The sequence below is a fragment of the Hordeum vulgare genome, chromosome 6H, assembly GCF_904849725.1.
Source record: "Hordeum vulgare subsp. vulgare chromosome 6H, MorexV3_pseudomolecules_assembly, whole genome shotgun sequence".
Classification (NCBI taxonomy): domain Eukaryota; kingdom Viridiplantae; phylum Streptophyta; class Magnoliopsida; order Poales; family Poaceae; genus Hordeum; species Hordeum vulgare.
Genome location: NC_058523.1, coordinates 243,661,570 through 243,733,658, shown reverse-complemented (window position 1 = coordinate 243,733,658; position 72,089 = coordinate 243,661,570).

Here is a 72,089-nt window from a genome sequence, read left to right as displayed (position 1 = left end):
ATCCTTCCTAGATGGTATAAATCATTCTAACATCGAGTCTTTAAGGTTAGTCTTATGGCCGAAACCCAGCCCAAATTGTTTCACAAGAAGCTACGAGAAGGCTAGAATACCAAGCATCCGAAGACACGATGGAAGCTTGCGTCCGTGACGACAAAGACAAATGGCTGAAGACAAATAAAGGACATAGTTGGGCAACTTACTCAAGCAAAGATCATGACGGAAAACCTGCGATAACGCACTTCAGCGCTCTCGAGGATGAAGACGGCGTGCGACCGTAGTTCATGTGCCTTAAAGGAGTCAAGGACTTCCCTGTCGGCGGGGACCTACACGAATACTTTGACCCCTAGGTTCTAACATGAGACATCTAGTTGTCACTAACCAACATGAGATGGCCGAGGACCAACACCCACACACACTACCTTGCCACGTATTTCGACTTTGGAGTACACACGCAACCAGACCCTTGCCCAAACCTCAATCACCAAGCCCTTGGCCCTTAGTCAAGCCTAGCTTATTGCAAGAACCCCGTTCATGTTCAGACGAAGACAAGTGAAGCATTCAAAGTTGTATCATCAAGCACTTCAAGACCGACAGGAGCAACCACATCGAAAAAGGAGCAACATGGGAACATAAAGACTACTTCAGACCCAAAGTTCTGCATCTCTCCAACACCTAGCCTAGGAATCTCAGGGACGAGATTCTTGGAAGGGGGTAGGTCTATCACACCCTGTGTTTTGCCTTCTTGGCTATATTAACTTATCTACAAAATTAGGGCCAACTAATTTTTTTGTGAATGCTTGTGATGCTTGTTATGATTATTGGTTGCTTGTTTGCTTGTTAGTGCTTAAATCAGAAAATTACTCCTACTCTCTAGGCTCATCTCCTTGCACTAAACCCTTGCCCAATGACCATACCATGTGTATAGAACTTAAAACTATTTTTACCAGATATTATTTAGACCAAAAATAATTTATTTAATTTAGCTTTTAAAAAGCCCCTCAGTTGAGATTTGTACTACAAGTCCTCAAATTTGGGAAGATGTTTTGCCCCAAATATTTTATTTAAATCCTATTATCAAAAAGACTTCCTAAAACCACAAAATTATCTTTTTAAAATATATGTTCCTGTTTAATTAAAAAACATTTTTCTAGAAATTCTCTTTTATGAAGGAAGGTTATTTTTCTTGCTTTTAAAATATTTGATAAAATTTAGGGAAACATAGTGGACATATATATTCCATATATAAGAGTTTCAATACATGGTCATGTTCAAAATATTGGACAAAACCCTTCAAAACCCTTTGTGCCTATTTCAAGCTTTTGGAATGTTTCTATACGAAATATTCTTAATAAATCGAGGTAAAATTCTCGCATATCACACATGATATATGCGATGATCTTGCCAAGTTTCATTTCAATCTAACTTGATTTGATCGACATAAATATTCGAAACCCATATCTATGTAGATCCAAATTTGAGCAACTCTAAATTGACAAATTTCTCCAATTGTGCCAAAATTTGTGGATATGTTCTAATGCTCCAATAATGCATCCACACCAAGTGGAGCAGCAAGGAGATCAAATGAATTTGTCCAAAGACCCTCAAAAATGCTTCTGTTGATTTATAGAATTGGGAAGTTTTACATTGTGAAGTTTCTCCAAATGATCCCAAATTCTTTGGGCATGCTTTAAAAATCAAATAATGTCACTACACCAATTGGTGGATTAGTGGTGATTAATTCGCATTGGTTTATCTTCAAAAGTCCATTTCTGCGCATTTCTAGGGTTTTCCAAGTCTACATTAGAAACTTTCTCTAACAAATCCCATATTTGGTTTCCAGGCTCTTTTTATCCTAACTTGTGATCATGTTAAGTTTCACACGAAGTGGACTCCATTTGATAGCCCTAAGAACCATCAAAAACCTCGTGGCAGTTTGGTAAAGTTGCTAGTTTCGCCACGTTTTCTCATCTCTGTCACTCTAATTTTCTACCACAACTTCTTCTAGTTATACTTCACACCCCACTAGCTTTCCTACGGCCTCAGCTCAACTTTTGGAGGGGTAAAACCTCCATTTACCCCCTCTCGACAGTTGTGGCAGCATCATTTCCACATCTCCCCTGCTCCATTTCTTTTCTCTCTAGCTCTAGAGCATCCTAGAAGCATCCAAGCAACCCCTAGGAGCTACTGGACAAGGTGGGCACCCCAATAAGTGCGGGCAATAGCAATGCCAGCCATTTGGCTGCTCTGGAGTGTGCTATGATACGTCTCCAACGTATCTATAATATTTGCTGGTTCTATGATGTTATATTATCATTCTTGGATGTTTTGCAATCATTTTACTACAAATTTATATTGTTTTTTGGGACTAACCTATTAATGGTTGCAAAATTGCACAAGTTCTTGTTTCGCACTTTGATTTGTAGGAATTAATTACAAATTGTCAAAAAAGTCCAAAGGAGCCTTGTTGGAGAAGGACTCTGACTCTCCTAAAATCTATCCACAAAGAATTTTTATTGGTCATCAGTTTGACCCCAAAAATGAGCAAGCTAAAAATGACTCTGAACTAAAAATTCATCCAAAACAGAGTCCGTATGCGATATGGAGACCCGTTTTACTGAAGGAAAATATCTGTTTACGGGATCACGAGAATTGTTGACGTGATTGAGTCCAACTCTTAAAATATCTGATATATTCGGCCAAGCTATGACATTGGAGACTCATGCGGGATATGAGGAGCCCCTAGGAAGGTTCTAGAGGTGCCCGAGAGCCATTGGATCAAGGGTCCATCCATCGGAGGGCCATACATCACCACATAGGCATATATAAGGAGAGAAAAACCCTAATTTTCGGAGAGCCACCAAGAGAAACCAATTTGCCTCTGCCTTGGCAATCGCCAAGAAGGGGAGAGGCTGCTCCATTGCAGCAGCAAGACCAAGGAAGAAGGAGGGGCAAGGGGCCACCTCCCGTCACCACCGCCGCCGCCCGTCGCCGTTGACGTGGCCTCCATTGCCACCATCTCTTCGGGGCCGCACCTCTCCATCAACAAATATCTATTTCTGACCATGATAATATGTGAGTAATCCTCCTCGGGGCTGAGGGTATGTACTAGTAGCTATGTGTTCAATCTCTCTCTCTCTATCGTGTTATTGAGATAGCACAATCTTGATGTATCATGAGCTTTATTAATATAGATGAATCATATGGAGTTTTCCCCTCTCTATCTTCTGGTGATGAATTGAGTTTTCCCTTTGAAGTTTTCTTCTCGTATTGAGTCTTTAAGGATTTGAAAACACTTGATGTATGTTTGGCGATGTGATATCTAGGTGACAATGGGATGTTCTATCAATCAACTTGCGGGTTTCGTGACCTTGGGAATCTATGCATAGGGGTTGACACATGTTTTCGTATTGACTATCCGGTAGAAACTTTGGGGCACTCTTTGATGTTCTTTGAGTTGGATTGAACATGGTGAATCTGAAATTGTGTGATGCATATCGTATAATCAAGCCCATGGGTACTTGTGGTGACATTGGAGTATCTAGGTAACATTAGAAATTTGGTTGATATGTGTCTTAAGGTGTTATTTTTGTATGAACTCTAGGGTTGTTCGTGACACTTATAGGGATAACTCATAAGATTTATCGGAAAATATAACTTTGAGGTGGTTTCGTACCCTACAATAATTTATTCGTTTGTTCTCCGCTATTTGTGACTTTGGAGTGAACTATGTGTCGCACGTGAGGGATTTATATATGATTCAACTATGTTTGTATTGTTGGGAGAACTTGCACTAGTGAAAGTATGAGCCCTAGGCCATGTTTCCAAGCATTTATACACCATTTTTCTCGTTGTTTACTATTTGATACCTTGTTGTTTTTTATATTTTCAGATTACAAAACTCTATATCTACCATCCATATTACACTTGTATCACCATCTCTTCGCAGAACTAGTGCACCTATACAATTTACCATTGTATTGGGTGTGTTGAGGACACAAGAGACTCTTTGTTATTTGATTGCAGGGTTGCTTGAGAGAGACCATCTTCATCCTACGCCTCCCACGTATTGATAAACCTTAGGTCATCCACTTGAGGGAAATTTGCTATTGTCATACAAAACTCTGCACTTGGAGGCCCAACACGAGTCTACAAGAAGAAGGTTGTGTAGTATACATGAAGCTCCTTTCTCGCACCATTGCCGGGGAAGTTAGGTAAGCGACACTCACATCCCGTCAACGAAGCTCTTTTCTTGCTCCAGGGAGGTGAGTGCTTGAAGGTATATCTTTAGATCTTGCAATTAAATCTTTTAGTTTCTTGTTTTTCACTAGTTTGGTTTTATAATAGAAAACTACAAAAAATGGAATTGAGGTTGCCTCATATGCTTCATCTTTTTAATATCTTTCGTGAAAATGATGGAAGGCAAAATTGTTCTCAATTGTTAGAAGAAGAAGTTATTAAAATATTTGGCACTAAATCTTTGAGTGATGAGCGTGATTGCAATGTTGTTAGTACGATTCTTTGAATATCCATAGTACTAATGATGATTGCACTAGTCATGATAAAAATATTTCTTATAAGCATGTCAATTTTTGTGGAGTGCATAGAGTTTGTGAAGACATGCATAAAAGGGAAGATAGATTTTGTAAGAGGCATAAGTACTTAGACACTAAATGGTTGCAAGAGAGGCTATATGTTTGTGCTGAAAGACTTAATATTTCTCGTCGTCCTTGTGAACTTTGCAATGAAAGTGGTCATTTTTTAATTTCCAATGTGAATTATTTCATGATCGAATTGTGTCCAGAAGTTCTGATAACCTCATTACCCTTGAGCATCATAATGAACTTAGTCTATTTTTGGGGTATGAGGAAATGAAACATAAAACTAAGGATGTTCCAGCTTGGGTTCTCATGAAAAATATTGATTTTGATCTAAGTGAAATCTTTATGTATTGCGTGGTAAATTGCATTGAGAATCCTTATATTACCAATTACTTAAAGACAAGAAAACAAATAGAAGACGAAGAGAATACTAATGAAGGGGAAGAGGTTTACCAATATCCTCCTATTTTTCTTATGATGAATCAGGTAATGAGGAGGAGCTTTTTATTCGAGCAACCTCTTCAAAAAGAAGCTTGGAGGAATCAAAGAAACCCACACATAATGCGCTGAGGAACAAGAAAAGAAGGAAAAGTAAAGGTAAAGAGGTATCTCTCCCAAATAATGTTGCTCCCATTATTCATAGGCCTCATGAGAATGAATCAAAAATAGTTGTGGAAGATGATACACTTGAGGATGAGTTTGTTATGCCTATTGCTTGTGGTGATAATTACAATTGGGAAGATAATGAAACTTCTTATAATCTCAAAAACATTTATGGCACCAACTTGGATGATGATGATAATAATTGCTATACTATTGGTGCTATTCATACTATTAATGATGAGAGTAATTATGTTTATGATATACACAACCACAAGCTTGGGGATGCTATGTTTGATGAAAATGACATGTTTGAGAATTTATTTGCTGCAATTAATGTTTTTCCCAAACTTGGGGATGCTATGCTTAATGAAGATAATCTTTTTATTCCCCCTACTTTGAATGATCAAATTTGTTATAATGATTGCATGCTGCCTACTTATGATGACTATTGTGATGATACTTATGTGATGAAAATGAGTGATGATTACTACTATGATACTTGTCATAATTATGAATATCCTTTTACTAAATATTACTCTTTTAATGTGGAACCAATTTGTAGTTTTCAATTCTTTTATGATACTCCCACTATTAGTCATGAGAAGAAAATTTCTTCCGTGGAGAGTAGTAAAATTTCTCTGCTTGTAGATCATGAAAAGAATGCTTTATGTGCTGGTTATATTGTTAAATTCCTTCATGATGCTACTGAAAATTGTTATGAGAGAGGAACATATACTTGTAGGAATTACAATAATATCAAGTTTCCTCTCTATGTGTTCAAAGTTTTAAAGTTATGCTTGTTTTGCCATCCTATGCTAGTTGATTCTTGCTCCCATAAATTGTTTGTTCACAAAATCCCTAGGCATAGGGACTGAGTTAGAATTAAATGTCTTGTCATGATATTCATGACCCTCTTTTGCATGTTATAATTATTGTTCCTATGGGAGCATCATTGAAATCATCCTGCCTAGCTAAAAGGCATTAAATAAAAGCACTTGTTGGGAGACAACCTGTCGTGGGTATAAGTCTGATAGTAGATGTGTAGGGTACGAAAGGATGGGCAGAGCCTTAGCTACGGCAAGGTTGTATGAGTTCAGGCCCCTCTACGGTGGAGGTAAAGGCCCTACATCTCAGTCCTCTTGGGAGCTTAGTGTCGAGTGGAATATAGGATTACAGTAAATGCCAACCCCTGCACCAGTGGGGAAGGGCGGCTTATATAGAGTGCGCTGCCCTTCATAATGGCTCGGTGGACAGGGGTGGAATAGTGGCGAATAAATGCCTACGTTACAGGTAACGTACGCCTTAAATGTTAATAATGGTGTACGAAAACTTATGACCGTTGCCCTCCTGGGAGGTTACGATGTACAGAGTAGAATTCAGTCGGTACGTTAAATACACTCCGAATGCTCGTCACCGACTGGATGATGGGGGATTCCTTAGTTCAGTCGGAACTGTCTAAGGGCCTTGTCCTCTGTGAAGGGTAGTCCTTGGGTAGGACCTATAGGGCAGGCCTATGACCCTACCCTGGGACTATAACCCCATCATTAGTCCCCGAATGGATCGGGGTTGGAACGATGAAGTGATGCCTGGAGTATGGATCCGACTGGTATGGATGTGACTTTGGCGTTGTTTGCCTCGATCCATTTTATCCTTTCAACCAGTGATCCGAGTGAATATACCCGTGAAACGAATCGTAAGGGACTGAGTGCTTCCGTGGAATCTTTCGATGTGACCGGTCAAATTGACAGCGGCGGATTTTCCGGGATCCTCAAATTTCGGTTGCCGCGCGCTCAGCGGGGATGACGACATCGCCATCGAGTAGGTTTTACTGCCTCGATTACCGCGCCTTTATCTTCTCCACTAACATCGCAGCGGCCGGTCGGGGAGATAAGATTTTGGGTCCACCTGCGCTGCTCATCTTCCTCGCATTAACCCCGCTCCTCCCGCAGCTCTCTAGACTCCCGAAGTCTCCTCCTTCCTCTCCTCCTCTGCGGACCTGTTGCCTTGGCCATGATGAAGGGGCAGACCAGCAAACTCGAGTCGCAGAAGAAGAAGAAGAAGAAGGGGGCGGCCCCTGCTCAGCGGCGACAGCGGGCACTGCCAGTGGGTTGGATCCAGGGGGATTTCCTCCCCTCCACGGTGACGGCGGACGACTTGCTGGAGCTGGTGGAGCACGACATGATCGCCAACAAGTCGTGGAGGCTGTCGGAGGGCGAGACGGAGCTGGCGCCGAAGGAGGGGGAGCGCGTTTTGCTGCTCAGCCTTGTGTTCAGGGGCTTCTCCTTGCCTCCCCACCCCTTCTTCCGAGGTATTATGAATCACTTCGGGGCGTTGCTCCATCATTTTCCTCCGAACGCGATAGCCCACCTTGCAGCATTCGTCACCCTTTGTGAGTGCTTTATTGGATGTCCCCCCACTGGGGGCTCTTTAAGTACGTCTTCTCCGCTAGGTCCCAAACCGTCAAAAAGCTTAGCCAGTCGGACGATAAGAACCATCTCCTGCAGCTCTGCGGGGGCTTAGGCTTCCAGAAGAAAACAAAGAGTAGCTACCCCCTCTCCAGTTGTCCGAGTCAGTTAGGAACTGGCAATCGACCTGGTTCTATTGCCAGGTCATAGCTTGTCCGAATGTTGCGACTGGGTTGCCACTTTTAGCCTAGATCGTCTGGCCCCTCCCAGGCAGCTTGCACTCTCAAAGGGGGAAAAGATCCAGATCCAGCCTCTGGTCGACGCGCTGATAGCCGTCGTCCGCAAGGGAGTCACCGGCACGGACTTGCTGGAGACTTCTCTGGATCGGCGCATCCAGCCGTTGCATGCCCGACACCACGCCATGTGGCACTACGCGGGGCCTGAGGATTCCACTCGGACTCATCCAGAATGCGGGACCGGGGAGACTGTGATAACGTGGGTCCGTGGCATCACAGGCGCATGCGACAACCCCCGAGGAGCCCGGCGGGTGAAGCCCTTCCGCGTCGATAATCCTCCTCCGAATGAGGTGGGCACATCTTGTCGAGTGCTTTCAATCTTCTTAGATTTATCGCTTCTCTTGTATCGCCACCTGACGTGTGACATTGCCGACTGTGTTTTGTACAGGAGTGGACCAACTGGTATTCTGCCGTCTCGAACGGGAATCCAGCTGAGGAAGAGGAGGGCAGCCAGGAGGGCAGCGTGGATAGCGCCGAGTACGTCTCCGACAGTGGGGAGACGGAGGAGGAGACCGAAGAGGAGGAGGAGGAGGTTGGGGAGCAGAGCTAACCACCTCCACCATCAGAGCATCGAACTAAGCACCGTCACGATCCCGAGGCTCCGCCGGCTTCTCCAGCGGCCCCGAGTGCTCCTCCAGCTCCTCCCGTGGCTCTGAGTGCTTGGAGTGTGAAGAGGACCAGGGACGCTGCTGCCGAGCCCACGGACCAGCCGTTCAAGGTGGCCAAACCGAGTGGGCCTAAGCCTCGGAAAGCTTTGCCTCGGATGAGGATCGCTGTTTCATTCGCCTCTGCGTAAGTGTCTTCTTCTCCCATCGTCTTTCAGTATCTGATTGAACTCATGATTATCCGTGGAGTGGATTTTACTCGACAGAGCTGCTACCTCCGCCACCTCTCTGCCGCACCAGGACGATGATCCCATGGATACGGATAACGCTGCCATATCCCAGCAAGGTACATTGTCACGACTCCGAGAGTTTGTATTATTGTTTCGCGAGTGTTGTCTTTAATCTTGCCCTTTTTCTGTAATTTCATGTTGTTAAGTCAGGCTTCCTTCGGAGGTGATTCATGTGGAGGAAGACGACCAAAGGGGATCAGGGCAAGCTTTGTCACCTGTCCTTGAGGTTGTCCCATCTGCTGCTGCTCCCACCATGGACGTGCCGCCGACCGAGACGATGCCGCCGACTGAGAGGGTGCCCCTCGCGACAGAACCGATTAGAGAGGAGCTTGGGATGCCCAAGGAGTCTTCTGTCATGCCGGGTCCGTCAACCGTTCAATCTGACGCCCGACACCTCCCAGAAGACCAGGTGGGGGCCGCCAAGGACGCCATGGTGCAGGTGGAGCTGATGGTGGGTGATGCCAAGGGAGCGTATGACTCCATCGTGTCTTTGTACAAGAAAAGCTTGGAACTCCGGGGTGATATCCGAGTAAGTGCGCTAGTAAGTGTTTACTTTCCTCTGGTTACCCACTGGGGTTTAAGTGATATACTCGGATACAGTAGGATTATTTTGAAGTGGGTTCACTCCGAGTGAACCCAGTGGGTGTAGTCCCCGAGACTTCTGTCGAGTGCTTGCACCGGCAGTTGTCTTTATATGTATTTCCCGTGATCTGAGGAGGTCAGAGCTGATCTGCCCGAATATTACCAGTGGGGGCACTCGGAGTGCACCCACTGAATGTAGTTCCCGATAGTAGTGTTGCTTAGGTCGGGTAATAGCATTCTCGTAGATTTGTCTGTTTGTCAAGGAGCTCAATAGGGCCTACCTGTTCGAGCTTCATGCCAGTGGGGTCACTCTTAGTGAACCCACTGGGTGTAGTCCCCGAGACCGCTGTCGAATCCTTGCATCGGCAGGGTCTGAAGAACTTTGATTGTTTTTTCATATGAGTCGCTAATTTTTCCTTGTTGAATGTGTTTGATCTTCCCTTTGCTCTTATTTGGCAGAAGACTTGCGAAATGGGATCCGCGTACAATGCTCTGAAGGCTGAGAAGATTCAGCTTGCTGCGGACTTGGAGGCGGTTGTGAATGACCTGGCTGGTGTGAAGGGGGCTCGTGCTGACCGAGAGAAGTCTTGGGAGGAGTCCCGGGAGACAAACAAGGCATTGCTAGCCGAAATTGAAAAATTGAAGAGTCAAAGAACCGAACGGATGGGCCAGCTGAAGTTGATGAACACTCGGTGCATGGCGCAGGAGAATTACGTCAGCGACTGGGCAAGGAAGATGGTTGCAGTGCTTGGTGATAAGTATTTGCTGAGTGCTTCTTGACTTTGGAGTTCATTTTGTGCTTACTTTCTGCTTGTCTTTTCTTTGCAGACTTCTCTCGGGACGCTGAGGCTGAAGCAGCCGACATTGAACGGTCGGTTGTTCCGAACGTTCCACTCGGCGATGAAGCCAAGCGGGACTTGCTCCGAGCGCATATTCTCCTTAGCAGAGTGGGACCTTTTGTTGGCTGCCTGAGAGAAGTCATCGGCCAGATCGGCAAGGAGCTATGGCCTGAAGACGATTCCCGACAAGAAATAGATGGGTTGATGACTCGGCTGGAGGACGTCCCGTGCAGAGTGCATGCATGGAAGAAGTCTGCCGCTCGTTGTGGTGCGGACGTGGCGCTATCTCTGGTCCGAGTGCACTGCAAAGAAGCTCGCGAAGAAAAGCTGAAGACGTTGCAGGTCGCCAACACCAAGAAGATTCGATTCGAAGATTTCATGGAGACCTTCCTCGACACAGCCACTCACATCGCAGACGGGATCGACCTTGACACCTTTGTGGAGCCTGCCAGTCCTGGTGGCGCTTGAAAAACTTTATGGTGAACGCACATTTACCTCGGTATGCCGAGTGGTATCTGTATCAAACTTTGGCCACTGCTGTTGGCCGTCACATTCGTGGTTCCAACTCTGAATTCGAATCAAATATTTCGCTCTTCTTTCGCTAAGTTTTTTTTGACACGATTTTGGCTCGTGGTTTTTCTTTGGCGTTTCTTGGTGAAGCCAATGGCAAACATGCGGAGCATGTAGTTGTCAGTTGTCTTCACATCCACATGAGCCTCAATGAGGGTCTGCCAAGTCTCCGAGTGCGCACTCGGAGCGAGCTTTTACTTAGGCGATTCTAGGTCGCGGCTAAGTCTCCGAGTTTTAGTGCACACTCGGAATGAGTTGTTACCCATGTAGTTCTCAGTTGTCTTCACATCCACATGAGCCTCAATGAGGGTCTGCTAAGCCTCCGAGTGGATCTCGAGTATACACTCGGAGGAAGCTTTTTACTTAGGCGACTCTGAGTCGCTGCTAAGTCCCCGAGTGCGACTTTTCGTGCACACTCGGAATGAGTTGTTACTCATGTAGTTGTCAGTTGTCTTCACATCCAGATCAACCTCAATGAGGGTCTGCTAAGCCTCCGAGTGGATCTCGAGTATACACTCGGAGGAAGCTTTTTACTTAGGCGTCTCTGAGTCGCAGCTAAGTCCTTTTGTGCGACTTTTCGTGCACACTCGGAATGAGTTGTTACTCATGCAGTTGTCAATTGTCTTCACATCCACATGAGCCTCAATGAGGGTCTGCTAAGCCTTCGAGTGGATCTCGAGTATACACTCGGAGGAAGCTTTTTACTTAGGCGACTCTGAATGCAGCTAAGTCCCCGAGTGCGACTTTTCGTGCACACTCAAAATGAGTTGTTACTCATGTAGTTGTCAATTGTATTCACATCCACATGAGCCTCAATGAGGGTCTGCTAAGCCTCCGAGTGGATCTCGAGTATACACTCGGAGGAAGCTTTAGTTAGGCGACTCTGAGTCACCGCTAAGTCCCCGAGTGCGACTTTTAGTGCACACTCGGAGAGAGTTTTTTACTTAGGCGACTCTGGGTCGCAGCTAAGTCTCCGAGTGCGACTTTTAGTGCACACTCTGAGAGAGTTTGTACTTAGGCGACTCTGGGTCACAGCTAAGTCCCCGAATGCGACTTTTAGTGCACACTCGGAGAGATTTTTTTACTTAGGCAACTCTGGGTCGCAGCTAAGTCCCTGAGTGAGACTTTTAGTGCACACTCGGAGAGAGTTTTTTACTTAAGGCGACTCTGGGTCGCAGCTAAGTCCCCGAGTGCGACTTTTACTGCACACTCGGAGAGAGTTTTTTACTTAGGCGACTCTGGGTCGCAGCTAAGTCCCCGAGTGCGACTTTTAGTGCACACTCGGAGAGAGTTTTTACTTAGGTGACTCTGGGTCGGAGCTAAGTCCCCGAGTGCGACTTTTGGTGCACACTCGGAGTTAATTTTTTAGAACGGAGTCTGCAAACGCGGAAGAATTTTGAATTGGCAAGAAATCAATCTTCTTTATATTACTTCAGTGATACTTGTTCTTTACAGTCTCTCCGTCGGCGGTCATGTGTAGAAACGCTTCAGGAGATCTCCGTTCCATGCTCGTGGCTCGTCCGTTTCCCTGTTGAGGTTGTAAAGTCGATACGCTCCATTGTTCAGCACCTTAGAGATGATGAAGGGTCCTTCCCAGGCGAGAGCCAACTTGTGTGGTCTCTGCTGATCCACTCGGAGCACCAGGTCGCCTGCTTGGAATGTGCGACTCCTGACGTGCCGCGCGTGAAATCGCCGCAGATCTTGTTGATAAATTGTTGAGCGAGTCAGTGCCATCTCGCGCTCTTCTTCCAGAAGATCCACTCCGTCTTGCCTAGCTTGCTCCGCTTTGGCTTCAGAGAAGAGTTCGACTCGTGGAGAGTTGTGAAGCAAGTCACTCGGATGGACCGCCTCTGCTCCCTAAACGAGGAAGAATAGAGATCGCCCTGTAGATCTATTCGGAGTTGTGCGGAGGCCCCACAACACCGAAGGCAGTTCGGTGACCCATGCGCCGGCAGCATGTCCAACTTCTCCCGGGAGTCGAGGCTTCAACCCTTGAAGAATAAGCCCATTCGCCCGCTCTGCTTGCCCGTTTGTTTGGGGGTGTGCCACGGATGCAAAATCCACTCGGATTCCTTGGCCTGTGCAAAAGCCTTTAAACCCGTCCGAGTCGAAGTTTGTGCCGTTGTCGGTGATTATGCTGTGCGGAACCCCGTATGTGGAGATGATGTCTCTGATAAACTTGATGGCCGTAAGGGCGTCGAGCTTCTTGATGGGCTTGGCTTCAATCCACTTGGTGAACTTGTCGACTGCTACCGACAGATGAGTGAATCCTCCTTGACCTGTTCTGAACGGTCCAACTGTATCTAATCCCCACACGCGAATGGCCAGACGAGAGGAATTGTCTTCAGCGCAGACGTTGGCTTGTGGGACCTGTTCGAATAGAACTGACAGCCTTCACAACGGTCGACCATATCCTTTGCCATTTCATTCGCCTGCAACCAAAAGGAACCAGCTCTGAATGCTTTGGCGACGATCGCCCTTGAGGAGGCATGATGGCCGCAAGTTCCCGAGTGGATTTCTTCCAAGATTAACTGTCCCTCCTTAGGGGACATGCACCGCTGAAGGACGCCTGAAACACTTTCCCTGTACAACTGGCCATCAATGACGGTGAAGGACTTCGATCTGCGAACGATCTGCCTAGCTTGGACTTCGTCCTCTGGTAATTCTTGCCTCAGGATGTACGCAATGAACGACACAGACCATTCGGGGATGAGAGCAAGAATCTCCAGGATCAAATCAACCACAGCAGGGACCTCGACTTCAGTCGGATATGTTGAGCTCTTCGGTTGTACTGGTTCCTTTGTGAATGGATCTTCTTTTACTAAGGGAAGCTGTAGGTGCTCGAGGCAGACATCACTCGGGACCGGTCACCGAGTGGATCCAAGTTTCGCCAATCCATCTGCCGCTTGGTTTTTCAGTCGGGGAACATGGTGAAGTTCCAGACCTTGAAACTTCTTCTCGAGCTTCCTTACTGCATTGCAGTATGCAATCATGGTGGGGTTCCTTACATCCCACTCCTACATCACTTGATTAACCACCAAATCCGAGTCGCCATAGACCATCAGGCGACGGACGCCGAGTGTGATGGCCATGTGCAATCCGTAAAGGAGAGCCTCGTACTCTGCCTCGTTGTTGGAAGAATCAAAATGTATCTACAACACATACTTGAGTTTGTCACGTTTTGGCGATATGATCACTACGCCAGCGCCGGAGCCATTCAACATCTTGCACCCATCGAAGAACATGGTCCAATGAGCCGAGTAGATGTGAGTGGGTTGCTGTTGTTCTACCCATTCTGCTATGAAGTCAGCCAGAGCTTGAGACTTTATAGCCTTCTTGGCTTCGAACTTGATGTCGCAGTATAACATGTCCATTGCCCACTTCGCCACTCGACTTGATGCGTCCCGATTGTGGAGGATTTCCGACAAGGGAGCATCAGATATGACAAACACCGAGTGATCTTGGAAATAATGAGCCACCTTGTTTGCAGTCATGTAGATCCCATAAATAAGCTTTTGATCATGGGGATACCTCTGCTTGAAAGAAGTGAGGACTTATAAGACATAATATACTCGTCGTTGAACCTTGTATGCTTTGCCTTCTTCTTCGCGTTCCACTGTTAGAACAGTGCTGACGACTTGATTTGTAGCCGCGATGTACAGAAGAAGGGGTTCTTTACAGAGCGAGGCAGTAAGAACCGGCTGGGTGGAAAGCAGGGCTTTGAGGTCGTCGAATGCAATTTGGGCTTCGTCTGTCCACTCGAAAGTATCTGATTTCTTCATGAGTCGGTACAGAGGTAACACCTTCTCACCGAGTCGAGCGATAAACCTTCTCAAAGCCGCTAGGCAACCTGTGAGCCTTTGAACATCATGTATTCTGAGCGGCCGCTCCATTCGGACGGTGGTCCCGATCTTTTCAGGGTTGACATCGATCCCTCGTTCGGAAACGAAGAAACCGAGTAACTTTCCGCTGGGAACGCCGAATGAACAGTTGGCTGGGTCGAGCTTGATATCATACCTACGTAGGTTGGTGAATGTTTCTGCCATGTCAGTCAGCAGGTTGGAACCTTTGTGTGACTTGACTATGATATCGTCCATATATGCCTCCACATTTCGACTGATCTGGTCAAGGAGGCATTTTTAGATCATGCGCATAAAAGTTGCTCCTGCATTCTTCAAACCGAATGGCATAGTGATGTAGCAGAAACACCCGAATGGGGTGATGAAGGTTGTTTTTAATTCATCCGGACCATACAGACGGATCTGATGATAGCCCGAATAGGCATCAAGGAATGATAAACGCTCGCAACCCGCAGTAGAATGAACAATTTGAGCAATGCGGGGGAGCGGGAAATTATCTTTCGGGCAGACCTTATTGAGCTGCTTGAAATCGATGCACATACGGAGAGACTTGTCCTTCTTGGGCACCATGACAACATTGGCGAGCCACTCGGATTGGTGTACCTCGCGAATGAAGTTGGCTGCCAAAAGTTTAGCCACATCCTCTCTGATTGCCTTCCTTTTGTGCGCGGCGGACCGACGCAGGCATTCTCGGACGGGCCGAGCAGCAGGATCCACATGTAGTAGGTGCGCGGCCAACTCCCTGGGTACACCTGGCATGTCAGCGGGCTTCCATGCGAAAATGTCCCAGTTCTCACGGAGGAATTGGATGAGCTCGGCTTCCTATTTTGGATCAAGGGTGGTGGAGATGTTCGTCGGGGCAGCGGCGTCGTCCGTCGGGTGGATGCTGACTTTCTTCGTGTCTCCCGCCGACTGGAATGCGGACTCCGAAGCTGGCTTCTTCGAACGCATCAAGTCAGCAGGGTCGGCTGTCTTCTTGTACTCATCCAGCTCGAGGATAGCCATCTGCTGATCAGCAATCCTCGACCCCTGCTGCAGACACTCCTCGGCCCGCTGCCGATTGCCTGTGACCGTGATCACACCTTTGGGACCCGGCATCTTCAGCTTCAAATACACGTAACATGGACGGGCCATGAAACGCGCATACGCCAGACGACCCAAAATCGCATGGTATGCACTCTGGAAGTCCACCACCTCGAATGTCAGCTTTTCCTTGCGGAAGTTCTTGTCGGAGCCGAAAACGATGTCCAACGCGATCTGGCCGAGTCACTTGGCATTTCGTCCTGGGACGACTCCGTGGAACTGCATGCTGCTCTCGCTAAGTTTGGACATCGGAATGCCCATCCCCTTGAGAGTGTCGGCGTACATGATGTTCAAGCCGCTGGCACCGTCCCTGAGGACTTTGCGCAGTCGGACTCCTTCCACCACCGGGTCGACGACCAGAGCTTGCCTCCCTGGGGTGGGCACGTGTGTTGGATGGTCCGACTGATCAAAGGTGATCGCAGTCTGAGACCATTTGAGGAACGTGGGGTTGGTTGGGGTTGCCATGTTCACCTCCCTATTCACCAGCTTCAGTCGACTCTTGCTTTCCACGTCAGCAAAAATCATCAATGTTGCATGGACTTGGGGGAACGGATCCTCCTTGTCCTCATCATCCTGCTCGGTGTCCTTTTCACTCGGCTGGCCTTCACCGAATCCTTGGAACAGGAGGGGACATTGCCGAGTGGTGTGCTTTGGGAATATGGCGTTGCCTTCTTCGTCCATATTCATGAGGATTGGACATGGCTGATCCAGGATGGAATTTCCGAATTGTTTCTTCTTGGTGGTGTACAGAACTTTCCCCTTGCCCTTGAACTTGGCTTTTGTAACGGCTGCTGCCTCTGCCTGCCGAGTGGATGGAGCTTTCTGCTTCTGCTTCCGATTGTTGTTCCCATGTCCATCGGCGACTGCCTTATGCTTGCCGCTACGTATGCGGTCCTCTTCTTCGCCATTTGCATAGCGTGCGACTATCTCCATTATCTTACTCATGGAGATGTCGCCTGTCCGACCGAACTTCAGGTACAGATCTCTGTACCGCACGCCTGCCTTGAAGACGCAGACTGCTTGGTGTTCTGTGACATTCTCCACCGTGTGGTAGAGGGCCGTCCAGCGCTGGATGAAGTCGCACAGGGGCTCGTTCTGCTTCTTGACATAGTACTGGAGCTCCACGAGACCAGCAAGGCGTTTGCACGTGCCCTCGAAGGTCCTGGTGAAGACTCGGGACAGATTTGCCCAGCTGTAGATGCTTGACGGAGCCAACTAGTTCTGCCACGCTCGTGCCGAGCCGTCGAGCATCATGGGGAGATGTTTCATGGCGACCTGGTCATTTCCACCACCGATCTGGACCGCCACTCTGTAGTCATCCAGACACGTTTCTGGCTTGGACTCTCCTGTGAACTTGCTGATTCCCGGTGCCAATCAGAAGTTGGGAGGGATGTCAGCTGAATGGATGGCCCGACAGAAGAACTCGGGACAAGAGACGACGGTCCTTCTTCCACTCCGACGGTCTCTATCATGACAATCACGGTGGGCTCGACTCCTGTCGACCTTCCTCTGGGCGATGTACCCTCTTGCGTCAGGCCTTGGATCATACGCGTCACCGACTGAACGCCGATCATCGTGATGCCGGGGCCCGTAAGGCCCACCCTGCGGAGGGCTGCGTGAACGGCGACGATCTTCGGGATTCCTGGAACGGCTACCCCCTCCGCGTCACTGATGAGAGTCGGGGCTGAAAACCGACCGATGCATGTTCGCGTCCACAGAACTGTTTGGGATCCTGTTGTGCGACTGGGAGACCGCCGAATTCTGCTGTTGCACCGTATGCAACAGGGCACGGATCTGCTCGATCCCTCTACCAGCCTCTGAATCAGTCGGTTGGAGGGAATCGGCTATCTTGGCGGCGGTAGCCAGGTTGAGGACGGGTGTGCGGAACACCTCGACGTTGCTTTGGCGAGTGCGTCGACTGGCAGAACGGTGGTGTTGACGACGAGCGCCGAATAATTCGCCAACCTCATGCTCGTTCCGACCAGTTCTGAGGGGACTTTCATGGGAATCGGCCATGAGAACTTCGGCTGCAGGCCCGCGACCCAAGTACTCGGAAGGTAACTCAGTCGGATCTGAGTCCAAGCACTGGGATGGTGGTGCGACCACAACCGACTCGAGGAACGCCACTTGAGAGGACGCGTTCTATCGCGCTTGGGCGTGTCGTAACCAACGTTGGAGCCGCGGCGGCGGGACCGCTTGTTGCGGTGCATGACGGGGGCGAGGATCGACACCGGGGCCGATTGCTGGAGAAGAAGGATGCTGCGGGAACCGGCACGGAAGTGCGTAGCCCCACGACTGGGGAGCGCCTCGACATCGAGATGCACATCCCGAAGCCATGCCGAATCGTCGACGATGAAGGAGAGTGAGCCAAAGAGGATCTCATGACCCATGCACAAATCTCCGCCGGATGACATGATGAAAAGATGAAGTCGCAAACTCCCCGGAAGTCGCTTAGATGCCAGCCCCACGGTGGGCGCCAACTGTCATGGGTATAAGTCTGACAGTAGATGTCTAGGGTACGAAAGGATGGGCAGGGCCTTAGCTACGGCGAGGTTGTATGAGTTCAGGCCCCTCTACGGTGGAGGTAAAGGCCCTACGTCTCAGTGCTCTTGGGAGCTTAGTGTCGAGTGGAATATAGGATTACAGTAAATGCCAACCCCTGCACCAGTGGGGAAGGGCGGCTTATATAGAGTGCGCTGCCCTTCATAATGGCTCGGTGGACAGGGGTGGAATAGTGGCGAATAAGTGCCTACGTTACAGGTAACGTACGCCTTAAATGTTAATAATGGTGTACGAAAACGTATGACCGTTGCCCTCCTGGGAGGTTACGATGTACAGAGTGGAATTCAGTCAGTACGTTAAATACGCTTCGAATGCTCGTCACCGACTGGATGATGGGGGAGTCCTTAGTTCAGTCGGAACTGTCTAAGGGCCTTGTCCTCTGTGAAGGGTAGTCCTTGGGTAGGACCTATAGGGCAGGCCTATGACCCTACCCTGGGACTATAACCCCATCACAACCCAACACTTTTACTTTCTGTTTTGATGTGTTCACATGATTAATCTACTGTAGTAAACATGTTTTGTGTCTTTTATTTCAATAAAGTGCCAAGTAAAGCCTTTGCGATAGTGTGGAAACTTGTTTGTCTGATTCTGTGCAAAAAACAAAAAGTTTTGCATCAAGTAGACGAATTATTTGATTTTACTAGAGCGTCAAAAGCTTTTGAAATTTTACAAAGTATTGATATACAAATTCTTCAGGCTTACCTAATTGTTTAGAATTTTATGAGACATGGAAGTATGGTTACACTACACATCTTCACAGACTATTTTGTTTGTGACAGATTCAGTTTTGCATGAATAGTTTGCTTGTTTTTAGTTTTATCATAGCTTATATTCAGTGATATAAATTATGTAATAGTAGAATACAGTAGGTATCATGTGGGAACAATTATGAATTTTGTCTTGACCGTACCCAAGTGAATGATCATTATTTATTATACTAACCCATCTCACGAAGTTCTGTTAAGTTTTGTGTGAGTGAAGTTTTCAAGTTTTGGATGAGACACCAATGAGGAGAATAAGGAGTGACAAGAACCTAAGCTTGGGGGTGCCCAAGGCACCCCCAAGGTAATATACAAGGAAGACTCAAGTGCCTAAGCTTGGGGATGCCCCGGAAGGCATCTCCTCTTTCGTCTTCAACATTATCGGTATATCTTACTTGGAGCTATATTTTTATCGTCACATAATATGAGTTTTGCTTGGAGTGTCATTTTATTTTGTTGTTCTCTATTAGGTGTTACTTAGAATCATGTTTTTCAATAAAAAGTTCCAAGAATTGCATGTGTGATGTGTGCTGTACAAATACATAAACTTTTATTGTATATTTGAATTATGGTATTTTAGTGGAACGTGGAAAGTTTCTGAAATTTTAATATAGTACTGTTATACGAATTATTTAACTTCTCCTAAATTTTCATAATTTGTTGAGTTACAGAAGTACACTATTTTCATAAATTTCTATAGACCGTTCTGTTTGGCCAATATTTATAGATATAAATTGTGGAAATGATAGTAAACAGTAGATGATTTTTGCAATTATTATGCAACTTGTCTTGGCAGTACATAAATAGTTGATTTATTATTATGCGCACTGACCTATCTTACTAGTTCTTTCGAAGTTTGGTGTGGATGAAGTTTTTGAGAATAGGTGAAACCAGGATACGAGAGGATTGAAAAAGAGACAAAAGCTCAAGATTGGGGATGCCCAAGGCACCCAAAGTAAATATTTCAACAACCCTCAAGCATCTAAGCTTGGGGATGCTACGCATCCCACCTATCTTTGTCAATTATTGGTTAGCCTATGTTGAGCCTAAATTTTATTTGTTCACATGATGCGTCCTATTCGTGGAGTGTTATTTTTATTTTGTTTGTTGTTTAAATAAAATACTAAGATCTGAAAATACCTTTTTTGAGGGAGAGAGAGTCCTCACATAGCTCCTTAATTGTTTGACTACTCATTGATCTTCACTTATATCTTTTGTGAGTAGCTTGTCATTTCCACTAATGCTTCACTTATACCTTTTTGAGGGATGAAATCTTTATGCTCTTGTGCTTCCTTTAAATTGGTTTGAGCAAGTCAAAAGGGCAATAGAATTATATGAAGTTAGTCCGAACGTAATAGATATCCAAGAGGGATATAATAAAAACTTCCATGAAGATCATGGGACAAATTAAACTTGATTCTTTGTAATAGTTTTGAAACATGATGATAGTAATATGTGAGTCAAGTTGGTGAGTAATTATGCTTTAAATAGGAATATTGGTGTTAAGGTTTGCGATTCCCTATGCATGCATGAAATTCAATAGTTATGCAATGAAGTTACATCCTACTATGGTGCATTATTTGGTGTTAGTTATGACTCAATGCTGATTTATGTGAATTTTCATGTCTTGGTTTGATTGCTTCCCAATCTATTTGTTAGACTTCATTTGTACTATGTGGAAATACTACTTGTGCATCCAAAATCCTTAATCCAATTTTTGCCTCATGAGTCTAGCATACCTACCTATATGCGGTATTTCCATGCCGTTCAAAGGAAATTTGTATGTACCATCTCTAAATTTTCAAAATAAATTTTCTCTTTTGTGTAACCGTACCGCTCATGAAACGGTGGAGAGTATCCAATATTTTTCATTGCTAGGTGGGTTATTCTCACGATATGTCTTCATTCACTATCATTCACGAGAAAGTGGTTGGTATTCGGGATGCCAAGTTTCATGCTCAAAAGTCAAATCAAATATAATGAAAAAAACTCCCCCAGGAATGTTGTTGGTATGGACAGTACCCGTGGATTCGGCTCGCCGTGGAGTGTGATTGATTGGTGGAGGGGGAGTAAAAACTTTCCCATTCTATTCGGTAACCTCCTATAATGTATCTAGCATGGAAAGTATTGTGAGCTACTTTGTCGTTTTCGTTGACAGGAAAAGCATGCTACTCAAAATAGTTTTTCTCTCTCAATTTAAACCTTGAGAGGTGACACCTCTACAAATCCCTACTTCCCGCTGTGAAGGGCCTATCTATTCACTTTATGCAATTTTTCTTTTTTGCTTTGAGTCTCCATCTTCTCTTATAAGCACCAACTAGGGAGCACTATGATCGTACTTGAGCACTGGGCATCGCTAATATTTGAGTGTGTTCCATCAATGGATCAATGATTGAGCATGATGGGCTAGGGATAACTTTCTTTAGTGTTGATATTTTGGAAGACATGGTTGCTTGTGTCGGATTTCGGGCTCTGCAAAACCCTAAAGATTCGAACACAGGGGCGTGTACGAAGATCTATCCCTACTTAACCTTGCCTAGCTCGCTACTCGATGGGAACGACGAAGGACTCAGACGATGGTGAGGGAAACACAGAACACAATAGCTTACCCAGGTTCGGGCCGATGGGAAGCGTAAAAGCCTACTCCTGCTTTGGTGGATTGCCTCTCGTGGAGGTTGGCGGATGAACTAGTATAGTGCTCTCGAGTCTCCGGAGGCTGGGTGGCTTTGTGTGTTGCTCAAGAGTGAGAATGAACCCCCCTCTACGAAGTATCCTACCCTCTCTATTTATAGCGGAGGCCTGGGTCCTCTTCCCTTATTGTTTCGGCGTGAAGGAATCCCAGAACGGCCAATTTCGAAGGGGTATAAGGGAACATGCTTCCCCTATCAAAAGTGGTCTTCGCCTGCACAGTAGCTGCCTACGCTGCAAGGGTGGGCGCAACGATGACGTCCGTCGTGTCGGCAGGCGCCCATGGCTTGTTGCACCAGAAGGAGAACCTTTAGAAGATTCCTTGGGAAACAACGTTCACCATTGCCCTCTTTGCACCAAGGGGGAAACTGCACCGCCTGCTGCCTGCTGCTCGCCTGTCGTCCCTCTACGTCAGCCTTGACTCCTGAGGTTGGGCCTCGCCTCGGAATATCCACCGCTCCGAAGGGGTCCTGAGGAAGCTCCCATCCGGGTCTTGATACCTCTCCTCTTCGCGAGGCTTGGCCCCTCACGAGGGCCTTGTCCTGGGTGGTGTCGTGCCAGTTCATCGTATGTTGATCAAGTGGGCCAACCCTGGGCCGCAGGCAAGCAAGTCTGGGTACCCCCATTCCCAGAACGCCAACAGTAGCCCACGAGCCCAAGGCTCGCCTGGGTTGGCTTCTCGGTGAAGCCTTGAGGGCGCCTAAAGCATCATGGGCCCCATTTACCTGCGGGCCAGGTGGCACACGTGTCCTGCAGCCGCACAGTGACGCTCTCGCTCCTCGAGGCGGCCGGGTTGCGCCAGTCCACGATGGTACAATCCCCAAGAGTCGTGCAGGCCATCATTGCTCATTGAATGGCATGGGTGTGTCCTAAACACACCCAACGGCCCTCACGGACGTGATCACTCGGTGGACACGTGAGGCAAGGTGGGCAGCAGCTCTCCCGTCGGCCCACCTCGTAACCCTCGTGGGGTGCGTGACGCTCGCGCTCCCATGTCGGTTGGTGACCGTGACGATGCGTTGCTGGCCCGCCTATAAATTCGTCCAGCCCTGTTGGGGGGAGGCACCGATACCTCGAGCTTCTTCTTTTTTCCTCTCCTTGCCGCAAGAAAATTCCTTCTCCCCTTTGCTCTTCGTCTCCATGGCGTCACCCGGAGACGGCTTTGTCCGGGGGATGCACGCGGCGCATCCTGGGTCTTCATCCGCCTCCGGAGGCACCGGCCGAGGGCCCTCGGGGCCTCCGCACATCCGTCACCACTGGGCTATGGCCGACGAGCAAGTCTCTCATTTGCATCTCCTTTGCTTGTCACTTCATCTCCTTCTTGGTGGTTGTTCTTCCTTCTTCTTGAGTGTGCCCTCCTCTAAGAAGCCCAAGCTTGGCGAGCACCAACAGGAGATGGAGGTTTGCTGTCCCAGCTTGAGAACACCGAGGCCGCCCTCCATGCCGCCCGCCAGGGCGAGGCGGAGGTCAAGGCGGAGCTAGCATCGCTGCAGCAGTAGGTCAAGGAGGCGACCGACGCCGTGCAGGCCGCTCGGGACGAGGCATCGTACACTCGGCTGATGGCATCCCAACACGCCAAGCAATTTGTGGACATCGCCGGTCGGGCGGCCGCCGCGACACGTCGATTACTGGGTGAGACCCCGGGGCTGCCTAACGTGAGGAGCGACGAGGGCTTCCTCGTCTTCTTCCAGAGGGTCGTGGAGGCGCAGGAGGCTACCGTCTCCCGCATGGAGGAGGACAACGCGTCCAACGTGCGCGAGCTTCTGGGCCTTGCCCTGACGCTCGTCTTCTCCAACCTGCGCCACCTTGCTCCGGAGCTTGACCTTCGGTGCGTCGTCGAGCCGACGCTAGCTGAGTCCCGCCGTCTTCTCCGGGACGAAGTCCACCCGCATGTGAACGCCCTGGTGGAGCGGTACGTCTAGGTGCCCGCCTCGAGCGAGGTGGAGGGTCCCGACGTCGAGTCGGCAGGCGCCATGGGTGACATTGGCAGCCCCTCCCCTTAGGTGTCCTTAGGGGGCACGTCGCAGCTCCTACCGTTGCTCGGGGAGATGAGGGTCCAGGACCCTCAGGAGTCCCTATCCTCCCGAGGCACCGCTTGTGTCGCCGTGCACTTGGCTGACGACCTCGTTCTTCGCTGGAGCCAAATCCTTATGCTCTGCATCCCTTCGTTATTGCACATGTTTTTAATTCATTGTTAGTTTTACATGAGGCAAGAACGTTCTGGTCTAGAACTGCGGTGTCCTTAGCTCATGCGTTTGTGTCGGTCCCTTGCGTAGTCCCTCCTGTGTAGCTCCTGTTTTATAGGTGGGACGGGGTGATGACCCTTTTGGCACTCTATGTATGCGGGTCCCGGTCCTGCACATTTCCCTGCATCCGTAAGGCGCAAACCGTTACCAAGGTTGTCCCCCATGGGGCAAGGCCCTGACCAGAAGGCCAGGTGGCCTTGTTACCGGTAAGGCTCCTGAGGTGTGCTGCTCATGAGCCTCACTCGACACGCAAGCCTCTCTCCGTCGCTAGGCCCCGGCCCCGCACATTTCCTCACCAATGTTTGGCTTGTGCTTCACGGGGCGGGGCCCCGCCACTCGTGACGCGGACCGGGGTACCCGGACGTGCCAATAGTGGGGAGTGGCATGATGGCTGGTAAGGCTCTTGAGGCGTGACCAGGAGCCCCCTTTCTGGCCCTCGAGCGATTCCGCATTCCGTTCCTTTGTTCATCGCCCCAGTGGGCCCTGAGGCCTTTTGAGACTCTTTGTGGTGGTATCAAGTCTAGGTCAAGAACACCGAGCGGTCGTTGACTACTAAATAACGTTTGCCCTTGGGGTAGCAAGTCATTGCTTTCATGCTCCTTGAATCCTAGGGGCGGGGCAGAGCAGTTGTCTCCAAACACGTCCTCCGAATGGGGGGTTTTTAAGTGAGTGAAATAAGAAAATGCCAGATTAAGTTTTCCCCCTTTTTGTTTTTCGAACGTCAGGAACTGAAAAATGGAAAACATCTTTTGGAACCGACAAGTTTAAGTTCAGCGAAAAACAGTTTGAAATCCAAGAAAAGCAATCAAATGTCGTGTACGGCACTTAGGCTGGCATAGTCATTGGCGGACTATATGGGATTCCTTGCCAGCTGCAGACATGGTCATTGGTGGACCGTGCTGATTGCCTTCGTGTTCTTCCTAGCACGGAGCCTGGGTGTATATAGCCTCGACTCTTTATTACATGAGAGTATCATCATGGGGTGTATATGGGAGGTCGCGAGGATGCTTTGGCCTCGCGAGTGTGCCTACCCCCGAGGCATAGGCGCCTGATTCCGGAAGTCATTCGTGGCCTGTGTTGATTTCCTTCATCTATACGCAACGCAGAACATAGGACTTCCACTAGGCGTGGGGTGGACACTTTCTGCTTCCTCGGGGTGGGGGTGGGGGGGGGGCTAGGCGTATACAGCCTCGGCTTGTTATAATGTGAGAGTGTCACGCGATGAAGTAGGTTCAGAAGGATTGAAGGACGATGCAGAGGTGCGATGGATTGATGCAGGTCCTGCATGCTCCTTCTCTGGAGGCCAGTTAAGGGTTATTATGGATCTACGTTAATAGGTCACAGTCCTGCACATTTCCCTGCCATCGTGAGGCGCCTCACGAGACAAGGTCCCAACATCCCCCGATACAGACCAAGACTGGGCGGCACCAGGGTTGTCAAGAGGCGCGATGCTCAGGAGCCCCCCTTAACGTTCGAGAGGCTCTACATTGCTAGGATACAGTCCCGCACATTTCCCAACCACAGTCCCATGGGACCGAGTGAACGGATGTAGCTACGGGGTCAGGCCCTGCCACCCCTAATAACGACCGGATAACCGAGGACGCTGTCAAGGGCGGCAGGTGGCCTTGTGACCAGTAAGGCCCCTGAGGCGCGATGCTCAGGAGATCCCTTTTGACGTTCAAGCGACTCTGCGTCGCAAGGATCCAGTCCCGCACATTTCCCAACCCCATCGCGCGTGACCTAGTGAACGGATGTAGCTACGGGGTTAGGCCCTGCCACCCCTGATAACGACCGGATAACCGAGGACGCTGTCAAGGGCGGCAGGTGGCTTTGTGACCGGTAAGGCCCTTGAGGCGCGTTGCTCAGGAGCCCCCTTTTGATGCTCAAGCCACTTTGATTTTATCCTGTCTATTGTGGTCCTAGGGAGCCGCGGTGCTTCCCAGCCCCCGCATCAGGGCAACGCGAACCGGCCAAAGCCCGTGAGCGAGGGAGGTAGATCGCCCAAAGACGCAAGCAAGGCAATGTGTCAGGTCGCCCAAAGATGCAGCATAAATCATAAAAGATTGCGTAAACGATACGATAGGCAGAAGCATTCCCTGAATATATGAAGTTCCTACGGTTAGCAGACACCTCCTAAGGCAGTAAATCCCAAAAATTACCTCGAATAGTTCCCTTGTGGCTGAGAAGCACCTCACGAGACCTGACCCTCGGCGCCCACGCCTGCATCGTGGTCGCCGCGAGTGACCCGTGCCACTTGCATTTCGTCGCTGCACTCAACTCGTCCACCTGAGGCCTGGGGTTTGGCCCTACGTAGTTCTTCCATGGGGAAGGAGGTTGGCGCCACGTCCCACGGCTCGAGGTCGCCTCCCTTCCCATGTCTCTTGGTCCGGCTCAAGGGGGGCCCGAAGCGTTCCATGATAACCCACAAGAATAGGGGATCGCAACAATTTTTGAGGGTAGAGTATTCAACCCAAATTTGTTGACTCGACACAAGGGGAAGCCAAAGAATATTCTCGAGTATTAGCAGTTCAGTTGTCAATTCAATCACACCTGAAAGACTTAGTATCTGCAGCAAAATATCAGTAGCAGAGTAGTGTGACGGCAACAGTAGAAATGGTAACAGTAGCAGCAGTGACATCAGTAGCGGTAACAGTAGTAGCAGTGACAGCAGTAGCGGCAAAGTAACAATAGCAACAGTGACAAAAGTAGCGTCAAAGTAACATAGCAAGGACCAGTATGAAAAGACTCGTAGGTATTGGATCTGTGATGGATGATTATGCCGGATGGTATTCATCATCCAACAGTTATAACAAAGAGAGATATGTAACTAGCTCCAGTTCGTCAATGTAATTTAGGCATGTATTCCGTATGTAGTCATACGTGCTTAGGGAAAAGAACTTGCATGACATCTATTGTTCATTCCTCCCGTGGTAGCGGGGCCCTAATGGAAACTATGGGATATTAAGGTTCTCCTTTTAATAGAGAACCGGAACAACGCATTAGCACTTAGTGAATACATGAGATCCTCATACTATGGTCATCTTCGGGAGTGGTTCCGGCTATTGTCACTCCGGGGTTGCCGGGTCATAACACATAGTAGGTGACTACAACTTGCAAGATAGGATCAAGAACACACATATATTTAAGAGAACATAATAGGTTCAGATCTGAAATCATGGCACTCAGGCCCTAGTGACAAGCATTAAGCATGGCAAAGTAGTAGCAACATCAATCTCAAAAAATAGTGGAAACTAGGGATCAATCCCCATCAAAACTAACTCCATTACATGATAGATCTAATCCAACCCATCACCGTCCAGCAAGCCTATGATGAGATTACTCACGAACAGTAAAGATCATCATGGAATTGGCGATGAAGGAAGGTTGGTGATGACGATGCCGACGATCTCCCCTCTCTGGATCCCAGAACGGACTCCAGATCTGCCCTCCAAAGGAAGAACAGCAGGTGGCGGCACCTCTGTATCGTAAAACGCAATGAACTCTTCTCCTTGATTTTTTCGGACGAAAGGGACTAAATAGAGCTGGAGTTGGAGGCGGTGGAGCTCCGTGGGCCGCACAAGCCTACTAGGCATGGCCAGGGGGGGCCCGCGCCTGGTGTGCTTGTGGGCTCCACGCTCCACTTCTCGGGTTGATTCTTGCACCAGTATTTTTTTATATATTCCACAAAAAATCCTCGTAAATTTCCAGGTCATTCCGAGAACTTTTATTTCTGCGCAAAAAGAACACCATGGCAATTCTGCTGAAAACAACGTTAGTCCGGGTTAGTTCCATTCAAATCATGGAAATTAGAGTCCAAAACAAGGGCAAAAGAGTTTGGAGAAGTAGATACGACGGAGACGTATGAACTCCCCCAAGCTTAAAGCCTTGCTTATCCTCAAGCAATTCAGTTGACAAACTGAAAGAGACAAAAGAAAAACTTTTACGAACTATGTTTGATCTTGTTTTTGCAATTATGTCTAACTCATATTCAGGTTTTTAGCAAGATCATAAGCTAACCACATAAGCAATGACATTTAGGTCTGAAGAGGAACTCATGTCAATAGCATAATCAACTAGCGAGCAATAATAATTAGTTTCAAATGTCAACACTTCAATCAAAACAAACATGAAGCAATATGAACAGATGGTATCTCGCTAGCTCTTTCTGAGACCGCAAAACAAAAATGCAGAGCACCTTCAAATACCAAGGGCTCACTGAACATTGTAATTCATGGAAAAGAAGATCCAGTCATGGTCGTACTCAATCTCAATTATAAGCAAAGCATAAAAATGACAGAGATGCTCTCTAATTGGTGCTTTTTGAAAGAAGAGGATGACTCAATAGAAACACAAATAGATAGGCTCTTCGCGGAGGGAAGTCATTGATTTGCATAGGTGCCAGAGCTCAAGCTTTGAAGACAAAGATAAATAATTTTGGGTGGCATGTTTTCATTGTCAACACAATGGCCAAGAGTTTTCACTATCTTCCATGCTACACATACTATAGGCGGTTCCCAAACAGAAAAATAAAGTGTCGACTCCCCCACAGCCGATCAATCACACTCCACAACTAGCCGAATACTCGGGTGTCATCCATACCAACAACAATCCAGGGGGAGTTTTGTTTGCAATTATCTTTTTGATTTGAGCATTGAACTGGGCATTCCAATTACTTGCCCCTTTCTCATGAGTGATAGTGAATAAACACATATCGAGGATAACACGCCTAGCATGGAAGATACTGATCGCCCCTTGTCACCACATGAGCGGTTCGGGCATGCAAAATAGATTATTTCTTGAAGGTTTACAAAGTGGCACATGCAAATTTACTTGGAACGGCCGGTAGATACCGCATATAGGTAGGTATGGTGGACTCATATGGAACAACTTTGGGTTTATGGAAGTGGATGCACATGCAGTATTCCCGCTTAGTACAAGTGAAGGCTAGCAAAAGACTAGGAAGCGACCAACTAAAGAGCGACAATAGTCATCAAAATGCATTGAAATTAACCAACATTGAGTGCAAGCATGAGTAGGACATAAATCACTATGAACATGAATATCATAGAGGCTATGTTGATTTTATTTCAACTACATGCATAAACATGCGCCAAGTCAAGGCACTTGAATCATTCAAAGGAGGATTCCATCCTATCATACTACATCATAATCATCTCAAGATTCATGTTTGCATTCAAGACAAACCACTATAAGCTCCTAGCTAATTAAGCATGGCATCAGAAACTACGATCTCTAAGTTGTCATTGCAAACATGTTTCTCTCACAACAAAGCTGAATCTGCAAAGATGAGCTAGTCATATTTACAAAAAAAATAGATCGAGTTCATACCAGCTTTTCCAGGCTCGGTCACTTCATCATCTACCGTCATTATTGCCTTTCAGTTGCATGACCGAATGATGTGAACAATAATAAGAGTGCTCGTGCATTGGACTAAGCTGGAATCTGCAAGCAAACACAAAGGAGAAGATAAAGTAATATGGCTCTTTGACAGATAAACAGATATGCATGCGAGAGCCACTAAACATTGTAACCATGGTCTTCTACCTTGACCCAAAAAATATTTATTTACACGGGAAAGCTCCCAACAAGCAAAAGAAGAACGAGAAATATTTTTGGGTTTTCTCAAACTAGACAAATACACAAGAAGAAAGTGAGAAAAAAAATAAACTAGCATGGATGATACAGTGGCGAAGTGTGAACACCGACTAACAAAGTGAAAGTGTGAGCAAGAATATAAAGACGGTGAGAAACACATACTCCCCCAAGCTTTGGCTTTCGTCATAAGTTGGTCTACACCCAAGGAGGGAAATAACCGTCTCCGGGGTACTCCGGAGTGTACTGAGGGTGCCACTGTTGGGTGAGCTGTAGAATGATTATTTTTTCTGGAGTTAGGAGAAGCAGATGGGTGCTGGAATAAGTGGAGGGGGGACACGTGGGCCCCACAAGCCAGGTAGGCGCGTCTAGGGGGTGCCTGCGCCTCCAGGGTTTGTGGCCCACTGGTGCATCCCCCTGACTAGCTCTCCGTCTTAGAATTTTTCAAAAAAAATCCAGAAAAAATCATACTTGATTTTCACGGCATTCGGAGAACTTTTATTTTCGGGACGCTTTTCTACGGGACGCAAAAAGCAGAAAATAGGGAAATTTAAAGCTAAATCTATCATTTTTCTTCTAAGCAACCGAAGGTGAAAGCTTGGAACAGAGGGTTGTGACTCCTCGATTCATCCATCCCATGGTCATCGAAAGAAAAACCATCAATGAGGTTGATCAAGTCTCCTTGACAAGATTTTTCAAATCGCAAAAAAAAGAACAGAGAATTTTTGAATAGTCACTAGGTTACCTCAACGGGGATGTGCATATCCCCAACAAGCAAATCATACTTCATCTTGACAGTAGGTATAGGGCATTCAAAGCTCCCAATAAGAATCGATGAAGTTTTTTCAATAGCATTGATTTAAGGTACCCGATATTATTTCTTTGGAAATTTGTTATGCCCAGATGCGACCCTATCCTCAATTTGGCACGAGGGCCTCCTCAGGGATAGAAGCGCATCTCGTCGTGTCGCAAGAATGGATACTGTTACAAGTACATCTACTGAAAAGAAGATATATATATATATATATATATATATATATATATATATATATAATTGGCTTACACTCGCCACAAGCTACATCAGAGTCACATCAGTACAATACATTAACATCATGAATAAGAGTAGGGTCCGAGTACGGACCAAAACAAACGAGAAAATAAGAACGACGTCCATCCTTTCTATCCCAGGCTGCCGGCCTGGAACCCATCCTAGATCAATGAAGAAGAAGAAGAAGAAGAAGAAGAAGCAACTCCAAATGAACAATCAACACGCTCGCGTCATATAACCTTTACCTGTACCTGCAATTGGTGTTGTAGTAATCTGTGAGCCACAGGGGACTCAGAAATCTCATTTCCAAAGGTATCAAGACTAGCAAATCTTAATGGGTGAGGCATGGTTAAGTGGTGAGGTTGCAGCTGGGGCTAAGCATATATTTGGTGTGTAAACTTACAATTACAATAAATAAGAGGGGGAAGATCTACGCATAGCGGACGTGAACTACGGTTGATCAAATAAATGATCCTGAACACCTACCTACGCCAGACATAACCCCACCATGTCCTCGATCGGAAAAGGATCTCACGAAAGAGACAGTCACGGTTACGCACACATTTGGCATATTTGAATTAAGTTAACTTCAAGTTATCTAGAACCAGTGTTAAACAAAGCTTCCACGTTGCCACATAACTGCGGGCACGGCTTTCCGAAAAGATTTAACCCTGCAGGAGTGCTCCAACTAGTCCATCACAAATTACCACAAGCCGCATAGAAATCCTCAATCACGACACTCACGATCTCGTCTGATTCCTTACTGGAAAACCACAACTCTGAGATTACCCAAAGCATCACCGGAATTCCGATGCACAAGATATCTCGTCAAAGGTAAAACTAATCCAGCAAGGCCACCCGGTGTGTTGACGAACCCGATAGGAGCAGCGTATCTCATTCTCAGGACACGGCGGATGGAAAAGCCTACAGGTACCAAACCTCGAGTTGCCCCGTGGTAGCCCCGCAGTCTGTCCATTTTGGACCAACACTCATGAGGAGCACTGGCCCGGGGGTTGATTAAATTTCCTCGGGTTAATTACTCCATATGCAGTTCATTAGTTATTAGGCAAATGTAGTACCAAAGTTGGTCCCTGCCATTCCAGCTTTAATCTAAAATGAATTATCAAGGGGGTCCCAATAACAACCTCGATCGTGTTAGGAGCGCTCAATTATGGAACATAACACCGGTAGCCAAAACTAAGGGGGCAAAGCTGGAAAAAAACACCAGGCTAGAAAGGCCGAGCCTTCCACCTTTTACCAAGTATATAGGTGCATTAAATTAAATAGCAGTTAAATATGGTGATATGACAAGGAACCCATGTTATCACATGGAAGCAACTACACCTGCAACTAGCAACGCTAACAACATGGTCAACAACCGGTAACATAGCCAATCAGTGGTTTGCTAGGTCGAACAGGTTGAAGGTTATCATGGCATTGTTGAGAGGTTGATATTTAACATGTCATAGGCAACGAGACATAATCGATAGAAGCGATAAAACTAGCATGGCAATGATAGTAATGGTATCTGGGGAAATGGTCATCTTGCGTGAGATCCCGCTCGAAAGAAGAACAACTCCGTGAAGGAGACGAACCAATGTAGTCGAACGGGTCCTCAAATTCCGACACGCTTGCGGAACTCTATCGAGACTAAGCAAACCGGAAACAAACATCAACACAGATATTCACCACACGACGCACAACATGATGCACATCCTAATATGATGCATGATCAGTTCAAAATGCAAGGGATGGCATGGCAATTCACCTCCCACAAACACTACACACTAAGTGAAGCTCGATATGCAATGAGTTACATATTGACAAAACTTCACGTTTAATTATTTAATTCACTCCCGTTTATTTTCATGGCAATATTAAATGTTGTTACACATGGAAAGGGGTGAAGCGGTGATTCTACATGTCATCCTAGTCGATTAACACGCGGAACATAGAACGGAGCTACGTCACAAGAAACATGCAACACAAGGTATCATGCCATGAATGCGTCATGCATGTGAGTTACAACAACACGGGCAAGAAGAGAAAGAAGCATGTGTCGCCACGGCGAGCGAAAGGGAACCATGGAGGCAAAACGGAAACGATGCCATGACAACATTCCTATCCCGATACTTAACGAGTTATCGGTGCCAACGAATAGGGAGCGCGTCCGTGACAAATCAAATAATGATGGGGTGATCCCGGTTACCAGGTTCCCATGTGTCGGGGCACAACAAAAAGGAAGACAACATGCAATGGGCAAACATATCGCGCAAACATACGATACATCTCATACATCATTTGCATTCGGTACACGACACGTCCCATCAGTATACCTTCAAAGCGTACATATCGGAACGGTTCGTAGCGGTGTGAACATAGGTCGTCGTGGAAGTAGTTGTACACGGTCTCGTCGATGGTAGTCATTCGCTTGGCGTCGGTTCATGGGTCTTCGACGTCGGTAGTCGAACACGTTTCTGAAGATGTCCCGGGGTCGTCGAGGACGTCGTGGACTCGACGAACTTGTCGACGACCCATGATTGCGGGGATGGTGCACGCGGCGACGGTAGGCGACACACAGCAACAACAACAACAGCTGGCAGCAACGCGATAGCAACATAGCGGCAAGCTGCAGCAACTAGCAAAAGCAGCTAGCAGGCAACATCAAGTATCATTGGCGGTAGGTGGCGGCAACTAGCAACTAGCCTAGCATCCAACAGCAAGCAAGCTAGCAGGGTACAGCAACAGCTACAATAAGCAAGCTAGCAACAGCATCGGCAGGCAATAGCAAGGCAAGCTAGCAACCACAAACAGCAGAAACTAGCAATAGCAGCAACCTACAACAAGAGCAACAGCAACGCGTAGCACAAGCTAGCTAGCAGGAGCATCGGCGCAGGCAAGCAACATAGCAACTGCAACAGGATAGCGGCACCATCAGCAATAGCAACAGCAGTGGGGCGGCAAGCAATAGCAGCAGCTATCGGCAACAACAACATCGGCCATGGCATCTACAGCAAGCAACAACAATAGGCGCAGCGAGGCAGGCAATTAGGCAAGCAAACAGCAACAGGAACAGTAGGCGGCAGCAACAATACTCGGCAACATCTGGCACAGGACAAGATGGTGGTGCAGCGAGGTGAGCACGGCGAGCGGCGCGCCGGTGACGGGAGGCCAAGGGCGGCGCGAGGAGTCGACCATAGCGGGGCGGCGCCGGCAGAGGCCAGGGCCAGGGCGACGCTCGCGAGGGGCGAGGGGCGAGGCCGAGGGGGGCACGGCGGCGGTGGCTCGCGAGGGACTCCGGCGGCAAGGCAAGGCCATGGGGCCCTGGCGCAGGAGGCGGCGGCCATGGCGGCGGGCATAGTGCGGGGAGGCGAGGTCGACGAGGAGCTAGGGATCGGGGCCCTTGAGGGGATCAGGCCTGGGGAAACGGGGAGAGCAGGACGGGGCGCAGCAGCTGAGCCATCGGCGGTACGAGGCCATGGTTGCGAGAGGCGATGCAGGCAGTCCCGGGGAGGAACAGAGGGATCGAGGAGGGGGTGAGGAACGGGGGAGGAACGAGAGGAGGATGACGAGAGGGGATCGGGCGGAGGAGGCTGCTCCCTACGCTAGTGTTAGCCAGTTGGGCCTGGGCCGGCTGGCACTAATGCTTCTCCCCCTCCCTTCTTCACTTTGCGTTTTTTTCTTTTTAAAAACTTAAAACTCACAAAGAAAAGGATTTACCAAAATAAAAATAAAGAAAATACCTTTTAACTCCTTAAAAACATACCCCAACTAGGCATTTTTAAACGAATAAAAATGAAACCTTTTTTGAAGAATAAAATAAAACCCTTTTTAAAGGAAAAAAATGAGACTCTATTTTGAAAATAAATAAAAGGAAAAAATAAAGGAAACCCAAGGGTTGCCCCCACATTTAACAAAGGATTTTAAAATAAGACGAACTTGTTTAATAGGGGTTAAAACTCAAATCAATCGCAGCCACCAAATAAAATAAGAGGGGAGAGAATGTTTTAGGTCCACGCTGCAACCGGGTTTTGAAGTGGCTCTATTGCACCCACTCTCATCACGCCAACAAACAACGCCACACTCACAAAGCACTCACAGTCCAACAACAAGGAGCAACAAGCAACATAGAAAAAGAACACAATTGACATGATGCCATGATGCGCAAGAGGAATGCAACAAACAAAAAACACACGATCGAAACGGAATAGAAGGGGGAATCTTCTGGGGCGTTGGTATCAGGCTGTCACAACTCTCCTACACTACAAGAGGATCTCGCACCGAGATCCAAGAATGAAAGGGGGGGAGGATGAGAAAGAACAAGAGGTAAAATCTTAGTCGCTTCTTTGACAAACGAGTGACACCAACAATCCTTGAAGGTTACAAAGAGATGAGGAATGACATGAGAAACAAGAATTAATTCACGGAAAATTTCGGCCGCACTTCGGTAGGAAAATGGGACAAAAAATTTGATAAGAAGAGAGAATTAGACAATATACATAACAACCAATTAAATAGAACAAGGGAACACCATGATCTTGACAGAACAAGAAGCTAGACCCAAAAGAGCAACATTACAATGCCTCCGGAACAAGAGAATATGAACTAGCTCAAGCGGAAGAAGAGAATGAAGAAAAGAATGACAACTATCATCACAATAGAATTGAAGAGCCTCCGGACAGAGAATTGACGTAGTAGTTGGAAAACCAACAACGAAGAAGAAAATAGTAGTGGGCTTATTAAAATCATCTTAACATTTATGAGGTGACAACCAACCACTAACAGAAACAAAGATAGTTGAAAGCAAAGATATCAAAACTTCTTACCCCAAGAGGGTGCATTGAGAACTTGGATAAATGATAATTACCACAATAGCAACACCCTTAGACAAGCTTTAGGTGAAGTCTAAACCAAGATAGCTCAATGAAGAAATCATGGGTTGAAATATGTCATGATCAAAGAATTGGTGGGTTTAATTATCTCATTCTTGAAAGGAAAACCTCGAGGCTCCTACACTAACAAGAATGCTATAATACCACCTCAAAGGATAAAGGAGAACAACACATTGGAAATGCAAGAGAAAGAATACTTGAGGTACTCCAACAAGAATCTTGAAGAACACTTGAGAATGAATCACATCCTTGAAGAACCAGCATGATGAGCCTTTGTATCAATAGGATGATGCAAGATCTCATGGATGAAAGAATAAGATGGAAGCCTTGCAAAGACTTCGATGAAGCTTCACGAAAAGATACTTGACAAAACTTGGAACTCCAGAAAATAAAAGATAAGAACACTTGAGAAAAAGGAATTGATACCTTGAGCCACTCCAGACGAAGAATTCAGATTACTATGAACAAGAATAAGAATTATGTTATGCTCATCCTTCATCAAGTTTAATTGATGACAAGCAACGGAAGTAGCATACAACTTATTCTTCTTGAAAGAACCTTGGAGAGGCAGAGAGAGAAGCACCATTAGAGGCATAATTGATGGACGCATCGGTAAGAATTCACAATTGAATGGGAACACCACGAGTTAATGGCGATACATGAGAATGAAGAGATCATGAGCCCCTTAACAAAAAACTTGAACAAGGCACCGGAATAATAGAGAGACGAATGAAGAGACAACAATTGAGAAGAATTGAGGATGAAAGCTGAAAGCTGAGAACGAAGAATCTTCAGAAATGATGGCCTTCGGAGGATCGAGAAATAAAAACAACTCAGAACTGCACCGGATAGCAAGAAAGGGATTACTCATGATTGGAACAATTCAAGATGGTGGCACACAGCTGAAATAATGAATCCCCAAGAGAATGAACCAAGATTTGAGAGAAACACTCCTCAGGTCTTCCAAGCTGAAAAAGAGGAGGAGAAGACCACCAAGAATAACTCAGACACTCCGGAATAAAGAAGAATGAAAGGTTGAGTCAAATATGAGTTTTAATTCAGATTGATCTAGAACAAAGAATATGACTGATGAAATCCATACTTACATAATAGCTGAAAAGAATTAATGATCTCCGGGAAAAAATTAAAAGAGCCAGGAAAGATCCTGGGAAAGAACATGTGGGTTATGGGCCCACTCAAAGAAACCACCGTAGAAAAGATTGCTTAGAAGAAAGATATTTCACCGGTACAATGAAGACTAGATGAGGTTGAGAACCTCGAAATAATGAAAGATCTGAAAACAAGAAACTCAGAGATATCTTCAACGCCACGGATAGAAAAGAGATGAATAAATAAGAAGATAGGCTGATAAGAATCTCCAACATGGGAGGGAATTAACAAGGATGAAAAGGATATGATGAACACGGACAACTGAATTAAGTTCACCGGAAAAAGATAACCAGATTGAAGGAATGATGCACTAGAACTCCTCAGAATCTTCACAATGAATCACCGGGTAAGAGAGAAAGAACAGAGAGCAGAAGCACAATGAAAAGAAAACTCTAGGATGAAAATTGAATCACTGAAGAAAATGGTGGGAGGGCGGGGAAAAACAAAGACAACTTGGAACAGATGGGATGAACTCCGGAATAAAAGAGAGAATGATCTTACAAAATTAGATAAGATTGAATTCAGTTGAAGAGAAACACACCGGTTGAATGAAATTGATACGATGACTCCGGTTGAAAAGGAATTGACATGACAATTGACTAAGCAAAAGGATTAGCGCTCTCATAAAAATATGAGAACACCACTTAGAAAAGATCTGAAATCACCACATGACATCGAAGCAACTTGAATTACCATATTCAACAAAACAAAGAGATGAGGCTTATGAAACAAGCCATAAGAAACTCATGAGAAAGATTTCCGTTCGATATTTTCGTGGACAGGATCGCACGGGCTCGATCCATATAGTAGCCATCCAGTGCAAGGCAGTGCACCCGACATACGAAGCGTCCCCAAGTCGTAGCAAGCTACAACGACTCTTTAAGACACAATGAGAATCGCTGTAAGTCGACAGTCAACAAACGAATCCACTAGATGTCGAACCCCAACCTAACATCATGCATTTGTTGGAAGATTTTCCTATAAGCAACTACTTGAATTCCCACCTAAGAATTCCCGAAATATCTGGTCATGCAATCTGGTACACGGATACAGGGAGTAATAATCACAACACTCCTATACTAACCCGTCACCTGTATCACATCCGTCAACACACAACCAGACTCTCGGACCTTCATCTACTACAGACCCTCGTGATCACAACGATACAAAGTATGGCAGTAATCCCGAACAATCTGCACCAGTACTGGGGATATCGGGGTTATCTCGCCACTACTAGTATTGAAGCAATTACGAACATACTTCGTTCTGAGATACTAAGAAATCTGAATGATAACGATGTGCTCGAGAATCCCCTGGAGCTCAACTCCCCGGAAGAAATCAAGTCAGATAGGAGGCACCAACACAAAACTCTCTCACATCGGCATCATATAGATTCCAAAAATACCCGCGTGATCCTAAAAAAATTGAGTGAGAAGATGAGTAGAATTAAGATATTACGTCAAGATTCCTCACCAGAGCATAGAAGATCAGAAAAAAGAATCCTACTCTCCGATATATAACTAGACTCAAAGTAGTTTTTCACTAGACTCGACTCGGCTAAGTTCGATCAATCAAGGGGGCTCCTAGGTCGGTACTCCTCTGATACCAACTTGTCACGCCCAGATGCGACCCTATCCTAAATTTGGCATGAGGACCTTGTCAGGGATAGAACTGCATCTCGTCGTGTCGCAAGAATGGATATCGTTACAAGTACATGTACTCAAAAGAAGAGATATATATATAGAATTGGCTTACACTCGCCACAAGCTACATCAGAGTCACAACAGTACAATAGATCAACATCATGAATAAGAGCAGGGTCCGAGTATGGACGAAAACAAACAAGAAAATAAGAACGAAGTCCATCCTTGCTATCCCAGGCTGTTGGGCTGGAACCCATCCTAGATCGATGAAGAAGAAGAAGAAGCAACTCCAAATGAACAATCAACGCGCTCATGTCATACAACCTTTACATGTACCTGCAACTGGTGTTGTAGTAATCTGTGACCCATAGGGGATTCAGCAATCTCATTTCCAAAGCTATCAAGACTAGCAAAGCTTAATGGGTGCGGCATGATTAAGTGGTGAGGTTGCAGCAGCGGCTAAGCATATATTTGGTGGCTAAACTTACGAGTACAAGAAATAAGTAGGGGAAGATCTATGCATAGCGGACGTGAACTGCGGTTGATCAAATAAATGATCCTGAACACCTACCTACTTCAGACATAACCCCACCTTGTCCTCGATCGAAGAAGGAACTCACGAAAGAGACAGTCACGGTTACGAACACAGTTGGCATATTTTAATTAAGTTAACTTCAAGTTATCTAGAACCAGTGTTAAACAAAGCCTCCATGTTGCCACATAACCGCGGGCACGAGTTTCCAAAAAGATTTAACCCTGCAGGGGTGCTCCAACTAGTCCATCACAAATTACCACAAGCCGCATAGAAATCCTCAATCATGACACTCGCGATCTTGTCGGATTCCTTAGTGGAAAACCTCAACTCTGAGATTACGCAAAGCATCACCGGAATTCCGATGCACAAGATATCTCGTCAAAGGTAAAACTAATCCAGCAAGGCCACCCGGTGTGTCGACGAACCCGATAGGAGCCGCGTGTCTCGTTCTCAGGACACGACGGATGGAAAAGCCTACAGGTACCAAACCTCGAGTTGCCCCGTGGTGGCCCCGTAGTCTGTCCATTTTGGACCAACACTCATGAGGAGCACTGCTCCGGGGGTTGATTAAATTTCCTCGGGTTAATTACTCCCTATGTAGTTCATTAGTTATTAGGCAAATGTAGTACCAAAGTTGGGCCTTGCCAGACCAGCTTTAATCTAAAACGAATTATCAAGGGGGTCCCCATAACAACCCCGATCATGTTAGGAGCGCTGAATTATGGAACATAACACCGGTAGCCGAAACTAAGGGGGCAAAGGTGGAACAAAACACCAAGCTAGAAAGGCCGAGCCTTCCACATTTTACCAAGTATATAGGTGCATTAAATTAAACAGCAGTTAAATATGGTGATATGACAAGGAACCCATGTTATCACATGGAAGCAACTACACCTGTAACTAGCAATGCTAACAACATGGTTAAGCAAGCGGTAACATAGCCAATCAATGGTTTGCTAGGTCGAACAGGTTGAATGTTATCATGGCATTGTTGAGAGGATGCTATTTAACATGTGGTAGGCAACGAGACATAATCGATAGAAGCGATAAAACTAGCATGACAATGATAGTAATGGTATCTGGGGAAATGGTCATCTTGCCTGAGATCCCGCTTGGAAGAAGAACAAATCCGTGAAGTAGACGAACCAACGTAGTCGAACGGGTCCTCACATTCCGACACGCTTGCGGAACTCTATCGAGACGGAGCAAACCGGAAACAAACATCAACACAGATATTCACCGCACGATGCACAACATGATGCACATACTAATATGATGCATGACCAGTTCAAAATGTAAGGGATGGCATGGCAATTCACCTCACACAAACAGCACACATTAAGTGAAGCTTGATATGCAACGAGTTACATATCGACGAAACTTCACGTTTAATTATTTAATTCACTCCCGTTTATTTTCACGGCAATATTAAATGTTGTTACGAATGGCAAGGGGTGAAGCGGTGATTCTACACGTCATCCTAGTCAATTAACACGCGGAACATAGAACGGAGCTACGTCACAAGAAACATGCAACAAAAGGTATCATGCCATGAATGCGTCATGCATGCGAGTTACAACAACACGGGAAAGAAGAGAAAGCAGCACGCGAAAGGGAACCATGGTGGCAAAACGGAAACGATGCCACGGCAACGTTCCTATCCCGATACTTAACGAGTTATCGGTGCCAACGAATAGGGAGCGCGTGCGTGACAAACCAAATAATCATGGGGTGATCCCGGTTACCAGGTTCCCATGTGTCAGGGCACAACAAAAAGTAAGACAACGTGCAATGGGAAAACGTATGGCGCAAACATATAATACATCTCATACATCATTTGCATTCGGTACACAACACGTCCCATCGGTATACCTTCGAAGCGTGCATATCGGAACGGTTCGTAGCGGGGTGAACATAGGTTGTCGTGATCGTCGTGGAAGTAGTTGTACACGGTCTCGTCGACGGTAGTCATTCGCTTGGCGTAGGTTCAACGGTCTTCGGCGTCGGGGGGTCGTCCAGGACGTCGTGGACTTGGCGAACTTGTCGACGACCCACGGTGGCGGGGATGGTGCACGCGGTGACGGCATGCGACACACAGCAACAGCAGCAACAACTAGGAGCAATGTGACAGCAACGTAGCGGCAAGCTACGACAACTAGCAAAAGCAGCTAGCAGGCAACATCAACTATCCTTTGCGGCAGGCGGCAGCAACTAGCAACTAGCCTAGCATCTAACAACAAGCAAGCTAGTAGGGTACAACTACAGCTATAGTAAGAAAACTAGCAACAACATCGGCATGCAACAACAAGGCAAGCTAGCAACCACAAACAGCAGCAACTAGCAATAGCAGCAGCCTACAGTAAGAGCAACAGCAACATGCAGCACAAGCTAGCTAGCAGGAGCATCAACGCAGGCAAGCAACATAGCAACTACAACAGGCTAGCGGCAGCATCAACAATAGAAACAGTAGCGGGGCGGCAAGAAATAGCAGTAGCTATCGGCAACAACAGCATCATCCACGGCATCGACATCAAGCAACAGCAACAGGCGCAGCGGGGCAGGCAAGCAACAGCATGAGGGACAGTGGGTGGCAGCACCAATACTTGGCAACTTCAGGCATAGGGCAAGACGACGGCGCGGCGAGGCGCGGCGGTGACGGGAGTCCAAGGGCGGCGCGAGGAGTCGACCATGGCGGGGCGGCGCCGGCGGAGGCCATGGCCAGGGCGACACTCGCGAGGGGCGAGGGGCGAGGCCGAGGGGAGCACGGCGGCAAGGGCTCGCGAGGGACTCCGACGGCCAGGCGGTGCCATGGGGACCTAGCACGGGAGGCGGCGGCCATGGCGGCAGGCACAACACGGGGAGCCGAGGTTGACGAGGGGCCAGGGATCGGGGCCCTGGAGTGGCTCGTGCCTTGGGAAAACGGGGGGAGCACAGCGGGGCGCAGCAGCTGAGCTGGCGGCGGCGCGCGGGCATGGCTGCAGGAGGCGATGCATGCGGTCGCGGGGAGGAACAGAGGGATCGAGGAGGGGGCAAGGAACGGGGGAGGAACGAGAGGAGGATGATGAGAGGGGATCGGGCTGAGGAGGCTGCTCCCTGCGCTAGGGCTAGCCAGTTGGGCCTGGGGCGACTGGCACTAAGGCTTCTGCCCCTCCCTTCTTCACTTTGCGTTTTTTTCTTTTTAAAAACAGAAAACTCACAAAGAAAAGGATTTACCAAACAGAAAATAAAGAAAATACCTTTTAACTCCTTAAAAACATACCCCAACTATAAGAAATAGATTAGGCATTTTTAAACGAATAAAAATGAAACCTTTTTTTGAAGAATAAAATAAAACCCTTTTAAAGGGAAAAAATGAGACTCTGATTTGAAAATAAATAAAAGGAAAAAATAAAGGAAACCCAAGGGTTGCCCCCACATTTAAGAAAGGATTTTAAAAGAAGACGAACTTATTTAATAGGGGTTAAAACTGGAATCAATCGCTGCCACAAAATAAAATAAGAGGGGAGAGAAGGTTTTAGGTCCACGGTGCAACAGGGTTTTGAAGTTGCTCTGTTGCACCAACTCTCATCATGCCAACGAATAACGCCACACTCACAAAGCACTCACACTCCAACAACAAGGAGCAACAAGCAACACAGAAAAAGAACACAATTAACATGATGCCATGCATGATGCCATGATGCGCAAGATGAATGCAACAAATAAAATAACACATGACGGAAATGGAATAGAAGGGGGATTCTTCTGGGGCGTCGGCATCGGGCTATCACAAAAGTGCACCGTATCCTCATTACCATCGACATGGAAGTTGACACTGCCTTTGTTGCAATCAATAACAGCCCCTACAGTGTTTAAAAAGGGTCTTCCAAGCATGACTGCCATGGCATCATCCTCGGGAATATCCAGAATAACAAAGTCCGACAAGATAGTAACGTTAGCAACCACAACAGGCACATCCTCGCAAATGCCGATAGGAAAAGCAGTTGATTTGTCGGCCATTTGCAAAGAGATTTCAGTGGGTGTCAACTTATCCAATTCAAGTCCACGATAAAAAGAAAGAGGCATGACACTAACACCGGCTCCAAGGTCGCATAAAGCAGTTCTAACGTAGTTTTCTTTAATGGAGCAAGGTATAGTGGGCACTCCGGGATCACCTAGTTTCTTAGGAGTTCCACCCTTGAAGGTATAATTAGCGAACATGGTGGATATCTCAACCTGAGGTATCCTCCTCTTATTAGTCGCAATATCCTTCATGTACTTAGCATAAGTAGACATTTTGAGCATATCTGTCAAACACATTTGCAGAAATACATGTATAATCATTTCAACAAATTGCTCAAAATCCTCATCGTCCTTTTTCTTGGATGGTTTGGGAGGAAAGGGCATGGGTTTCTAAACCCATGGTTCCCTTTGTTTACCATGCTTCCTAGAAGTGAAGTCGTTCTTATCGTATCTCCTATTCATAGGTTGTGGGTTATCAAGATCAACAGGTTCAATCTCCACATCCTTATCATTGCTAGGTTGAGCATCATCATGGATATCACTATCGATGTTATCTTTAGGCTCATGTTCATCACCAGATTGTGTTCCGGCATCAGAAATAGAGACTTCGTTTGGATTCTCGGGTGTAACAGCAACAGGGTTGCTAGCATGCAAAGTCCTATCATCTTTCTTTTTCTTTCTAGGATGACTAGGTGCATCAGTGCTAACTCCTTTAGAATGTTGTTAAATTCTGTTAGGATGACCCTCGGGATACAAAGGTTCCTGGGTCATTCTACCACCTCTAGTGACGACTCTAACATAATTGTCATTCATCTCATTGAGCAAGTCATTTTGAGCCTGAAGTACTTGTTCTACTTGAGTAGTAACCATAGAGGCATGTTTACTCAAAATCTTAAGATCATTGACATTTCTATCCACACAAGCACTTGAATGACTAAGCATGCGAGCATTCTGTTCCATTGTCTTCTAACATAATCATTGAAACTCGGTTGTTTGGCAACAACGTTATCAAATTCATCCAGGCATAAGCTAGCAGGTTTGTCAAAAGGAATATCACTCTCATTGAATCTACGAATAGAATTTACCTCTACTACCTGTATCGGGTTATCAAGACCATGGATCTCTTCGATAGTTGGTAGATTTTTGACATCTTCAGATTTAATGCCTTCCTCTTTCATAGATTTCTTAGCTTCTTGCATATCTTCTGGACTAAGGAATATAATACCTGTTTTTTAGGAGTTGGCTTTGGAGGTGGTTTGGGAATAGTCCAAGCGTTCTCATTGCACAAGATATTATTCAATAGGATCTCATATTGTTCTACAGTTCGTTCCCTAAAAACACAACTAGCACAACTATCTTGGTGGTCCTTAGAAGCATCAGTTAGTCCATTATAGAAGATATCAAGTATTTCATTCGTTTTAAGAGGGTGATCAGGCAAAGCATTTAGTAATTGGACGAGCCTCCCCCAAGCTTGTGGGAGACTCTCTTCTTCAACTTGCGCAAAGTTGTATATTTCCTGCAAGGCAGCTTGCTTCTTATGGGCAGGATTTTTTTTTGAGAGAAGTAGTAAATCATATCCTGGGGACTACGCACACAACCAGGAGCAAGAGAGGTCAACCAAGTGTTAGCATCTTCCTTTAGTGAGAAAGGAAACAACTTAAGGATATAGTAGTGGCAGATCTTTTCCTCACTCGTGAATAGGGTGGTTATATGATGCAGTTTGGTAAGATGTGCTACAACTGTTTCAGACTCATAACCGTGAAAAGGATCAGATTCGGCCAAAGTGATTAACTCAAGGTCGACAGAGAATTCAGAATCCTTATCGGTCACAAAGATAGGCGAAGTAGCAAACTTCAGGACGTATTTCATCCTAGCGTTCAAAGATTTTTCTTTCCACTTGCGCAGTAATTTCTCAACATCATAGCTATCCTTACAAGCAAGAAAGTCCTCAGCTATCTCTCCCTCCATAACATAACCCTCAGGCATATCAGGGAATTCGTATCTAGGAGAGCTAGTTCTAACAAGTGAAATAGCACGTTCTACTTCAAGAATCTCCGCAGTTTCAGAAGTATCATCACATCTAGCAGCAACTCTAGCAATTTGTGCATCAAGGAATGCACCTAGTGGCAAAGCAGTATCAAGCAAAGCATCATCACAAGCATCATGGACAACAGAAGTAGCATCATCAAGCACAGGCGACATATCAAAATTTCTAGCAGGAGGTGGTGTCGCAAACTTACTCATAACTAAAGATGAATCAAGTGCAGAGCTAGATGGCAGTTCCTTACCTGTCCTCGTAGTTGAGGGCAAGACTTTAGTTTTTGGATCTTTCGGATTCCTCATAGTGATCAGCAGACGTAAATCCGAAGTGACTCAGAGAACAGAGCTATGCCTCCCCGGCAACGGCGCCGGAAAATAGTCTTGCTAACCCACAAGTATAGGGGATCGCAAGAGTTTTCGAGGGTAGAGTATTCAACCCAAATTTGTTGATTCGACACAATGGGAAGCCAAAGAATATTCTCGAGTATTAGCAGTTGAGTTGTCAATTCAACCACACCTGAAAGACTTAGTATGTGCAGCAAAATATCAGTAGCAGAGTAGTGTGATAGCAACAGTAGCAACGGTAACAGTAGCAGGAGTGATAGCAGTAGCGGTAACAATAGCAGCAGTGACAGCAGTAGCGGGAAAGTAACATAGCAAGGACGAGTAGGAAAAGACTTGTAGGCATTGGATCGATGATGGATGATTATGCCAGATGGTATTCATCATGCAACAGTTATAACACGGAGAGATATGTAACTAGCTCCAGTTCGTTAATGTAATGTAGGCATGTATTCGTATGTAGTCATACGTTCTTAGGGAAAAGAACTTGCATGACATCTATTGTCCATCCCTCCCGTGGCAGCGGGGTCCTAATGGAAACTATAGGATATTAAGGTTCTCCTTTTAATAGAGAACCGGAACAACGCATTAGCACTTAGTGAATACATGAACTCCTCATACTATGGTCATCTGCGGGAGTGGTTTCGACTATTGTCACTCCGGGGTTGCCGGGTCATAACACATAGTAGGTGACTACAAATTGCAAGATAGGATCAAGAATACACATATATTGACGAGAACATAATAGGTTCAGATCTGAAATCATGGCACTCGGGCCCTAGTGACAAGCATTAAGCATGGCAAAGTAGTAGCAACATCAATCTCAGAACATAGTGGATACTAGGGATGAATCCCCATCCAAACTAACTCGATTACATGATAGATCTCATCCAACCCATTACCGTCCAGCAAGCCTACGATGAGATTACTCACAAACAGTGAAGAGCATTATGGAATTGGCGATGAAGGAAGGTTGGTGATGACGATGGCGACGATCTCCCCTCTCCGGAGCCTAGAACGGACTCCAGATCTTCCCTCCAGAGGAAGCACAGGAGGTGGCCGCGCCTCCGTATCATAAAACGCGATGAACTCTTCTCCTTGATTTTTTCCAGACGGAAGGGACAAAATAGAGCTTGAGTTGAGGCGGTGGAGCTCCTTGGGCCCCACAAGCGTGCTAGGCGCGGCCAGGGGGCCCGCACCTGCTGGGATTGTGGGATCCACGCTCCACTTCTCCGGTTGATTCTTGCACCAGCATTTTTTATATATTCCACAAAAATCCTCGTAAATTTCCAGCTCATTCCGAGAACTTTTATTTCTGCGCAAAAACAACACCATGGCAATTCTGGTGAAAACAGCGTTAGTCCAGGTTAGTTCCATCCAAATCATGCAAATTATAGTCCAAAACAAGGGCAAAAGAGTTTGGAAAAGTTGATACGACGGAGATGTATGATTCCTCACTCTTGAAGAGGATAGGTTCCCGGGGGGGACGCTTGGAGCTCTTCCTCATTGGGAGGGTCAGGTGACACCGGATACTCTGGTACGTACAGCTCCATGTAGGCGTTGATCGCCCTCCGTGGCCGCTCAGTAGTGCGATGGTGGCGGTCCCCCTTGGTTTTGGAGGGGGATCTCCCCAGCTATACTGCTCGAAGACCTTCCTGTGGTAAGCCTCCCCGCGAAGTCGCTTGTTCCTGTTGCTGTCGTTGGCTGGTCCCGGCGTCGCCCGGTGCTAATTCCCTCCTTGGTGCCCCGGCATTTCTCCATTGACGTAGTTCGCGTGCGCCGACGCCTTCGCCCTCTGCTGGCTGCACCGGAGGGAGCGCTCCTGTCTGGGCGCTCCGGGCTGTCGGGGGCCGACCTGGTCTTGGTGATGCACACTGGCGTGTGCGTCGGTTGTACCGCCGTTCTCTTTGCACCCCTGGTGGTCGTCAGCTTGATCCGCCTCGGTGTCGCCCGCCAGAACCTGCAGGAGGAATAGGGATGCACGGGACGCGTCTCTCTCGGCCCCGCCCAGCATAGGAGGGGCCCCGTTGCTCGCGGCCCCGGGGTCCGGCATGAGGTGCGAGTCCCCGGCGCCCGACACTGGCAGCCTTGAAGAAGAGTGGGGTTGGACGGTGTTCTGGGCGATGGCGATCAGCTCCATGATCTCTTCTGCCCAGGTGTCAAAGCCCCCTATGTCGGTCATTGATGCAGCATCTCGCTCGCCATCTACAACCTATCGCGTGCGCCTAGGTCCCCCAAGTTGATGTGACGCGGCGTGGGTGCCGGGCGCACCACCCAGCCACCAGGTGCCTGGGTGACGCCGGTGGTGGAGATGGTGGAGACGACATTGATGATCTGGTATGAGCCGCCCGATACCACAACACCGACGTGTGCGCTTCCGGCCACCGTGACATAGTGGTTGGCGGCCACCTCGATGAGGCTCTAAGAAACCGGTTGGTCACCGGCCATCGGAGCATCGGGTCGGGGAAGGAGGAAGATCGGAGAAGACCTTCACACGCCCCTAACTGGCGCGCCAAATGTCGGATTTTGGGCTCCGCAAAACCCTAATGGTTTTGACACAGGGGCGTGTATGAAGATCTCTCCCCACGTAACCTTGCCTAGCTCGCTACTCGCTGGGAACGACGAAGGACTCACTCGATGGTGAGGGAAACACAGAACACAACAGCTTACCCATGTTCGGGCCGCTAGGAAGCGTCAAACCCTACTCCTGCTTTGGTAGGATGCCTCTCGTTGAGTTTGGCGGATGAACTAGTACAATGCTCTAGAGCCTTCGGAGGCTGGGTGGATTTGTGTGTTGCTCAAGGGTGAGAATGAACTCCCCCTCTATGAAGTATCCTACCCTCTTTATTTATAGCAGAGGCCCGGGTCCTCTTCCCTTATCGTTTCGGAGGGAAGGGATCCCACAACGGCCAATTTCGAAGGGGGACAAGGTAACATGCTTCCCCTATCAAAAGTAGTCTTCGCCTTCACAATAGCTGCCTCCGCTGCAGGGGTGGGCGCAACGATGACGCATGTCTTGCCGGTGGGCGGCCATGGTCTTGTTGCACCAGAATGGAAACCTTTAGAAGATGCCTTGGGAAACATCATTCACCTTTGCCCTCTTTGCACTAAACAGGAAACTGCACCACCTACTGGCTGCTGCTCGCCTATCCTCCCTCTAGGTCAGCCTTGACTCCTGAGGTTGGGACTTGCCTCGGAATATCCGCCGCTCCGGAGGGGTCTTGAGGAGGCCCCCCTCCGGGCTTGATGCCGCTCCTCCTCGCGAAGCTTGGCCCCTCGCGAGGGCCTTGTCCTAGGTGGTGTCGCGCGAGTTTATCTTATGTTGATGAAGTGGGCGAACCCTGGGCTACAGGCATGCACGTCTGGGTACCCTCATTCCTAGAATGCCGACAGTCACCCCATATCAAAACCGTCACATGCCATGTGGGTTGTGCATGTGATGATGAAAGAAATGTTTTGAGATGGGGTGACTATCGGCATTCTGGAAATGGAGGTACCTAGACCTGCCTACATGTGGCCTAGGGCGGCCCACTTCATCAAGCAAACCAACGGGCTCGACACCACTCAAGGAAAGGCCCTTGTGAGGGGCCAAGCTTCACGAGGAGGAACGACATCTAGACCCAGAGGGGGCATCGATAGGACCCCTCCGGAGCGGCGGATATTCCGAGGCGAGGCCCAACCTCACGAGTCAAGGGTGGCATAAGGGAAGGTCGGGCAAGCAACAGACAGAAGAGTGGAGCAGTTTCCCCTTTAGTGCAAAGGGTACGAGGGTTCCAAAGGCAACTTCCAAAGGATTCCCTTCTGGTGCAACAATGTCGTCGCCGCCAGCCACCTGGATAGATGTCATCCCCGGGCCCGTCCCTACGGCCCAGGCAACCCCTTTTGCAGGCTCAGACCATCTTTGGGCAGAGGAGCATGTTCCCCTATTCCCATTCAAAATTGGTCATTGTGGGATCCCTTCCAGCCAAAACGATAAGGGAAGAGGACACGATCCCCCACTATATATAGAAGATAGGTTGCTTCATAGAGGGGGCGATTCATTTGACCGACGAGTACCACGCAAGGTTACCCAGCCTCCGGAGGCGCCCAAGCACTGTACTAGTTCATCCACCGACCTCCGCGAGAGGCAACCCACCAAAGGAGGAGTAAGGTTTTATGCTTCACAGCGGCCCGAACCTGGGTAAACTGTTGTAATCTGAGTTTCTTTCACCGTCGAGTGAGTTTCCTACCATCCCAAGCGAGTAGCAATCTAGGTGAGGCGAATCAGTGAGAGATCTTGATACACGCTCTTGAGTTCGAATCTTTAGGGTTTTGCGGAGCCCGATATCGGTAACACGTCGTGATTTTGGTGTGGTTCTGCTTTTCTGTGAGTTAATAGTTTTGAAACCTGAAGGGATCACCCTTAATTCCTCTTCCCCAGTGGCTTCCCAAGCCCCAAATCATCCCCAGACCTTGTCATTTCCATCCTGAGCCAATCCCAATAATCTTTTCCATGGGAATATTCCTTTTTCCTATTAAAGGAATAACCATGTTGCTCTGGGTTGTGTAGTAACCCACATCTCCATCATTCCGAAAATTCCCAAATAATTCTCGTAGATCTCTTGGGTTATATATTCCTCAGATATGATAAAATCCTTCCTTGCCATGTTCAAAAATATTTCTCAAATATTCCTTTTCTGAATTTGCCCTATCTGTCGAGTTGTGAAGCGAGTACCCTTTATATTTGCTTGATTGCTCTCAAAATTTATGGGCACTCTTTCCTATCGATATCATTGCCTCATGCCAAAATTCAACCTCATTTGGGTAGTATATAATTCTTGCTAAATTTCCAAAGTTTCTGATCCGCAGGAAGCTTTGTGAAGCAAGTGCTAGCTAAGAGTATGCAAATGAGTTGAACCTTTGCCATCATTTCAATATGTTCAACTCATGCCTCTCCCCCAAATTTGAGCATCACCTCATCAAGCATGTGGCCACAACATCAAATCTTTGTCTGTGGTCATTATTTTGGATTATGAAGCAACTATGCTTTATGTTGTTCCATAATTTCTGAACTTTTACCATGACATTCTCCTACCTATAAAACATCTCTCCACCAAATTTGAGCTCATTTTATCTAGCCAATAATTCCCAGTAATTTTCCTAAAATTCTGTCCAGCAGGATGCTGCGTGAATGAAGTACCACTTTGGTTTATCCAGATGGTATGATATTTATATAGTATCTTCATATGCCTAAATCACTAGCCTCCACCAAAATTCTGCTCAGTCCAAGCAAGTATGTGAGAGCCACTTCATACTTTGCAATTCTATCGAGAAGAGTCCTTTGAACTGCAAGTGCTAATTATATTCATTCAAATGAGCTGAAAATTTGCAGAGATGATTATCCTAGTATGTGATCACCTTTAGCCAAAAATCAGAATCTATCCCCATGTGGATCTGCCCCACCCCACTTCAAACAACTTGCTGTTAAATCCTATTTCAGCAACTTTCTTCCACCCTAGAGCCCTCCATTTGATTCTACCGCACCTCTTATCCATTTAAGCAGTGGGTGGTTTGTTTGACATGGAGTGAGGAGAAGTGGCATGCCAGAGGACGTAGCGCACGTGGTGACCATGCTGAGAGCAGGGCTAAATGGCGTTTTGTGCATTGACGACAATGGGAGCGCCTCTCCAGCAAGTTCTAGCTTGTCCGTGAGCGCTGGAGAGCTCTCCACCACACGTGTGTGTGCCCTCTCGAGCCTTCTCCCCCTCGTCCCCTAGCATATGGTCGGCCCTGATGGCCTGTTCCAACACGGTCGCGGAGCCACCGTCTCGAAGCTTCGGCTACCGTCGCGAAGAGCTCCCCGAGCCTATATAAGGTGTGCCCCGAGCCCTCCTCTGACCAGCAACCTCCGAGCCCTCTCCCTCGAGCTCTCAGAGCTCTTCTGTTCCACCAATGGCTGAGCCGGTCGCCGCCGATCCCCATGGGTGAAACCCATCCCCGAGCCTCTACTACACCCATGAATGGTTCACGCGGGTGCGGCGTGGCCTCACGATGCCGCTGATGGTCTCACTTTGGCCGGAAACGGTCGGAGCCACCGTGTCCTTCATCGGCCGCACTCGGTTAGAGCCACCTCCACCGCGGTGTTCTTCATCCCCCGCGCTCGACCGAACCTCTCCCCGGATGCGGTGCTCAACAGCGTGTCCATCGGTCCCCTCGCCGGCCAGAGTAGCTCGCCGGAGCAGCGACCCCCCTTCTCGGCCATGTCCGAGGCCTCGCCATCTCTCCCGTCACGTGGAGTAAGAAGACAAAGCTAGGAGGAGAGAGAGAGAGAGGCGAGGCGGGCCCCTCATGTCAGCGGCCGAGGAGCTGACCGGGCTAACCGTTGACCCGAGTAAGTGGAGTCGTCTTTCGTAAAATATGTTTTCTTCTCAGGAAATTGTATTTTCTTGTTCTTTGCGCAAACATACGCTTTCACTTCTGTGAACGCGTATTCTCTCAAAAGCGCTTTCTGCCTAATCTACCAGGGACTTAATTGTGAGGAATTTCTTTCAGATTGGTCCCTGATCTTCAATTGTCCATTTCTCCAGAACCGTAGCTCCGATTCTGGTGATTCCAAGGACCACTTCTTCGTATCATCGAGCCCGTCAAGATGATTCCATTTTCACTATGTGATCACACAGTGGAAATGACCATGTTGCCCTTAGCCGTAAACTGCTCCTCCGAGAGAGAAATGTTTCCGACAATTCCTTCTACGAGCTTTTAACACTTCTTTCCGGTGGATCCCTCATCCTAAGCAATCCACAAGTATCATTTGCTTAATTGCATTGAAATATCATAGTTAAATTAACTATTCTGGAATTTGAGCATACAATGTTTGAATAGATGACTACTACGTTGAGTATGGGATTGGTAGTGACTAGTATCTTACCTACTTGCAATGCCATGATGTTGAGATTACTGTCTATGATTATTCGGGGTTTCATCCGACAGTTTATGGATATGAATCAACAGTAGTGGCTTGAGGTTATTGGTTATTGGATTACTATGATATCGGAGTGTCAGTTATGACAAAGATTTTATTCGGGGATAAGATACCTAGTTGGTTGATCGGGAGTCACCTGTCCGGGCTCAAAAGTGCAACCACATTTGCCGGTGTGGGATGGCCTTGACTTTGGTATTATTGCATGCTCTTTCATCGGTGCCTCCAAAGAGGGAGGGTTATGCACGTGTGCTACCTTGGCCCGGTAGGCGGTGATAACCCCTTGAGCCAGTTGATTGTTTGACCCGGGAGTCCCCGTTTGGGACAGTTTAGTTGGGCCACGACGGTGGCAGGTGTCATGACGACACAAGGGCCGCCGAGGGCAGGACTCCGAGGGAGGATGAATGCCGTAGATATGATGGGAGAGTCATGGCTCAGACAAGTTTTGTTGGAGCAACACTGGTCCACACGAATGGGATCACGAGGTCAGTGCTCCATGGTATTGGTAAAGTGTGCAACTTCTTCAAAGTGTCAAACATATTCGAATACTCGTGTCCACGGTATTGGACAACTCGTCTAGACCTCAGTAGGTGGCCAACAGTAGCTATGATATTAATGACGGAAGAACTCGTCTGAGTATGATAGCAGTAGGGCATCATGCCGATGACAATTCTTGCGGATATTTGCTAAAGGTTCTGGGTAAGATCACAAGAGTTGGTATCAACAGAGTACGGTGAGAGTAGCCTCGTATAGTTAGTTTTCAACTTCCCCTTTAGTAATAACAAATCTTTACCTAATCTTGATTGCTATGATGTTGTCTTTCCATAATGCTAATGTTTGTTGTGATCTTGCGAGAACATTCAGAGTACTCACCTGGCGTGTCATGCCACTTTGCAGGTCATGCCATGATTTCTTGATTGTCGAGGATTCCGAGGTGCGAGCTAGGATACGCGTTCCAGCGAGAGTCCCTGCGGAGTGGAGTCCATGACATCCGTTATTCTTCCGTTGTTAGTGTAGGATTTACCTTAGGCAGATGTAGTATCGCTGTGGCGATGTAATCTAAGAACCCTTGTAATATTTTCCACAGTAATTAAGAGTTGATTTGTTCTATGCCAATGGTGCCGTATTCTAGAAGACTTGTCCCTGGGATGGAATACGGGGAGTTCCGGTTTCCTTTGAGCCGGGGTGCCACAAGAGTTAGTATCAGAGCACGTCTGGTTGTAGGACGCCCTAGACCGTGCTAGCGTTAGTAACCGGTAGTATAGAATCCAGTTGGTTTCCTGCACTTGTTTGTTGCATTTATTTGTCAATAGGATGCATGTAGATTAGATATTTTATCACTAAGGATGGATGTGGTGAGTGTAGGTGGCATTGGTTCCGATGCACTACCTGTGCTCTCCAACCTGCATGCTGGTTCCTTGGTGTTGTGTCATCTTCGCCCCAGCAGAGTGATGTTAAGGTGCCTGGTTGTGTCGATCCCTTGTTGAACTGATGCACCGGTACCGCACCAACTCATTCTCTTCAGCCGCCCTATGCTCCCGGTGATAGGCAAGCTTCTATCCCGAATCTTGCCCATCCCTCTAGCCGCGTTGGCAACCCTTACTGACTTTGCTTATTAGAAAAGGGTAATCCCGCAAGCCCTTCTTTCCATCGCCATCCTTTCCTGCCATCCATCCTCTGGACGATTACTGTTCTCTTCCATACGCTTGATGATGACCTGGTCGAGACCGCTGTGTTCCGACCCACGACCACCAAGTTCGTCCTTGCCACCGTGTCTGTCCAGACGGAACCGGTATAAGCCCCTTTTTGGTGTAGATTTGTTTACACCAACTCCCTTCCGCACATTGATTCACTTTCGTGCACACCACCACAACATGTTACACCGTAGTACCAGATTTCTTGCGAGATTTTCGTGCTTAAGTAGGAATGCATATTATTGTTGTGAATAGATGTAGAATATGAAATTGCCTCTGTGTGATTTTGCTGCTTTGTGTGTGTTTGTCGTTTGCTTCTTTCTTTGGGCCCTTGGTGTTACCTTATTTTCCCCTTATGAAAGTTGCTCACCGACATTGGACTCAAAGAATCAGTGAAGAGACAGTCATTTGGAAGCTCAGTTCGGCAATATAGAATTTTGGCACACTGCATTATATCGGGAATATCAGACCTAAGTAAAAATGATATCCTGACTGGGTGAGTTATCAACATCAAGTATACATCAGTGCAACCTTTGCAACAACAATCATGGAATCAACAAGAAGGAAGAGATGTGTACATTTCGAATCAAAGGTATGATTCATATACGCGGGTGAGTCTGTTATGAGCACAACTTGAAAGCTGCTACACTACAAAAGGAAGTCAGAATGTGCTATGAATTTAGTGTTCAGCAAGAAGGATAGCCGAATACCTTGTTGCATACAGCAAGTAACCGACAACAGGAATGTTAAGGATATATATATGCACTTAGCTTGCATATGACAAAAGAAAGCTTCAGGTATAAGCAACCTAGTCTTTCCCCGGCAACTACCAGAAAAGCTTACATGCAAGGTACCTATGACTTCCGCAAAATCACACACGGATCTTTGTTCAAGATACTCATGCTTGTCCAGTAAGTTATCACAACAAGTTTCTGGCATAAGGTACCAAGTCTTACCCAGCAAGTCCGTAAGGAAGGAAAGCATTTGAAATATGGTACCCCATGCTTCTTCAAGAAGCTACCCCAATAAAAGCATCGAGCACAAGCTATCTAGTCTGCCTTGACACGATGCTTCTTCAAGATGGCTCACAACACGAGCTAAGTACACCTTTCTTGGGAAGGCATCGCAATCTCACTGGTACAAGTCATTCCACAGACAGTCGGTAGCATATGACCATGCATATCAAGGATCAAATCTGCAAGAGTTGGTTAGAAGGTAAAATAGTCAGTCAGGACACAAGCCTATTTCAGGAATCAAGCGCTTAGCCACACAGACCCAATATATATGATGGACAGGTTGCCAAAGCCAGGTAAGTCAATGATGTCAACATGGTGAGAAATCCGACAATTGCATGAGCTATAGAAGAAGAATAAAAACGTCAACTATACACTTAAGTGAGATGACCAACAACCTATGGATAAGTTGTATGGGACACGGATGAACCCTTGCCCGTCTTTCTTGGATGACGGCACCATGCGTGTGTTATAAGCTGTTTTCGTCCGTCTGGGGTGGATGCCGAATTTTCTTTCTCTTGTCAGCAACATGCCCGTGTTCTGAGTTGCTTTTCGGCCGTCTCGGGCAGCTGTTGAATTTATGTCCGTAGTAGTGACCCTATGCTCTGAGCTGTTTCTCGGTCGTCTTAGGGAACTGCTACTTTCTTCTTATCGACGCCGTCTCATGCTCTGAGCTGCTTTTCAGTCATCTTGAGTAGGGGTTGAGTTACTCCAGTAATGTCCCAGATCTAAGTTGTAAAGACTGTTCTAGTGGCTACTGGTTTATTTGTCGGTTTTATCCAAGGGTTCAGATGGTTGTTACCCTACAGCTAGAACTTGTTAAGTAATATGCCTGCTGGAATATTGTATCTGGCAACACCCCTGGCCATCCAAGGAATCAAGAACACATGAGGCCAAACTCTTTCAACTAAGGATCCAGGCAGAGAGAACCATAATGAAGGAGAAAGATTGGCCATACAGTATGATAATGATTGCAAGAACAACATGGTACAGATATTCAAAACAGTTTGATTCCGTACCAATCACCGTGGGTACACACCCAACGGGTCTATCCCAGTTGCAAGGTCCCTATATCGAGTCAACCCGCTCAGCCCAACCAGATATGCTCAGAATCACCAGAAGGGGATATTCGAATGTGTGAAGATGACTCAACGGATAGATTGCAGCAATAATGATACAACGTTACATGGCCCACTATTTATTTAAAAGGTGTCGACAGACGAAATGACCAGAATGTTGGACAACAACCTCGGAGCATGTGTCCTCACATATGGGAATCAGTCAAAGGACAGTCTGCCGTGAACAAGATCTTTTTGCCGGAACCTCCATTTGTCAAGTTAGCAGACATAAATGGATGGAAGTCACAGTAACATAAGAGGATCCAGTGAAACAAACCACCTCGAAGCCATGTAGTGGGTCAAATAAGCCAACAGGAGCATCATACCAAAGCAAAAAGGAAACCCGAGTTTGAAACAGTTTGCTCAAGTGGGGATATTCATGCTTGAACCTTGAGCAACAAAATCTCGAGGACGAGATTTCTTTAAGGGGGTAGGTTTGTAACACCGTGGATTTTGCCCATTTCTTTTTTCTTTTGATTTTGGTCTAGTCCTGCTTTTCTGTGACTTAATAGTTTTGAATACTGAAGGGGTCACTCTTAATTCCTCTTCCCTAGTGGCTTGCCAACCCCCAAATCATCCCCAGACCTTGTCATTTCCATCCTGAGCCAATCCCAATAATCTTTTCCCTAGGAATATTCCTTTTTCCTATTAAAGGAATAACCTTGTTTCTTTGGGTTGTGAAGCAACCCACATCTCCATCATTCCAAAAATTACGAAATAATTCTCATAAATCTCTTGGGTTATATATTCCTCAGATATGACAAAATCCTTCCTTTCCATGTTCGAAAATATTTCTGAAATATTCCTTTTCTGATTTTCCCCTATTTGTCAAGTTGTGAAGCAAGTACCCTTTATGTTTGCTTGATTGCTTTCAAAATTTATGGGCAATCCTTCCTATCCATATCATTGCCTCTTGCCAAAATTCAACCTCATTTGGCTAGTATATAATTCTTGGTAAATTTCCAAAGTTTCTGATCCAGAGTAACCTTTGTGAAGCAAGTGCTAGCTAAGAGTATGCAAATCAGTTGAAACTTTGCCATCATCTCAATATGCTCAAATCATGCCTATCCACCAAGTTTGAGCATCACCTCATCAACCATGTGACCACAGCATCAAATCTTTGTCTCTGGTCATTATTTTGGATTGCGAAGAAACTATGTTGTATGTTGCTCCATAATTTCTTAAATTTTACCAGGACATTCTGCTACCTATAAAACATCTCTCCACCAAATGTGATATCATTTTATCTAGCGAATTATTCCAAGTAGTTTTCCTAAAATTCTGTCCAGCAGGATGCTGTGTGAAGGAAGTACCACTTTGGTTTATCCAGATGGTATGAAATTTATACAGTATCTTCATATGCTTAAATCACTAGCCTCCACCAAAATTCAGCTCAGTCCAAGCAAGTATGTGAGTGCCACTTCATACTTTGCAATTCTATCGAGAAGAGCCCATTGAACGGCAAGTGCTAATTACATTCATTCAAATGAGCTGAAAATTTAAAGAGATGATTATCCTAGTATGTGATCACCCTCAGCCAAAAATCAGAATCTATCCCCAACTGGATCTCCCCCACCCCACTCCAAACAGCTTGCTGTTAAATCCTATTTGAGCAACTTTCTTCCACCCTAGAGCCCTCCAGTTGATTCTACCCACACCTCTTATCCGTTTGAGCAGTAGGGTGTTTGTTTGACATGGAATAAGGAGAAGTGGCACGCCAGAGCACGTAGCGCACGTGGTGACCACGCTGAGAGCAGGCCAAAATGGCGCTCTATGGCGACGACGGGAGCGCCTCTCCAGCAAGTTCTGGCTTGTCCACGAGCGCCGGAGAGCTCCCCACCACATGCGTGTGCCCTCTGGAGCCTACTCCCCCTCGTGCCCTAGCCTGTGGTTGGCCCCGATGCCCTGTTGAAACGCGGTCACGGAGCAACTGTCTCGGAGCTTCGGCTACCGTCGCGAAGAGCTCCTCGGGCCTATATAAGGTGTGCCCCAAGCCCTCCTCTAACCAGCAACCTCCCAGCCCTCTCTCTCGAGCTCCCGGAGCACTTCTATTCCACCCATGGCCTAGCCGGTCGCCGCCGATCCCCATGGCCGAAACCCATCCCCGATCCTCTACTACACCCGTGAATGGTTCAGGCGGGTGCGACATGGTCTCCCGATGCCGCCGGTGGTCTCGCTTTGGTCGGAAACGGCCAGAGCCGCCGTGGCCCTCGGCGGCCGCACTCGGTTACAGCCACCTCCACCCTGGTGTTCTATATCCCCCGCGCTCGGACGAGCCTCTCCCCGGATGCGGTGCTCAACGGCGTGCCCTTCGGTCCCCTCGCCGGCTAGAGTAGCCTGTCCGAGCAGCGGCCCCCCTCGCCGGCCAAGCGCCTGGCCTCGCCATCTCTCCTGTCGCGTGGAGTAAGAAGACGAAGCGAGGACGAGAGAGAGAGAGAGAGAGGCGAGGTGGGCCCCGTGTGTCAGCGGCCCAGGAGCGGACCGGGCTAACCGTTGACCCGAGTAAGTGGAGGTGTCTTTCGTAAAATACGCTTTCTTCTTAGGAAAGTGTATTCTGTTGTTCTTCAGGAAGAAATACGCTTTCACTTCTCAGAACGCATATTCTCTCAAAAGCGCTTTCTGCCTGATCTGCCAGGGACTTACTTGTGAGGAATTTCTTTGAGATTGGCCCGTGATCTTCAATCGTCCATATCTCCGGAACCGTAGTTCCGCTTCCGGTGATTCCAAAGCCCACGTCTTTGTCTCGTCGAGACCATCAAGATGGTACCATTTTCACTATGCGATCACACAGTGGAAATGACCATGTTGCCCTTGCCCGTAAACAGCTCCTGCGAGAGAGAAATATTTCTGGCAATTCCTTCCGCGAGCTTTTCGCACTTTTTTCCGGTGGATCCCTCATCCTAGGCAAGCCACATCTCTCATTTGCTTAATGTCATTGCAATATCATAGTTTAATTTACTATTTTAATCACAAGTATATATGTTTATAGTCTGGAATTTCAGTATGCAATGTTTGAATAGATGACTACTATGTTGAGTATGGGATTGCTAGTGACTCATATCTTACCTACTTGCAATGCCATGATGTTGAATTACTGTCGATGATTATTCGGGGTTTCATCTGACAGTTTATGGATATGAATCAACAGTGGTGGCTTGAGCTTATTGGTTATTGGATTACTATGGTATCGGAGTGTCAGTTATGACAGAGATATTATTCGGAGATAAGATACCTAGTTGGTTGATCGGGAGTCACCTGTCCGGGCTCATCAGTGCAACCACATTTGCCGGTGTGGGATGGCCTTGACTTGGTCTGATTGCGTGCTCTTTCATCGATACCTCCAAAGAGGGAGGGTTATGCAAGCATGCTACCTTGGCCCGGTAGTCCGTGATAACCCTGTGAGCCAGTTAATTGTTTGACCCGGGAGTCCCCGTTTGGGACAGTTTAGTTTGGCCATGACGGTGGGAGGTGTCATGAGGACACAAGGGCCACTCAGGGCAGGACTCTGGGGGAGAATGAATGTCGGAGGTACGATGGGAGAGTCACGGGTGAAACAAGTTTCGTTGGAGCAACACTGGTCCACCCGAATGGTGTGGGTAAAGTGTGCAACCTGCGCAGAGTGTAAAACCTATTGTAAAAGCCGTGTCCACGGTATTGGACAGCCCGTCCAGACCTCGGTAGGTGGTCAACCGTAGCTATGATATTAATGACGGAAGAACTCGTCTGAGTATGATAGCAGTTGAGCATCATGCCGATGACAAGTCTTGAGTATATTCGCTAAAGGTTCTGGGTAAGATCACAAGAGTTGGTATCACCAGAGTATGGTGAGAGTAGCCTGGTATAGTTATTTTTCAAGTACCCCTTTAGTAATAACATATCTTTACCTAATCTTGATTGATATGATGTAGTCTTGCCTTAATGCTAATGTTTGTTGAGAGCTTGTGAGTACATTCAAAGTACTCACCTCGCGTGTCATGCCAGTTTGCTGGTCATGCCACGATTGCTTGATTGTCAAGGATTCCGAGTTGCGAGCTCGGATACGTGTTCCAGCCAGAGTCCCTGTAGACTGGAGTTCATCACATCCATTGTTGTTCCAATGCTAGTGTAGGATTTACCGTAGGTAGATGTAGTATCGCCGTGGCGATGTAATCTAAGAACCCTTGTAATATTTTCCATAGTAATAAAGAGCTGAATTATTCTATGCCAACGGTGTCGTATTCTAGAAGATATGTCCCTCGGTTGGAATATGGGGCGCCACAATATCCGACATTTGGAGCGCCATGTAGGTGGCATGTGAAGGTCTCCTCGAAGTTCCGCCTTCACAAAGCTTCATCGCTCCAATGGCTGACGCTCGTCTGGCTCGCGCCGAATGTCGCGCCGCCCGCATTGCTTAGACGGCACCCGCAGGCCCCGCCGGTGTACGACAGTTACCATCGCCAGTGGCGAACGCCGCCACGGTCCCCGACGCTTGATAACAAAAGGGCTAATCCCAGCCGGCTACCGAACGTCGCGACTGCCGCACCACCACTCCGTCGCTCGTATGGGCCTCCAGGGCGGCCTCGCACGCCCGACCGGCGATGCCACACGGCCGGTGCGCGCTTGCCATGGCCACCGAGCTTCTTTACTACCGGTCCGCCCCTGACCGCCAACACGACTCGCTCCAGCGCGTCCAAGAGCATACGACGAGGAAGAAGATGCGTCGCCCCACCAACGCGGCGAGACGTGCGTCCCGAGACCAGACAGCAGTCGCGTCCCATTGACCAACCTCGCGAGCCCAGGGAGAGGCTGGGCGACAAAGCAAGCTTTCAGGTGGTTCCTCGATCGCGCGCTGATGTGCACACGCTCCCGACGCTTCAAGTCTCGTACCGCGAGCGCGCCCCCGCACACGGTACGCCCCTCGGACTGGTGGAATGCCTTGCCATCGCCCCTGAACTCTACCCAACTACGTGGCCCTGCAAGTCAAAACCCGACCAACCCCCGCGCTACAACGGCAACCTGGACCCCGCAGAGTTCCTACAAGTTTACACGCTCAACATCAGGGCGGCAGGAGGGGGCGACAAGGTCATGGCACGCTGGTTCCCCATGGCGCTCAAGGGTGGCGCGCTCTCGTGGCTCCTCAACCTCCCAAAGGCGTCCGTCACCTCGTGGGACAGCCTGCACGAGCGCTTTGTCGCTAACTTCCACGGCACTCGCGACCGCGCCCCCACCGTGAACCACTTGCGGCGCATCAAGCAGCAGGAAGGGGAGACCCTGCATAACTTCATACAGCGCTTCACAGTCATGCGCCTCAAGATCCCCAAGGCGTCGGACGAGGCCGTCATCTCGGCCTTCTCTGATGAAGTCACCGACGTCAAGATGAAGGAGGAGCTTGCCATGAGTGAGGAAATGAGCACCGCACTGGAGATGTTCAACCTGGCAAACAAGTGCGCCAGGGCTGAGGAAGGTCGTCTGTCTCTCCTCGCGCCTCAGGCAACGGAACCAAAAGAGAAGAAGGCCAAGGACAAGGAGGTGAAGCACAAGGCTTCTGCGGTTCTCGCAGCCGAGCCTGAGGCCACGTACGGCCGAGGAGGAGAGCGCCCGTCAGAAGGGGGCCAATGTGCATCTTCCATGGCACCACCGACCATGATACCTCCGAGTGCCAAGATCTCTGACTGGCCCGTGTTGAGCATTTCAGCAAGCGCCCTGGGCGGGGCGACAAAGGCCCATCCCACTGCAGAGGACGCTGGGACGACTGAGAGCCGCGTGAGGGGTCGCGCAAGTAGCCTTATGAAGACCGTTGGCATGGCCAGCCTCAGGAGGACCGCTAGCCGACGACCCTCAGGAGGGGCAACGACACGGTAAGGCTTGTGAGGTCCGCCCTCATGAGGCTGGACTGCCTCCTCTGCCTCCACTATCCAGGAGGAGGGATGAAGACAGGCAGGACGATGGGGCTGGGTGCTTCCAGGAGGTCAGGGTGGTGGCCTCCATCTTGGGTGGCACCAAGACCCCATCCTCCAACCGCACCTACAAGCAGTTCGCACGGGAGGTGAATGTCGCTCTCCCGAGGCCTGAAGCAACGCCCCTCCTCAACTAGTCCCAAACCACCATAGCCTTCGACCCAAGTGCTCAACTCAGATGCTCGTTCATGGCTGGTAAGCTCCCCATGATGTGCATCCCAACCATCAGCAATGTCCTCGTCACCAAAACCCTTATCAATAGTGAAGCGGGGCTCAACGTCCTCTCGGCTGAGACCTTCGTGAAACTCCAGCTATTGAACGCATAGCTCCTCCCGACCAAGCCCTTCTTAGGAGTCATGGAGGGGTACACCGTGCCCTTCACGCAGGTGCATCTGCTAGTCACCTTCGGCGAGCGTAAGAGTTACCACACTGACATCATCGTCTTCGACATCACGCACATCCACCTATCGTCCAACGCGATCCTTGGGTACCCGGCTCTCGACAAGTTCATGGCAGTGACCCACCAAGGCTACATCATCCTCAAGATGCTGGGGAGCGGCGGCGTCATGACCATTGTCTGCAATGAGAAGGATGTCGTATCCACCCTCGAGCGCGCCTACCGCGAAGCGGCGGCCGAACGCAGGGATGAGAAGGAGACGAGGCACCTCACGATGACCCACACAACAAGAAGAAGTTGCTCCTCCTCATAGAGCGCCGTGGGACTTCAGACCCTGACCCCGAGGACGAGGCCATGCCTCCCATCGCATAGGAAGGCGTGCTCGGTGCCGCCCTTGGGTCAGGCCTGGGGGTCCCTGTGATAACCTGGCTTATTAGGGATGATAGACTACTCATATCAATAAGGAATTCCTTTTTTCCGGGAGCCCATTCGAACAGAACTCTCAAGTTAAGCATGCTCAGCTTGGAGTAGTTCTAGGATGGGTGACCTACCGGGAAGTTGATCCCGGGTGCGCATGAGTGAGGACAAAGTGCGCAGAAAAGAGTAGTATTGATATGTGGGGCCAGTCTAGATCCCGCCAGGAGTAACCACCGCCGGTGGGTGTGTCCGGGGTGTTACAAGTTTGGTATCAGAGCCGACCCCCGCGGTTACACGGATGTTTGCGGACAGGTGTGCGGTCATGTTGTTCATGACGTTTGTGACCCGTCGTGGCACACGACATGGCACATGTACTGGACTAGAAGCACAGACGTTTGTGCCAAGAAGGAACACTCATGTGGCCCGACGAGGACGTCGGTTCCTCCGAGTGGTGGTGTATCTGATAGCTTGGATTATTAGGGATGATAGACTTCTCATATAAACAAGGAATTCCTTCTTTTCCGGGAGCCCATTCGAACAGAACTCTTATGTTAAGCATGCTTAGCTTGGAGTAGTTCTAGGATGGGTGACCGAGCGGGAAGTTGATCTCGGGTGCGCATGAGTGAGGGAAAAGTGTGCAGAAAAGACTAGTATTGTTATGTGGGGCCAGTTTAGATCCTACCAGGAGTAACGACCGCCGGCGGGTGTGTCCGGGGCGTTACAGCACGACCCGGGAGATCCCCAGCCTGATTAGTGAGGCAAGGGTGGCGCTCGAGTACAACTCGAGGGCGAGCTCCGGCGCGCGTCTGCTCAGCTCTCGTGAGTCCGTCATCAGAGCCATCCAAGAACTTCAGAGTCCCAAGCCATGCAAGACGGGGGCTGCCATGCACCACCAATCACAGCAGCCATCGTCGGCTCGGTCGACCGGCCTCGCATATGCATCAACGCGCTTGAAACGGACAGAGCCATGGCCCAAGGTCCATTCTGGCCCGCACCAACCGAGCACCGGTCGGTGAACCCGTGCGCCGGTGCCCACATGCCCTTCGGGCTGGGGAGCGCGGCTGCCACCTATCAGCGGCTCTAGCGGGCCATGCTCATGCCCGACCTGCTGGAGCGTGGCGAGGAAGTGGACGATATGCTCGGGCCGAGCGTAGGCCCCGAGCCTCGGGAGACGGCGGACCCGTGAGGGTCGCGGCCGCGGAGGCAGGAGATCGGATAACGACAACGCTTTTGGCACTTCAGCGGCAGGTCCGCCAAGTGACTTTTTGTTGGATGCTGCCAGGTAACTTTTTGTCTCAGCTAGTCCGAGGGCACCCACAGGGCCATGCGGCCTCTAGCAGCTTAGGGCACTCTGAGACGCTACTTTCATTTAAGCATCTTTCAGTTGTTTCTACCTCACCCACTTCGGACCCTAACGTTCTACTTTGCTTGCGTCTTTGGGCGGTCGATTCCCGCTTGGGGGCTCCGGTCGAAGCTTATCCTAGCTGGCCGCCTGAGACATCAAACACCCAATCTCACTCCCAAAGAAAAGAAGTCAACAAGGTTTACCAATGACCCAAAAGAAGCTCAATCCACCAATGACTCGGGAGTAGGGACGCACACGAGGCCAAAGCGTCCTTGCGACCTCCGACATACACCCCCATCGTGACACTCTGACGTAATAACGAGCCGAGGCTGTATACGCCCAGGGGACCCAGATGATGCGGAGAGGTCCATCCCACGCCTAGTATTAGCCCTATGCTCCATGCTAGGGAGAAGCTCAGGCCCGAATGCCTCGCGGGTATGGACAATCACGAGGCCAAAGCGTCCTCACGACCCCCACCGTGACCCTCTCAAGTAATAACGAGCCGAGGCTGTATATGCTCAGGGGCCCCCGAGGACGTGGAGGGGTCCACCCCACGCCTAGTGCAAGACCTATGCTCCACGCTGGGTATAGACGGAGGCAATCAACACAGTCCGCCAATTACTATGCATGCAGCTCGCACCAACACAGTCCGCCAATAACTATGCCTGCAGCTGGCACGAACACAGCCCGCCAATGGCTACACCCGTAGCTGGCAGGGAATTAACACAGTGCACCCGCGGCTACGCCCACGCCCAGTGTGTGGGACAGACAACTGGAGGTACGTGGTCGTTCGCACGTCAAGGGGGACCCCTGAGCATCGCGGCTCAGGGGCCTAACTGCGCCCGTAGCCCCTTCCCCCTTTGGACCGTACTTGGTTTCCAGTCGGTTCAATCGTGGGGAGGTACGCGTGGGGCGAGCCGTGCCGACATAGAGCCTAGTGTGCTCAACAAGCCACCTCAAATCTCTTAGAAAGAACACTGGAGTCACTCGTATGTCAAGGGGGACCCCTGAGCATCGCGACTCAAGGGCCGAACTGTGCTGGTAGCCCCTTCCCCCTTTGGCCCGTCCTTGGCTTCCGGTCGGTCCAATTGCGGGGAGGTACGCGCGGGGCGGCCCTACCAACGTAGTGTTGAAGGTGTTCTGAAGTTTTGCAATCCTCGCCTCTTTCTACTCATGAGGGTAGCTCGCGCGTCAAGGGGGACTCCTGAGCATCGCGATTCAGGGGCCTAACTGCGCTCATAGCCCCTTCACCATTTGGGCCATCCTTGGTTTCCGGTCGGTCCAATCACAGGGAGGTACGCTCGGGGCAGGCCCTGCCAACGCAGACTAACACAAAAACATGACAAGAACGAGGCAAAGAAAACATTTAAGCATTCAGTTATTACAAACCTTGACAAGTTCTTGAAAACGCAAATGGGTTTAACGCCTCCACGAGGCACAATGTGCATTGCAGGAAAAAGACAGGGAGAATAAATCAGGAGGATCCGCCTCCTGTCGCCCCCTCCGCAGGGGGCTGGTCGTCGACGTTAGAAACATCGTCTTCCCCGTCGTCGGCTTCAGCGGCACCTGGAGATGAAGGAGCTGCGACGCGGGCGAACCTCCTCACCAACGCCTCTACGGGGCCCTTCACCGCCTCCGCGGCACGGCCACGGGCCTCGGCAAGGACCGACAGGATCACGGAGCCGAGGTAAAATCCCGACTCGTGAAGATGAAGGTGGCTGAAGACGCATGTCGCAGCCGCAAAGAAGAGGTCGGGACACTCGGTGTCTAGAATCTTGTCCAGCTGCACGACGACATCCTACAGCGCCATGGCGAGCCCCTTCGTGAGCACGGCAAAGTCGTCCTCTGGGTTGGCCAGAGGCTCGTCGAACCCGTCCCGGCAGAGGGAGCGGAGCGTCGTGCGAAATTTGAGCTCAACATCAGGGAGGGCTCCGTGACCTTCTTCTTCTCTGCCGCGGGGAGGGCTTCCCCCTGGGCATCAAGGAGGGCCTTCCTCGAGGTGGGCTCCTTCTCCTGCTCTTCCAAGTGCGCCTGCTTTGTGCCCAGGCGATTGGCCTCCTGGGAAATCTCTCCCTCCCGGGCAGCGAGCTTGGCCTCGCGAGCCTCAAGTCCCTCCTCCTATAGGTGAAGCTGCTCGGCTAGGTTGGCCTGCTCCCCTTGGAGGTCTGGCAGGCGGGCCTCCACCTCTTCGCAGTGTTTGGCAGCCGCCCTGGCTTCATTCACCGCCTCCTGACGCGTAGCACGGGCGGCCTTTGCCTCCCTCTCACCCTTCCTCATCTCGACTACGACATTACCCAGGCAGTGAAGGCCGCGTTCAAGACACCCTGGGTGAATACCGAGGTCCTCTTGACCTCCTCCTGAAGAGCCTCCAATATTGTGGCAGGCGGTGCCGTTGGGGACGCAGCGTCATGTGGAATAGGGGGCTCCGAAGGCTTCCTAGAGGTTGCAAGCATTGGTGCATCAGGAGGCTGAGGTCCCTCCCGAGCCTGCCCCTCGGGCAACGGCGTCACCACGGCCGCCTCGAGGCACGTCAGGGGCTCGGTCGGCGCGAGGATCAAGGCTTGGGAGGTTGCCTTGCAAGCTTCCCCTTATCCATTGGCAGGCGGCGACGTGTTGGAGAGAGCTGGTGGTGCATCAGGAGTCGCCTTCGGCTTGACACCCAACTTCTTCCTCCAAGCCTTCGGCGAGACAACATCCCACGACATCAGGCTAAATAGGGAATCAACCTAGCACGGACTTCGAACACACATAGCGCGCCAAAACAAGTGACTCACTCTTCGGGGTCAATCCACCTCTTCCTCTTCTCCGCCCCTGCACCGGCGGAATCAACAGGACCCCCCACGGAGGCGGAGGCGGGAAGCGCCAAGGATGACCCAGCCTCGCACTTCTAGGGGGCGGGCACGCACGGAGATCGTATAGCGCGCGGGGTCGATGCGGGTCCCCTGGAGGTCCAGATAGGGCGCGAGGCGACCCCCGTGGGGACCTCACTAGCGGCATCATCATCTGCGAACTCGTGAAGAAGGATAGTGTGTGACGGGAGGGACGCGCTCGCCGGGCAGTCGTCGACGGTCTTCTCCGAATCGTCCTCACTGGAGGTATCGCCAGATGACACTTCTACCGGACCGGAGCCCGCGGCTGGGAGGAGCTCACGCTCATCCAAGACAGGTAGCCAGCGATCACGTCGGCCCGGTTGTCAAGGCGGTATAGCAGGCCCAGAGCCTCGAGCAGGTCACCAAGGTCACAGCCCAGCAAGATCGCCACGAGCCTGCTCAGCTCATCAGTGGGGAGGTCATTGGACTAGGTCCTAAGCTCGTCGTCACCAGCACCGTACTCCCACAGGGGCCTGGAGTAGGCCTGAAGGGACGCCAGGCGCTGCCCCAAGAACTCCTTCACTATCATCCCACCGGTCAGCCTCTTGGCGCTGATGTCGCGGGAGAAGCGCTGCAGGACGGGCGCAACCCGAGGGTCGGAAAGCTTCACCGAGCTCCACGCGGAGGTCTTCTCCGGGAGCCCCTTCGGCTCCTCCAAGCGAGGGTTGGCGTCCTTGAGGCTCATAAGAACCCAATGTTGCCTGAAGTTTTCCACCTTCTTCTGGCCTTCAGGAGCAGGTTTCCACTCTGTGCCACCACGAAGGAGACACACGCCTACAAATGGGCGTTGGCATGCACGCACATGCTGAAGAAGCGGCAGAAGAGGGCCACTCAAGGCTGCACACCTACGAAAGCATCACTATAGAAAGCGAAAAAGGACAGGAGCAAGATAGAGTTGGGATGGAGGTGAAGAGCCAGGATCTCGTAGTGGTTTAATATGGCGGTAAAGAACGAGGAGAAAGGCGGTACTAGCCCGGCCAAGACGCTGTGGAGGAAGAAGGGGTACACCGCCTTCGACGCGGGACTCTACTCTATCGCGCCAGGCCAGATCAGGGTCCGCCCATAGTCGTTGGACTCGGCCGGAGTCCATGGAAGCATGGGGGCGAGATCCACATCCTTGGACAGGACGCACTCCAAGAGCGGAGGAGTCGGAGCTGGACCTTGCGCCTCTTGCTTCTGCTTGTCGGCGGGCGCCATCGCTAGACTGGTGAGGGAGCGACACGACACTAGATCTGGGGATGCCGGTTGGAGTTGAAGACCAAGGAGGAAGAGTGACTGTGGGAAAAGGAAAGCAATAATGCACCGACGAAACAAGCAAGGCCCCTAATAACTCGGGCAGAGACAGAAGACGTGGAAGACTCAACGCCAGCCGCGTGACGTGCACCGGCTGGCCAACAGGCATCTACGGCCCGCGACATCTCTGTTCACCCCCGAGGCATCGCCAAGAAGCCAACCCGAGCGCGCCGTGGGCCCGGGGGCTACTGTCAGCATGGTGGGAATGTGGGTACCCAGAACTGCGTGCATGAGGCCCAGGGCCGGCCCACTTCATCAAGCAAACCAACGGGCTCGGCACCACTCAAGGCAAGGACCTCGTGAGGGGCCAAGCCTTACGAGGATGAACGGTCTCCAGACCCACAGGGGCCTCCTCAGGACCCCTCCTTCTAGAGCGGAGCATATTCCGAGGCGAGGCCCGAACTCAGGAGTCAAGGGTGACGCAAGGGAAAGATAGGCGAGCAGCACACATCAGAGTGGAGCAGATTCCCATTTTCTGCAAAGAGGGCAAGGATGTACCAGGGTTCCCAAGGCATCTTCCAAAGGTTTCCCTTCTGGTACAACAAGTCCGTCGCCACCCGCCAGCAGGACAAACGTCATCCCCGGGCCCGTCCCTGCAGCGTAGGCAGCCCCTTTTGACGGCGAAGATGAACTTTGGGAAGAGGAGAATGTTCCCCTGTTCTTCTTCAAAATTGGCCATTGTGGGATCCCTTCCTGCCGAAACGATAAGGGAAGAGAACCAGGGCCACCACTATATATAGAGGATAGATTGCTTCGTAGAGGGGGCGATTCATTTGACCGACGAGCAGAACGCAAGGTCATCCAGCCTCCAGAGGCTCCCAAGCACTGTACTAGTTCATCCACCAACCTCCGCAAGAGCCAATCCACCAAAGCAGGAGTAGGGTTTTACGATTCACAGTGGCTCGAACCTGGGTAAGCTGCTATGTTCTGAGTTTCCTTCACCGTCCAGTGAGTTTCCTGCCATCCCAAGCGAGTAGCGAGCTAGGTGAGGCGAATCAGTGAGAGATCTTCGTACACGCCCCTGAGTTCGAATCTTTATGGTTTTGCGGAGCCTGATATGTAAAAGTGACCACTTGAGAAAGAAGTGGTGTACCGAGAAATGTTTTGTGTGTGTGGTTTCGGAAATATAATTAGATTTAAGATTTGTCGACCGTCCCAACCTTATATCTGCGACCACGATACCCCTTATGGGACATGGCTTTGTTGATTACTTTTGTCGATGCTAGCAGAGAGCCCGCATTACTAGTGGCGCGAGTGGAGTGATCACTCTCGTGATGGGGTTGTGCTAGGTAGGGCGACCATCAGTTGTTTTCACAGGCACCGGGCACATCGTTGGTCCCTGCATGGATGATACGATCTAGAGCGGAGGCTCGTATGATGTAAATCATGTGGGTTGTGTACTAATCGAGTTGACTCTTTGTTTAGTATCGCCAGGGCAAAGGAATTGTTCGGGTGCTTACCTTGGGTATGTGATATACCGTGAGTCAGGGATGCGATGGAAGCATTTCGGGTCTTGGGGGTTGCTACTTCTTGAGCTTGCATTGGTTTTTCCCTTGAAGAGGAAAGGGTGATGCAGCAAGTAGACATAAGTATTTCCCTCAGTTTGAGAACAAAGGTATCAATCCAATATGAGTATCAAGATGAGGCAGCAATGAACCTGCGCAAAAAAACAAACTTGCACCCAACGCGATAAAGGGGTTGTCAATCCCTTCACGATTACTTGCAAGGTAAGATCTCAGAGTGACAAAAGGTAAATATAAATAAAAGTGCAGCAAGGTATTTTTGGTATTTTTGTATGTAGATCTGAATATATAATGTGTAAAATAGACCCGGGGGCCATAGTGTTCACTAGAGGCTTCTCTCGTGATAGCAAGTATTACGGCGGTGAACGCATTACTGTCGAGCAATTGATAGAATCGCGCTAAGTCATGATGATATCTAAGGCAATGATCATACATATAGGCATCACGTCCGAGACAAGTAGACTGATACTTTCTGCATCTACTACTATTACTCCACACATCGACCGCTATCCAGCATGCATCTAGTGTATTAAGTTCATAACAAACAGAGTAACGCCTTAAGCAAGATGACATGATGTCGAGGGATAAATTCATGCAAGAAGATATAAACACCATCTTTTTACCCTTGATGGCAACAACATGATGCGTGCCTTGCTACCCCTTCTGTCAGTAGGTGAGGACACCGCACGGTATGAACCCAAAACCAAGCACTTCTCCCATTGCAAGAATTATAGATCAAGTTGGCCAAACGAAACCCATAACTCAAAATCATGCATATAAGAAAACATAGGAGACTCAAATAATATTCATAGATAATCTGATCATAAATCCACAATTCATTGGATCTCGACAAACACATTGCAAAACAAAGTTACATCGGATAGATCTCCATGAAGACCATGGAGAACTTTGTACTGAAGATCCAAGAGAGCGAAGAAGCCATCTAGCAACTAGCTATGGACCCAAAGGTCTGTGGTGAATTACTCACGCATCATCGGAGGCAATGGTGTTGATGAAGAAGCCCTCCGTGTCCGAATCCCCCTCCGGCAGGGCACCAGAACGGTCCCCAGATGGGATCTCGCGGAGACAGAAGCTTGCGGCGACGGAAAAGTATTTTCCTGGCTCTCTCTGTTGGTTTCGGGATTTTTGGGAATTTATAGGCGAAAGAGGTTGGGCAACGGAGGCACGGGGGGCCCACGAGCCTGGTAGGCGCCCCCCCTGGGGCGCCTAGGGGGCTCGTGACATCCCACGAGACTCCCTGCCTTGGTTCTCAAGTCTTCTAGGTATCTTCTGTTATGGATAAAATCACCCCGCATGTTTTATTCCGTTTGGACTCCGTTTAATAATCTTTTCTGAAAAAGGTCAAAAACACGAAAAAAAACAGAAATTGGCACTAGGCACTGAGTTAATAGGTTAGTCTCAAAAATGATATAAAATGGCATATAAATGCATATAAGACATCCCAAGTGGATAATATAATAGCATGGTACAATCAAAAATTATAGATACGTTGGAGACGTATCAGGGGTACAACACGCAACCTCTACAGAGTGTAAATTTTTTTGAATAGTCGTGTCCACGGTCAAGGATAGTTCGGTGGTGCTTCTTAAACTATGTTCAGTTGTTTTAGCGTAAATCAAGTGTGCATGTGTGATAAAGATGATGGTGTGAGAAAGAAGTTACTCGAGCTAAGTCAGACGACTTCTCAAGAGGGATGAAAATGGGACGTTCAAACTCTGCTTATGCTGAAAGATGATACTTGAGTTAAGTCAGATGACTTGACATGAAAAATGAACGCGAGACGTTCAACCCCTTATTATGATGATATCTATAGCTTGTAAATATGGTTATTCATAAAATGTTGATGCATGCGTCCCGAAGATTGATCATGTCATTGTACTCAAAATCAGCGTTCTGCAAAATTACCTACTTAGTGCTATATCATGCTTTGTTATTGCCTTGCTTCAAACACGGCTTGCTTGCCATTACATTCAAAGTAGTCATTTGCTTTCCACTGGTTATTTTATTGTCCAAGCATGAGAGAACATGATATGATGAAGATTACTCCGATGACGTACGTGCGACCTAGGACGCTTCCTAGTCAGAATGCCTGTAGGGTTAAGGCAGATGGCATGGGGTCATACTGTTGATGAAGTTTTTCCAAATACAACTTATATGGAGACTTGGCCATGGAGGCCATATCCGAACTAAACGGTACGTGATGGATGTAAGACTCTTGTTATTCATTTTAT